Raw genomic sequence first — 70297 nt, 5'->3', positions numbered from 1 at the left:
AGGGGGGTCCCGGGGTGGGTTTTTAAAGGGAGGGGAGGCGGCGGCGGCTCCGACTTGGGGAGGGGGTCGAGGCGGCGGCGGCGACGCGAACTCCTCCGAGTCCGGCGGCGGTACGGGACGGGGAAGGCGGTGGCGCGGGGCTGGTCCGGCCTGGCTCGGCTGGGCTTCGGCCCGGCCAGGCGCTGGAAGTTTTTTTTAAATAATTCCGCCGAACAGAAAATAAATTCTAGAAAATAAAATAAAAAATTAAAATTGCCAAAATAAATTTTCATCGTCTAAATAAAATATTTAGAACAAGATGAACATTTTCTTGGCCCTAAATGCAATTTTGAAAACGTGCAATTTTTCTAATGCAAATAAAATCCAAATAAAATAAAATAAATGATTTTAATATTTTTCCTCCAACATTTCATTTATTTTGGAGAAGTCATATTATCTCCTCTCATACATTTTAACATGAAATACTTTCAGAGAGAAAAAGATTTAAAACCAAAAATCCTCGTTTCGATATTTGGTAAAACCCAAATATGAAAACAGGGAAATCCCCAACTCTCTCCGAGGGTCCTTGAGTTGCTTAGGATTTCGAGGATCGCGAAACGAAATGCAGTAAAATATGATATGCATGGATGATCTATGTATAACATTCCAAATTGATAATTTGGGATGTTACAAACGCGCCCGCTCTTATTCTACCACGACTGAAGCACCTCGAGGTCGTCGCCGTCTGCCTCCCAAACGGTGACGTGGAGCGCCTGCTCCGTGGTTGTACTGCACTCGAGTACCTTTGTCTTCAGGCAATCAGTGGGTTGAGTAGCTTCCACATCACCTTCATGACTCTCCGGACTATTTATGTGTGTTGTTGGTGCTGCAAGAAGACATCACAAGATGTGTACCATGATATGGTCATTGAGGACACACCTTCACTTTAGAGATTACTTGTAGTTGATCAAGAAGGTCCAACAAGAATCAACATCATTTCTGCACTGAAATTGACAGTGGTGGGCTACTCGTCTGACAAATACTCCGAACTTGTTATTGGATCCATAGCCGTTCAGGTACAACAGTCGCCTTCTAACTTTCCTTCTAGAAATTAACATTATTTCTAATTTTGGAGATGTATGTTCGTCTGTCATCCAGAAAATGATTCTGACAAGCTTGACCCCGAAACTGCGCACGGTGAAGGTCTTGGCACTAGAATCTGTCGGCCCCAACCTAGACCAAGTTGTGAGTTTCCCGAGATGCTTTTCGTGCCTAGAGAAGCTATATATCAAGGTGATGTTCCTTTCCTGTTAAATGCTAACCATAAGGGAGTTCAATATGTGACACCTTTTTCCAAGTTTACAATGACAATGTACTACAATTTTTTAAGGATTTTTGGAGGATTTCAGTACATACATGTCCACCCCCATATTGGTTGCTTGATCCATATGGTTACAATCCATAAGCATTTCTCCTTTGGATTCATCTGTACTAGTTTTCTTATGGAACTTTTCATCCACTCCAACCTCTTGTGAACAAGGCTACATTTGTCTAGATTGTAATCAAATGCCCATGTTAATAATGTTGGATCGAAGATGGCACATTAGTGCATTTTACAAATCCTGCAAACCAAATAGACCTGTAGTAGTATTCAAAGCTGCATGTAGGCACTAACATGTTTTCTTATTTTGCAGATAAGATTAGGCTTGGTGGTGAATAATGTGATATAATATAACAATCACATCGAATTCCTAGATTTGCATCTCTCGGAAATTACTTTGAACTCCTACCGAGGGACTTTACTGGAAATTAAATTCGTCAGGTTCTTTGTTGTCAGAGCAAGGGTGCTGAAGATAATGAGGTTTGCCCTACATTTATTTCACAAAAATGAATTGTTTGTTGATCAGCGCCAGCGGCTGCGGAAGAATGGAATAGGCTCCGAAAATGCTGAACTTCATTTTGGAACTTCAGATGACAGAGTAATCGGAAGTCATCGTGTCAACCCCATACATGACTTCTAAGTGGCTGACCCCTTTGCAAAAATTATGAGGTTTCGAAACCAGTCTCACAAGTGGTAATATTAGTTTGAACCTCTATTATATCCATGTTCAGCGGATCAGCGCGAGCGTTTGCAGCTGCTGAGCTGAATTTCATTTCTAATACCAGTTTGAACCTTGTAATCTTCGAATTTGAGCGATATAACCCTGGAATTTGAACCTTGTAATATTTCGAGCTTTTGTGGTACAATTTTTGAAATGGCATCGTATGAGACTCGTATATTGGTAGCACTATTTTGACCTTAGTATGCAATGGACTTAGATTTTATTAACCATTCTCGAATCTGTTTACCTTGTCGATCTCATAGCACACGATCTCTATAACTAACTCGACTGCGATCTTCGACATTATTTCACACAGTTGGTTTCTTCAACTGTGTGCCCTGTAGAGCGCAGAATTAATTATTGCACTCGAGTGTCCATCATCACCCTTCTGTGTAACTTTGACCTCATCACCCACAAATAAACTCATGACCGAAGTCATTCCACACACTTCGTTTTTACAAAGCTTTTTGCCAATAAACGCCCATGATTTGTCCCTCTTCTAGCCGGCGCGTGGCCAAACTAGCCGGGCGGGAAGCTTGCATGGTAAACTGCATGGTAGCGAGAGAACAGGCTAACCGACGATACATTTGGCACCTCTTCGAGCCCAGCGTGGTCAAACGAAATGCGTGCGGTGTTGTCAAGCGTGCAGTGGAATCCTCCGCTATGAACGCAGTGACAAGACGTGACAATTACAGGCCGGATGGCCCCCATTTATTACAACAGCCAATTAACCCTTGTGTCTCTTCAACCTTTTGATCGCGTCCCACCATTGCAAGAAGCACACCCACCATGAAAAATTCTTAGAGGGTATCCTGCGGATCCAATGGCGCTTCGAGCGGCTGGCGACAACGAGCAGCGGTTCACCATGCATGCCATGGTGGACACCCATAGAAGGTTCACGGAGCTCCCGGTGGTGTACACCAACAACCCGGTCTGGGTGGAGCAGTCCATCCACCTCATGGAGCTGTTTCTTACTGAGGAGAAGTACAAGGTGGTCGGTTTCGACCTAGAGTACACCCGCGCTCATGCCGGGTCTCGACCCAAGGTCGTCGTCGCCCAGATGTGCGTGCACAATCATGTCCCCATCTACCACTACTGCCTGGCCACAAGGCCTTGAGAGCGTTTCGCCAGGTTTGTCAATAGCCCTCACTGCATGTTCGCTACGGTGGACATCACCAACGATGTAAAGGTGCTCAAGAATTCGGACATCACCTGCCAGAATCTTGCGACATCTAGGGCCAATACAAGATCTGGGGCAGCAACGAGCATGAGAAGGACTCATTAGTTTATCTCGCTGAGGCCATCATCGATCCCTACTAGAGAGACATGAAGGCTTCCTGCAACAAGGACAAGCGTGCCTAGCACTCGGCCTGGATGGAGAAACTCGACAGAGCTCACGTCGTGTACGCGGCCAAGGAGGCATACACGAGCTACAAAATGTACAGGCGGATTGTTGACATGAGGAAATGCCCTCTTCCCCAAAACGACCAGGGATCTAGCCAGAAGCAGAGAAATGGCAAGCGTCATCGCAACAAGTAGATGACGAGATCCTCGTTTCTCCTAGTTTAGTATGCATGTAATTGCTTACTTTGGTGTGTGGAAATGTTATGTGCATAGTCACTTGTGTGATTGTATGCTTAATTTGGTTATGCAATGCTGTCTTTTTAAGTATATATGTTGATGCTCTGTAGACAGAGCAAATCACATCTCACATGGACTAAACAATGGAACCCGTCGGTGATGATTTCATTAATCACTGACAATTATATACCAGCAATCGTTTGCTCACGACACACATGACTAGTTAACATGAATCGTCTGTGTTGTTATCGGTCTTCCCACACATTTCTGATTATAGACCTGTTTGCCGCGTATCACACACATATTGTTAAGTTGAACCATTTTTGTTCTCTTGGCTCAACGCAAACAGTTCATCCGAGTGAACTGTATGCCGTATATTGCACACACCTTCATCTGGCTGCCTGTTTCTATTGTTCTGCCTCATCACAAACAGTTTATCCAAGTGAACTGTATGCCGTATATCACACACGCCTTCATCTGGATGCCTGTTTCTTTTGTTCTGCCTCATTGCAAATAGTTCATTGAACTGAACCATATGCCTCACATTGCAGACGCAACTAAAATCTGAACCGTGTTTGGTGTATCCTTCATCGCAAATGTTTTGCATCTTTTTTATGGTTTTTTTACATAACCGTTTGCGATTAATGCATCGCACATAGTTTCGTCAAATAGTCTCTGATCGTAGTGTCGCGTTAGCAGCATGCTACAGTAGTGACGGGTCCATAGCTAGTAGCTAGATGGCTTCTCTCTCTCTCTCTCTCTCTTTGATCTTCAATACAATGTTCTCCTCGATGCTCTTGGAGATCTATTCGATGTAATCATTTTTTGTGGTGTGTTTGTTGGGATCCGATGAATTGTGGGTTTTCGATCAGATTATTCATGAATATTATTTGAGTCTTCTCTAAACTCTTTTATGCATGATTGTTATAGCTTTGTATTCTCTCCGATTTATCTGTTTGGTTTGGCCAACTAGATTGATGTATCTTGCAATGGGAAAGGTGCTTTGTGATCGGTTCGATCTTGCGTTGCTCAATCCCAGTGACAGAAAGGGACATGACACGTATTTGTATCATTCCCTTTAAGGATAAAAATATGGGGTTTATTCATATTAATTGGGTTTACTTTGTCTACATCATGTCATCTTGGTTAAGGCGTTACTCCATTCTTTATGAACTTAGTACTCTAGATGGATGCTGGATAGCGGTCGATGTGTGGATTAATAGTAGTAGATGCAGGCAGGAGTCGGTCTCCTTATGTCGGACGTGATGCCTATATACATGATCGTTGCCTTGAATATCGTCATAACTATGTGCTTTTCTATCAATTGCCCAACAATAATTTGTTTACCCACCATATGCTATGTTCAAGAGAGAAGCCTCTAGTGAAAACTATGACCCCCGGGTCTATGTTTATCATATATTAAAATCCAAAAATGCTGCAATTTATGTACCGTTATTTTATTTTGTGTTTTCGTTTATCTATCTATCACTACGAGATTTGATCCTTGCAATTGACCGCCAAGGGATTGACAACCCCTTGTTTGTGTTGGGTGCAAGTATTTGTTATTTTGTGTGTAGGTGTTGTTCACGAGGTCTTGCGTGGTTCTCCTACTGGATTGATAACCTTGGTTCTTAAATGAGATCTCTACTATGCTGCACCATCCTCTCCTCTTCGAGGAAATGCCAATGCAACTCACAAGTAGCAGGAAGTACAGCCGATCTCTGCATTGATGTTAACCGCGGTACGACCGGATGAAACCATCTGCATGACTTGGGTGACCCAACAATCATCAAACCCCTTGCAGAGCAAAACTTCCTGAAGGAAGGGCCAATGGACAGTGACATAGGCTTTATGAAAGTCGATTTTCAGGAATACCGCCTTCTGGCTTTTGGCGCGAATTTCATGGAAGACCAAGATCCCATCAAGAAAATAGCGGCCTTGGATGAAGGCCGACTGATTTGGATGGGTAGCACAGTCAGCTAGTGAGGTCACCCTATTGACGTACCACTGTAGGATCTAGAAGTAGATGTGTCTAAAGGGGGGTGATTAGACACCTAGTGCTAAAGTTGCAATCTTTAACCTTTTTCGGTTTAAGTGGGGTTTATTCACAATTTCATCACACGCAATACATATCAAGCAAGCATGCAAAGAGTATATGAGCAGCGGAATGTAAATCATGCAACTTGCAAGAATGTAAAGGGAAAGGTTTGGAGAGATTAAACGCAATTGGAGACACGGATGTTTTTCCCGTGGTTCGGATAGGTGGTGCTATCCTACATCCACATTGATGGAGACTTCAACCCACGAAGGGTAACGGTTGTGTGAGTCCACACAGGGCTCCACCCAAGGGCAACGGTTGCGCGAGTCCACACAGGGCTCCACCCACGAAGGGTCCACGAAGAAGCAACCACCCACAAAGGGTCCACGAAGAAGCAACCTTGTCTATCCCACCATGGCCATCGCCCACGAAGGACTTGCCTCACTAGTGGTAGATCTTCACGAAGTAGGCGATCTCCTTGCCCTTACAAACTCCTTGGTTCAACTCCACAATCTTGTCGGAGGCTCCCAAGTGACACCTAGCCAATCTAGGAGACACAACTCTCCAAGAAGTAACAAATGGTGTGTAGGTAATGAACTCCTTGCTCTTGTGCTTCAAATGATAGTCTCCCCAACACTCAACTCTCTCTCATAGGATTTGGATTTGGTGGAAAGAAGATTTGAGTGGAAAGCAACTTGGGAAGACTAGAGATCAAGATTCATATGGTAGGAATGGAATGTCTTGATCTCAACACATGAGTAGGTGGTTCTCTCTCAGAACATATGAGTTGGAATGGTGTGTGTGTTCTGATGGCTCTCTCACTTAATGAGAAAGAGGTGGAGGGGTATATATAGCCTCCACACAAAATCCAACCGTTACACACAATTTACCAATCTCGGTGGGACCGAATCAGAAAACTCGGTCTGACCGAAATGGTAAACCTAGTGACCGTTAGGAATTTCGGTGGGACTGACATGCAACTCAGTAGGACCGATTCGGTTATGGTTTGGGCATAACGTAATCTCGGTGAGACCGATTACACAAACTCGGTGGGACCGAATTTGGTAATTAGCTAACCAGAGAGTTGGTCAGGCAAACTCGGTGGGACCAATTTGCTCTTTCGGTGAGACCGAGTGGAACTCGGTGAGACCGAAAAGTTACAAAGGGGAAACACTGAGTTTACATTGCAATCTCGGTGGGACCGATTGCGTATCTCGGTGGGACCGAGAATATTGCAATAGGTAATAGAGAGTTTGCAATCCCATCTCGGTGAGACCGAGATCCTTATCGGTAGAACCGAATTGCTAGGGTTTGGCAGTGGCTAATGACAAGTGAAACTCGGTGGTTCCGGATAGGAAGAATCGGTAGGACCGAGTTTGCTTAGGGTTTAGGTCATATGTGGATGTGGGAAAGTAGCCGAGGATTTTGGAGCATATCATTAAGCACATGAAGCAAGAGGCTCATTAAGCAACACCTCATCCCTCCTTGATAGTATTGGCTTTTCCTATGGACTCAATGTGATCTTGGATCACTAAAATGTAAAATGAAGAGTCTTGAGCTTGAAGCTTTAGCCAATCCTTTATTCTTAGCATCTTGAAGGAGTTCCCACAACCTTTAGTCCATGCCACTCCATTGTTGAACTTACCTGAAACATGCTAGATAGAAATGTTAGTCCAACAAGAGATATGTTGTCATCAATTATCAAAACCACCTAGGGAACACTTGTGCTTTCAATCTCCCCCTTTTTTATAATTGATGGCAACATACATCAAAGCTTTAGATAAAGATATAAAGAACAGCAAGTAAAGCTTTGGAAGGACATGTAACGTGCATAGGCTCCCCCTACATGTATGCACTCATGTAAATATGAAATATAGAGGCATGTGAGAGCATAACCATGACAGAGTAGGCAATGTGTTACATGCATCTTGGCCATATGCATCAGAGCAAAAGATTATTAAGTAAAATACCTTCATGCTCATGAGTCCTTCTTGCAAACAGTATGTACATAAGCAAGAATTCCTCATACTCATGATTTTGATGCATACACTTACCTTGTGGTCTTGAGTTGGCTTAGGATGGAATGAACCTGCACAAACAAGGTTAGATAACACAGGTACATCTACTAGCCAGAGCAAACAAAAGAAACCACAAGAATACCAAGACTGGGATGACATGTAGAGAGTGAGTACAAGGTACCACATTGAATTCAACATGTCCCCAAGAATAAAGATATGCAATGAATTTGACTGATTTCTTTTCCTTAGGTGTCTTGCTCCCCCTGAATCGTACATGGGATATTGGGAGAAGATAGGAAACAGAAAATCAGAGCTGAAAGATATGAATAGAACTTAATTCAAAAGAGTTCATATGAACATGTCTTTCCCAAAAAGACATGTGGCATCTCTCCTCTTGAACATCAAGCATCTGGGATCCTTGAGCATTCTCTCCCCCTTGGAGATTTCTTTCTCCCCCTTAATATATGGGATCCTTGAGTATTCTCTCCCCCTTAGTACTTTCTCCTTTGTAGGTGATAAGCTTTTGATGTGATCTCTCTCTCCTTGATGATAAGCTTGGGATCCTTGAGCATTCTCTCCCCCTTGGAGATTTCTTTCTCCCCCTTAGTACTTTCTCCTTTGTAGGTGATAAGCTTTGATGTGATCTCTCTCTCCCCCTTTGACATCAATTTCCAAGAAGGTTTTTCCTGGAATCCGTCGAATAGGTTTGGTCCTTGAGATTCAGTACAAAGCAGGGAATAAAACTGTGATGCTTGTAGAGGACAAGATTCATTGAGTGGAGCTGGATCAGAAGAAATATAGAATGTGTGGCAAACTGTTTTTCCTGTTGCGAAATCGGTGGCACCGAGTGGCATGTTTCGGTAGTACCGAAGGGATTTGGTTGGACCGAAAATGGCAATTCAGTGAAACCGAGTTCATCACAGAGAAAAACACTTGTCACCTCAGCTCACTAGTCAAGTAAGATCTCACAAAGATTTGCAATGAATTTGATGCAGAAATATGCAGAACAAGAACAAAAAAAGGGAAAAGAGTGAAAGTTTCTAGATGAAGTTTTTGTTTTTGTTTTGTTTGAAAAAGAAGGAAACAAATATGCAAGAGACAAATGCAATAACTCGGAAAAGAACACAAGAGAACTTCATCTAGAATTGGGCGGTGACATAGTTACCTATGTTAGAGTATATTGACTTAGGAGTCAAGTGAGAACACTTGATCATAGGTCATACTCATCGTTTAAGCTCAAAATGGGGTTACCATTTTTCGTTTAAGCATCTTGATGTATTCACATCTTGTTGAGTTGCTTTGACTCATGTTTTGGAGTAAAGCTTCTCTAAGATGGAATAACATAGCTTGGGTGGTGATGTGGTTCTTGCTCATGTAGTTGAACTTGTGTGGGTGCTCAGGGTTGATGTAGTTCATCAAGAGTTGGGAGCACCACTTGGAGTTTGAGTTCATCTACCTACATGGGTTAGTTCTTGCAAGGAAGAGCACTTGTGTATCCAAAAATGACAATCATGAAGCTTAACATAGAATTTGTCAAAGGATATGTTTGAATGGTTTTGTGCTTCCTTGTCTTCAACACTATTGTGTAGAGTCTTGGTCTTGTAGAGACTGCCCAAGATGTGAGTGAGTTGCAATCTCATGGAATTCGATTCAACCAAGCACCTACATGGGTTAGACAACATGCAAGGTGCAAATATATCCAAGACATAAGATAGTTATCATAAGAGATACATCATGGATTAGTTATAATCTCATGTCTTGCATGTATCCAATGGAGTTTCTACTCCAAGTTCGAAGCATCAATGATGTTCAATTCTCCTCTCAACCTGCAAAACACTTTCTCATCAAGCGGTTTAGTGAATATATCCGCTAATTGCTTATCGGTGCGAACATGCTTAAGATAGATGTCACCCTTAGCAACATGATCTTGAATGAAATGATGGCGAACTTCAATATGCTTAGTTCGAGAATGTTGTACAGGATTATGACCAATTTTGATAGCACTTTCATTGTCACAAAGCAGTGGAACATGTTTCACATAAATCCCATAATCTTTAAGAGTTTGGGTCATCCAAAGTAATTGAGCACAACATGAACCAGCGGCAATGTATTCCGCTTCGGCGGTGGATAAGGATACCGAGTTTTGTTTCTTGAAAGACCAAGACACAAGAGATCTACCAAGAAATTGACAAGTACCCGAAGTGGACTTTCTATCAACCTTGTCTCCGGCATAATCTGAGTCGGAATAGCCAACAAGATCAAAAGAAGACCTCTTAGGATACCAAATGCCAAAATTTGGTGTATGGATTAAATATCTCACTATCCTTTTCACAGCCTTAAGATGACAATCTTTAGGAGCAGCTTGATATCGTGCACACATGCACACACTTAGCATAATATCGGGACGTGAAGCACATAGGTATAACAGTGAACCAATCATAGAGCAATAAACCTTTTGATCAACAGGTTCGCCATCTTTGGTCAAATCATTATGTCCACTAGTAGGCATGGGTGTAGACATACCTTTGCATTCTTGCATATTGAACTTCTTGAATAAGTCCTTGGTGTACTTTGTTTGAGAGACAAATGTACCTTCCTTAGTTTGCTTGATTTGTAACCCGAGAAAGAATTTGAGTTCGCTCATCATAGACATCTCAAACTTCTCTGACATTAGCTTTCCAAACTTTTCACTAAAGAGAGGGTTAGTTGAACCAAATATGATGTCATAAACATAAATTTGGCATACAAATAGTTCTCCATTAACCATTTTAGTAAAGAGAGTAGAATCAATTTTACCAATTTCAAAACCACTTGTAGTAAGGAACTTGGTCAAGCATTTATACCATGCTCTAGGAGCTTGTTTAAGACCATAAAGAGCTTTGTGAAGTTTGTAGACATGATTTGGTTTCTTAGGATTGACAAAGCCGGGAGGTTGTTTGACATAAACTTCCTCCTCTATTTCTCCATTTAGAAAAGCACTTTTAATGTCCATTTGGTACAAGGTGATATTATGGTGATTAGCATAGGCAAGTAAGATGCGAATGGACTCAAGTCTAGCAACGGGAGCATACGTCTCACCATAGTCCATACCTTCGACTTAATAGTTTTCACAAAAGTTAGCTAAGCGAGTTCTTGAGCGAGTGATTCTCCCGGTTTGTATATCATTGAGGATTTGCTCGACTAGATGATCTTTGGCAATTCTTGCTCGAACTCGTGAGAGCTTTTGCTTGGGTCTTCGTTGAACATCTTCTTCATCTTGTTCTTCTTCTTGGCCTTCTTCATTGTTGACATCGTCGTTCTCTTGTCGTGGTGGAGAAGGAGGTTGTTGATGTTCATCTTGACGTACTTCCTCGTTTTCTTCATCTTGGTGTGTCCCACTGGTGGATGCTTCCGTGTCGATTCTTGGTTCACCTTGTTGTGAAGTAGAAGCTTCCACTTGGACGGATGAAGTACTCTCCTTCACCTCCGTTGGACGAATTTTGCCAATGGACAAGTCTTGAATTGCTTCCGAAGGGTCTTTGTCTCCTACATCAATTGGCAATTGCTCTACTTGCGAGCCATTAGATTCATCAAACTTCACATCTACCGTCTCTTCAACCTTTCAGGTGAAATTGTTGTAGACACGGTAAGTGTGAGAGTTTGAGCCATAACCAAGTAGAACACCTTCATGAGATTTAGGAGCAAACTTTGAACGATGATGCTTATCAAGAATGTAGCACTTTGAGCCGAATACTCGAAAGTATCCAACTTGAGGCTTGTTACCGGTGAGGAGCTCGTATGCCGTCTTGCCGAGTAGCTTGTGAAGATATAAGCGATTTGTTGCGTGACAAGCTGTCTCAACCGCTTCTGCCCAAAAGTGCTTTGGCGTCTTGTATTCATCAAGCATCGTTCTTGGCATTTCGATGAGCGTCCGGTTCTTCCTCTCAACAACTCCATTTTGTTGAGGTGTGTACGTAGCCGAGAACTCGTGTGAAATCCCTTCTTCGTCAAGAAAGGTGTCCACATTTGCGTTCTTGAACTCCGTTCCATTGTCACTCCGAACCTTCTTGATCTTCACATCAAACTAATTTTGGGCCTTCCTAGCGAAGTTTCTGAAGATCTTCTGGACCTGTGACTTGTCATTAAGAAAGAACACCCACGTAAATCTTGAAAAATCATCAACTATAACTAGACCAAAAGAATTTCCACCGAGACTCTTGTAGGCGTTGGGACCAAAAAGATCCATGTGAAGCAGCTCGAGTGGCCTCCTTATGGTCATGATGTTCTTCACGGGATGTCTTCCTCCAACCTGTTTACCTGCTTGACAAGCACTGCAAAGTCTATCCTTATCAAATATGACATCATTAACTCCAAGGATATGATTTCCTTTAATAAGCTTGTCAAGGTTTCTCATGCCAACGTGACCTAGTCGTCTATGCCACAACCAACCTTTTGAGGATTTAGCAACAAAGCAAGTTTTAGGTTGTGCCTTTTTAGAGAAATCGACAATGTAAAGATCACCTCTACGCATACCCGTAAAGACCATTTTATGATTGTCTCGACGAAATACTCGGCAATCTACCTCAGTAAATAGGACATTCAAACCGAAATCAGCAAGTCTAGATACTGAAAGTAAGTTGTAGCCAAGAGATTCAACGAGCATGACATTTTGAATGGAACTATCATGTGAGATGGCCACCTTCCCAAGGCCAACCACTTTACCCTTTGAATTATCACCGAAGGTGACATATTTTCGAGGGCCGTTGTTTTCAGCAAGTTCACGGAACATCTCTTCATCTCCGGTCATATGATCAGTGCATCCACTATCAAGGACCCATTCCTTTCCTCCTGATTCATATCCCCGAAGATTTGCCATAAGACCAAAATGTCTCATTGCATTATCAAGATCAGAGTCACTATCATTATCATCATAATATTCATGTTCATCATGATCTTGTGACTCATCATTTCCTAGAGAGGGTAATTCATTAGATAGATGATCAAAGTGGTTACTTTTATGAATTCTTATGGCTTTGAGTATGATATCATTAATGATTTCAACATCTCCTTTAGCATGCTTAAGATTGGCAAGTTCAAGAAGACATTTACCAGAACTAGGATCACTAAAGTTCATCTTACTCAAGGCAATAGAGTTATGGAGAATTTCATCCAAAGTTTTTAAGGAGTGATTGGGAAACCGTTCCTCAAGAAATTTCCATATCGTATAGGCGCAATTTTGAGTAGGCAAACTAGCAATCAAATCTTTGGGCAAACCTCTAATGATGACCTAGTTCTAAGATTGTGAATCATGTCAATATCTTCATCTAGGGTAGGATGCAAGGGATCAATATGGGGTGCACAAGGGCTAGTAATATACTTGTTCAAATGATATTGATTGAAGATTACAAGCATCTCATTTTTCCACTCATGAAAGTACCTTCCATCAAGAATAGGCACTCTATGTCTAAGACTCCCTAGAGTAGACACATCCATCTTCCTCCAATGGTGATTAAACCAAGGCAATGGAGACCAAAGCTCTGATACCACTTGTAGGATCTAGAAGTAGATGTGTCTAAAGGGGGGGTGATTAGACACTTAGTGCTAAAGTTGCAATCTTTAACCTTTTTCGATTTAAGTGGGGTTTATTCACAATTTCAGCACACGCAATACATATCAAGCAAGCATGCAAAGAGTATATGAGCAGCGGAATGTAAATCATGCAACTTGCAAGAATGTAAAGGGAAAGGTTTGGAGAGATTAAACGCAATTGGAGACATGGATGTTTTTCCCGTGGTTCGGATAGGTGGTGCTATCCTACATCCACGTTGATGGAGACTTCAACCCACGAAGGGTAACGGTTGCGTGAGTCCACACAGGGCTCCACCCAAGGGCAACGGTTGCGCGAGTCCACACAGGGCTCCACCCACGAAGGGTCCACGAAGAAGCAACCACCCACAAAGGGTCCATGAAGAAGCAACCTTGTCTATCCCACCATGGCCATCGCCCACAAAGGACTTGCCTCACTAGCGGTAGATCTTCACGAAGTAGGCGATCTCCTTGCCCTTACAAACTCCTTGGTTCAACTCCACAATCTTGTCGGAGGCTCCCAAGTGACACCTAGCCAATCTAGGAGACACCACTCTCCAAGAAGTAACAAATGGTGTGTAGGTAATGAACTCCTTGCTCTTGTGCTTCAAATGATAGTCTCCCCAACACTCAACTCTCTCTCATAGGATTTGGATTTGGTGGAAAGAAGATTTGAGTGGAAAGCAACTTGGGAAGGCTAGAGATCAAGATTCATATGGTAGGAATGGAATGTCTTGATCTCAACACATGAGTAGGTGGTTCTCTCTCAGAACATATGAGTTGGAATGGTGTGTGTGTTCTGATGGCTCTATCACTTAATGAGAAAGAGGTGGAGGGGTATATATAGCCTCCACACAAAATCCAACCGTTACACACAATTTACCAATCTCGGTGGGACCGAATCAGAAAACTCGGTCTGACCGAAATGGTAAACCTAGTGACCGTTAGGAATTTCGGTGGGACTGACATGCAACTCAGTAGGACCGATTCGGTTATGGTTTGGGCATAACGTAATCTCGGTGGGACCGATTACACAAACTCGGTGGGACCGAATTTGGTAATTAGCTAACCAGAGAGTTGGTCAGGCAAACTCGGTGGGACCGATTTGCTCTTTCGGTGAGACCGAGTGGAACTTGGTGAGACCGAAAAGTTACAAAGGGGAAACACTGAGTTTACATTGCAATCTCGGTGGGACCGATTGCGTATCTCGGTGGGACCGAGAATATTGCAATAGGTAATAGAGAGTTTGCAATCCCATCTCGGTGAGACCGAGATCCTTATCGGTAGAACCGAATTGCCAGGGTTTGGCAGTGGCTAATGACAAGTGAAACTCGGTGGCTCCGGATAGGAAGAATCGGTAGGACCGAGTTTGGCTTAGGGTTTAGGTCATATGTGGATGTGGGAAAGTAGCTGAGGATTTTGGAGCATATCATTAAGCACATGAAGCAAGAGGCTCATTAAGCAACACCTCATCCCTCCTTGATAGTATTGGCTTTTCCTATGGACTCAATGTGATCTTGGATCACTAAAATGTAAAATGAAGAATCTTGAGCTTGAAGCTTTAGCCAATCCTTTGTTCTTAGCATCTTGAAGGAGTTCCCACAACCTTTAGTCCATGCAACTCCATTGCTGAACTTACCTGAAACATGCTAGATAGAAATGTTAGTCCAACAAGAGATATGTTGTCATCAATATCAAAACCACCTAGGGAGCACTTGTGCTTTCAACCACTTTGCCAGGATGCAGAAGATCACATTGATCACCGTGATCGTGGGAAACTGGCGGATGTCTGAAGCCTCAGGAACCTTCGGAATGAGGGTGATGATCCTGTAGTTAAGTTAGGTCACATCAATGGAGCCCACATAGAACTCCTCGAAGAGAGCCATCACGTCATGTTTAATGACTCTCCAGAACGTCCGGAAGAACTTAACTGGGAGGCCATTAGGGTCTGAGTCGGCTATCGGATTGATGCGCTTGATGGCCATCCAGACTTCCTCAGAAAAAGGGTTGTCATGGTTGCCTTCTCGGCCCCCGAGATGCGCTGGTGCTCGGCCTAGATATCGGGGGCCAAGGCCAAGCTTCCGTGAGGGGAGGACGAGAAAAAGGGCTTTCTAAAACCCATCCACGTGCGCGCAAATGTCAGCCGGCTGTTGGAGGAGGGTCTCACCGTCCCACAAGAGGGGGATGGTGTTTCGGCGTCTTCGTCCATTGGCTATGGCCTGGAAGTATGTCATATTCGTGTCTCCCTAAAGAACCCACTTCTGGGTTGCATGCTGACGCCAGTAGGCCTCCTCATCGGTGTAAATGACCATGAGCGGGTCCTAAGATCATGGCGTAGAAGCCACTCGTTGGCCGAAAGGCCCGATGTGTCATCCCTAAGGTTAAGTGCCTGGATGGAGTCGAGAAAAGCCTTCTTCCTATCACGAATGTTCCTACCAAGGTTGGCTCCCCACCTTCCATAAACTGGCGAGCGCTCTTAGCGCAGAAGTGATAGGAGTCCATGGCGTAGAGAGACCGGTGAGGAGAGGCACGCGCCGCCTCCTACCGCGCGCCAACGGCCTCAACAAATCCCAACTGGTTCAACCAGAAGGATTCGAAGCAAAAGCGCATGTTGGGGAGGGCGCTCATTCTCCGAGAACAGGAGGAGAGGAACATGGTCAGACCCAATCCTCGTGATTGCCCTTAGGGACGCTATAGGGCAAAGAAGCTCCCACTCAGGGGACGCCAAGATGCGGTCTAGGACAGTCCTAGTCGGGTCGGCCTGGCGGTTGGTCCAGGTAAACCTGGCACCAACTCTGTCTAATTCTCAGAGCTCGAGATCGGTGAAGCAGTCATTAAACAACTGCATCTGAGGAAGGTTGACCAGATTATTATTTTTGTCTTCAATTGAGCGGAAGGTTAATGTCCCCACCCACCACCAGCGGTAGCTGGGCGGCTGAGACCTTTCTGTGAAGCTTGTCGAGGAAAGCTTCAGAGCGCCGGTGGTCGTCGAGGCTGTAAACTATGACTATCTCCCATTTAAAGTTAAGAGTCCGCTCGAAGACCTCCATGCTGACAAAAAAAACTCACATCGGTCCATGCTACCCACCTCAAAGGTGGCATCCTTCACGCCTAAAAGGATGCCACCCGAATGACTAGTGGTCCCACTAGAAGGGAGCCAATGCCACACAAACAAGTGGGTGCTCAACCGTTCCAGCTCCGGGAGGGCAAACTTTGAACACAAGGTTTCTTGGATGGCCACGATGTCGATTTGCTCATCACGCATATACACGATGAGTTGACAACATCGACCATCTTGGCCGAAACCGTGGATGTTCCAGAAGAGAGTCCGCATCAAGGGGCCATCAGGGGGTTGCTTGACCCCAAGACGAGGAAGGCACTTTGCGCACGCATGGAAGCCATGCGGAATCGGGCACGGCCGCGAGTTTGAACCACCAACACAGAGGTAACAAGGTTGAGGTGGGGAGGAGGACGCCTCGGGGTTGGCAGCCCTAAGCAAGTGAGCGCGAGACTCCGCTAGCTTCCCATCAAGAAACTCTCGAGCCCGAATCGCGCCAATCTCGACTAAGGGGGGACCTACCTCCCCCCTGAAGACAATCATAGAGTTTGATGCTACCTTAGCTAGGTAACCGAGCGGAACTGACTCAAGAGCATAGAATGAACAATTTTACGAACTGGCAATGAAGTCTAGAGTACCTATCTCAAGGTTCCGAGCCGCCGCCCGGAGCTCCACCCACTTGGGGATGGATGGAGCCGGGCTACCCACTGGTCTAGCCGCGTCCAGCTGACAGCTGCGGCAGGAGGCGGTCATTGAGGTCTAAGCCAACCTGACCCGCCTGGAGTAGGCTGCAGTACGTGGAGGATGAGGATGGGAGGCCATCAGAGTGGTCACCTCTGCAACTATCCTCACCACCACAGTCGCCAGGGAGGTAGGAGTAGTGTCACTTGCAGGACGGTCGAGGCAGATCGCGGGCTGCAGCAGCGGAGGCGGAGACGATGGGCGAGGAAGCGAGGACACGAGCCCTCCTGGGCAGGTCCCGCCACCTCAAGGGAAGCAGACGGGGGCAGCGTGGAGGCCAGCCCCAAGGGTTGAGACATCTGGGCCGCCCCATCTCTAGAAGAGGCCGACGGGTCCGAGAGGTCACGCCCATCCTGTTGATGGGCCGGGGGAGGCGCGGTGATGGACGACATCCCAGGTGGAGGCCCAAGCTAAAAGTACAGGAGAGAGGTAGGCCTCACCAGGGGTTGTGTGGGGGCCACCCCAGCGTTGGGATTCCCGATCCCGGTGGTGGTGAAGAGCGCCGGCGAGGTGGATGAGTGAGGAGATGATGAAGGGACAACCAGGAGGCTTGCGCCCGACACTTCACTCTCGGCGGAGGCAGTGGGGCTCTGTATGTCGAAGATGGCCCTTGAGGGCTCAGTTAAAAGAAGGAGTGTCGCCGTCGTGCAGGCGGCTTCCAGCCCCGAGGTACCCCTACTTGGTAAGGAAGCAAGGGGGTCCCTTGAGGGGGAGCGGCTGCGGTCGGAGTCCTCGTCATCATCAGGGTCTGATCGGGGGTGGCAGCGGCCGGAGTAGTCTCCCCCTGTGGGAGTCCTGGATTAGGGGGTCTCCGAACAGCCGGACTATCTCCATTGGTCGGACTGTTAGACTATGAAGATACAAGATTAAAGACTTCATCTCGTGTCCGGATGGGACTCTACTTGGCGTGGAAGGCAAGCTAGGCAATGCGTATATGGATATCTCCTCCTTTGTAACCGACCTTGTGTAACCCTAACCCTCCCCGGTGTCTATATAAACCGAAGGGTTTTAGTCCGTAGGACAACAATCACAACATACAATCATACCGTAGGCTAGCTTCTAGGGTTTAGCCTCTCTAATCTCGTGGTAGATCCACTCTTGTAACACCCATATCTTCAATATTAATCAAGCAGGACGTAGGGTTTTACCTCCATCAAGAGGGCCCGAACCTAGGTAAAATTTCGTGTCCCTTGCCTCATGTTACCATCCGGCCTAGACGCACAGTTCGGGACCCCTACCCAAGATCCGCCGGTTTTGACACTGACATTGGTGCTTTCATTGAGAGTTCCTCTGTGTCGTCACCGTTAGGCTTGATGGCTCCTACTATCATCGTAGCGATGCGGTCCAGGGTGAGGCTTTTCTCCCCGGACAGATCTTCGTATTCGGCGGCTTTGCACTGTGGGCTAATTCGCTTGGCCATCTGGAGCAGATTGAAAGGTACGCCCCTGGCCATCAGGTCAGATTTAGAAGTTTGAATTACACGGCCAACATCCGTGGGGACTTGATCTTCGACGGATTCGAGCCACAGTCGGGCGTGCTGCACTGTCGCGATGGGTATGACCTAGCTCTGCCACCGGACGGTACCCCGGAGGCCGCGCCCGCATCAGCTCCGACCCTCACCTCGGAGCCAACTGCGCCAATCGAGGATGGGTGGCTAGACACCGCCTCAGGGGCTGCAGTCTCGACGGCAATCGAGCCAAACATCAGCATAATCCTCCGCATAGCCCGTGACTCCAAGGTGCCGGACTCTCTTCCGGACCCAGAATCATCTGCGCCCCCGCCAATAGAATCCGATTGGGCGCCGATCATGGAATTCACCGCCGCGGATATCTTTCAGCACTCGCCCTTCGGCGACATCCTGAATTCACTAAGGTCTCTCTCTTTGTTAGGAGAGCCCTGGCCGAACTATGGCCAACAGGATTGGGATGCGGACGACGAAGAAATTCGACGCCCACCCACCACCCACTTTGCAGCCACTGTCGAGGATTTAACCGACATGCTCGACTTCGACTCCGCAGACATCGACGGTATGGACAACGATGCGGGAGGCGAAGATGAACCACCGCCCACAGGGCACCGGACGTCCACTTCATCATATGACGTATACATGGTGGACACACCAAAAGAAAACGACGACGAGGAACGGAAGGACGCACCGAAGGCTTGTTCCCTCGAGAAGCAGTCAAAGCGGCAGCGCAAGCGCTGCCCCAAATCCCGCCTCGCCAGAAATAACGACCACACAGACCCAGCGTTGGAGCAGGGCGAATCACTGCCGGACCATGGCAATATGGAAAATCAAACCGAACAAACCAATTCTGTCAAAGATAATAGTCCGGACGACACAACACCGGACAGGCACCCGGAGCAGCAGAATGCCCGTCAAAGGCTTGTTGCCACCGCGAGGAGCCTAAAAAAGCAGAAGCAACGGCTCAAGGCTGCGCAGGACACACTCCAAATCAGATGGAGTGAAGTACCCAACAGAGCAGCGAAGTACGGCGATAATCGCCTCACAAGGAGCTACCCAAAGTGGAAATTGCTACCTGAATTCGATGAGGAGGCCTCAGACCCCTCACAACCAAAAATCAAAATGGCCACCTGGCCGGATAGACGACCTCACGGCCAACATCAAGCGGCAAGCAACGCCACTCACAAGTCAATACGCGACCCACGCGAGGGCTCGCACCAAAAGGACGGCGCAACCAGATCCATCTATGGACCACGCAAGCGCGCCCCAGCTTACAATGTAACACAACAAACATCCGAACAACGCGGTACACCCAGATACAGGGGTGCAGCACACCTCCTATGTTTCACCAATGAGGCGATGGACCATGAATTTCCAGAGGGATTCAAACCCGTGAACATAGAGGCATACGACGGAACAACAGACCCTAGGGTCTGGATTGAGGACTATATCCTCCATATCCATATGGCTCGAGGAGATGATCTCCACGCCATCAAGTACTTACCCCTCAAGCTCAAAGGGCCAGCCCGCCACTGGCTTAAAGGCCTCCCCGAAAACTCCATTGGAAGTTGGGAAGAGCTTGAAGACGCTTTTCGGGCAAATTTCCAAGGAACTTATGTCCGGCCTCCGGACGCGGATGATTTGAGCCATATAACTCAACAGCCCGGAGAGTCGGCCGAAAACTTTGGAACATGTTTCTTACTAAAAAGAACCAAATTGTCGACTGTCCGGACGCCGAATCATTGGCAGCTTTTAAACATAGCGTCCGTGAAGAATGGCTCGCCAGACACCTCGGCCAAGAAAAGCCAAGAACGATGGCAGCATTAACAAGCCTCATGACCCGCTTTTGCGTGGGTGAGGACAGCTGGCTGCCAGATGCAGCACCAGCGACCCCAGTACATCCGAAGTTAGAGATGGAAATGGGAAATCACGGCGCAACAACAATAACAAACGCCGGAACAAAGGAGACAGCACGAAGAGCACGGCAGTAAACGCCGGATTCAAAAGCTCTCGGCCAGGTCAGAAGCTGCCCTCTAAAGGCGCCAGAGACGAATTGTCCAGCCTGAATAAAGTTCTGGACCAAATATGTCAGGTCCATAGCACCCCTGGCAAACCAGTCAATCATACCCACAGAGAATGTTGGGTCTTCAAGCAGTCCGGCAAGCTCAACGCCGTACACAAGGGGGAGGATACAGCAAGCGAAGATGAGAATGAGCCTCTCAAGGGAGACGCTGGGGAACAAAAGAAATTTCCACCAGAAGTCAAAACAGTAAACATGCTACACGTGATCAATGGAAAAAACAAAACGGCACTCCCAGAAAAATACGCCCGAAGGCCTATCACCACGGAGTCCTGCCACTGGTCGTCTCAACTGATCACTTTTGACCATCGTGATTACTCAGCAAGTATCTGGCGTGCAGGATGGGCTGCCCTGGTATTAGACCCAATAATTGACGGATACCGCCTCGCACGAGTCCTGATGGACGGTGGCAGTAGTCTAAACCTGATATACCAGGATACAATCCGCGAAATGGGGATAGACCCAACAAAAATTCACCATAGCAATATTACCTTTAAAGGAGTAACGCCAGGCCCAGGGGCTCGTTGCACGGGCTCCCTGCTACTAAACATTATATTCGGCTCCCCCGATAACTTCCATAGCGAACATCTAACCTTCCACATCGCTCCGTTCCGAAGTGGCTATCAAGCACTACTCGGACGCGAAGCTTTCGCTCACTTTAATGCAATACCACACTACGCTTCCCTCACACTCAAGATGCCCGGTCCACGTGGCATCATTATAGTGAACGGAAATATTAAGCGATTTCTGCGTGCCGAAGAGCGTGCGGCTGCCTTAACAGCCGCACACTAAAAACGACCTCACCAACTAATTAGCAGGTCCCCTATTACAATACAAGGGGCTCAACGTGCGCAGACAAGTGGCAATTCTTACTCACCTTGAATTCTACATGGTTTATTTAAAAAACTATCCTTTTGCACGACAGCTTTTTTACCTAAGCTCCTCTCTTTTACAGATAATCATCGTGCTACACCCGTCCAGGATACGGCACAACGGAGACACAGGCGCAGACGTGCAGCAGGGACCCGCTCCAAGGATTCTTTTCAGATTAAGACCCTGCGTAAACCTTTTTTACTGTCTCTTGTTGATACATATCCACCGAATTCTCAGCACAATTGAGAAGGATGCTGACGTCTTGGCATGTGGCCACGTCAGAATAACGCACGTACCTGGACACAAGGGGCTCCTTACAAGCGGCACTATTTCGGCCCGGTTTATACCATAAAGACCGAATACCTTAGGGAGTGTTCGGCGTCACGAGTTCGGCCTTATATGCATCAGCTCTGAATCATTGTCTTTGGTCAAATGTTGGGTTTGCCCGACTCCTGTGTTTTGGTGCCTTACGTTCCGCTTTGCCGGCTAAGGTAGCATCAGGAGAACTACTGTGATTGTGCCCTGGTTCATCCGGACGAGCGCCTCAGTAGAGAAAGCCGAACACTGACTGTCATGATATAACGTGAGACTGGTCAACCACTCGATGACCTATCGGAATGTTAGAATTCCTCCGCCTTAACGAAGGGCCGTTTTTCGGCCAGGCATATGCACACCCCGCGATCGGGAGAGTGCGGAGCCACCAGGGGCTATCTAGTAGCCCCATTGTCAAACTCCTATGGCTAAGTGAAAGTGTTCAAGCATTATAGTCCGGTTGCCTCGCTCGCTGCGCTATCACCTCCTTATCAGGACCAAGACGTTGGGTTAAGTGTGAACATGCGTTTTTTGCGAGCACCTCCGCATTATATGCGTCGGGGTTGAAGCCGACGGCTGCAATCTTTCAGGTTATACACATGTATACATAAACGGCTGCACAGGAGGCATCATACTACTTTCAGGCAAAAGTATAAACACAGCCTTATAAAAACTTCATAAAAGCATTATGTTTACAATGAGAATACATATCACTCAAACATAATATTTTTCGAGCACTGGGCCTCTATCAAACGAGCACCCTCGAGAACTTCCTCGAAATAGTGTTCGGTAGCCACACGGCCTATGGCCAAACCCTGCGCCGCAACAGTGGTAGCGTCCATCTCCGCCCAGTCTGCTTTAACACGGGCAAGGGCCATCCGCGAGCCTTCTATGCACGCCGACCTCTTCATCGCATTAATGCGCGGCACCGCATCAAGGAGCTGATGCACTAAGCTGAAATAGCTGTTCGGCTTAGGCCCTTCTGACCATAATTGATCCATAACAGACCTCATGGCGAGTCCGGACAACCTATTCAGTTCGGCCCATTCGGCTAGCTGGTCAGTCAATGAAAGCAGACGCTCTGGAACATGGAATTGCGTCCAGAACAGCTTGTCCACTTCACGATTTGTCTGACCTTGGAAGTACTTGGCCGCATCGGCAACGGTCTCCGCCAAATCCATATACGCATCTGCCGAGCTCCACAGCCGATCCAGAGGGGCATATCGTGGATCTCCGAACTTCCTCCGTAACATGAAGGGTTTTCCAGCCAGAATATCCCCGGCTTCCTGCAGCTCCTCCTTCTTCGCTCTCATAGCAGAACGGGTGTCTTTGTCTGCCGCCGCGGCCTTCTCAAGGTCCGTTGCCTTCGCTTGGTTCTCTTTCTCAAGGACCCGGCAACGGTCGGCAGTGTCTTTCAATTCTACGGCCATCTTGGCCATCTTCTCTTGGCTGTCACAATGTGCGGTCTTCTCGGCTTTCAACTCTTCGGCCGCCTTCAAAGCAGCCGCATTACTACTCCTCGCTTGTTCCTTGTCTCGGGCAAGTTCCGCCCGCAAGGCTTCCACGGTGGCAACCCCATCTACAGTCACAACATATTAAAGATACTGGCATTATGCTGCTCTTACTATGTGGCGTTCACCGGATAATAACACTTACCCTGTGCCTCGTCAAGCCTCTTGTTAACAAGCTCGATGTCGGCGTCTGCCGCATCCAGTTGCCATTTTAATTAGGCAAACTCCCTAGTCCGGCTAGCCACCGGAGCTCCCACCACCTGCACATAAAAGCAGATTGGTTATTGCCTGGGAATTTGATCCTCTGTTCGCCGCCGTTCTCGACGACAACCAGAGTCTCAGGGGCTACTATAACATGTGCAGTACTATCACATATTATCTCACATACCTCAAAGCCTGTCAATAGACTCATAAAGGCTTCATGTAACCCGCTTTCAGCGGACGAGATTCTCTCCATCACCGTACCCATCAGCGTACGGTGCTCTTCTGAGATGGCCGCTCGCCTCACCAACTCCCTCAGAACGTCCGACCACACACTAGACGGTGCCGGACTCTTTCGTATGCTCTCTTCGGGAGCCGGATAGTGGGGACTTCTGGGGTCTGCGGGACTATCTTCTAGCCTCACCGGATCCGGAGAGGCCCTCCGCGACGACCCTTCGGGGTCGCCCGCTTCTGGAGCGGAGGAGTCCGGGGGAGGCGTTTCGCTCTCCATCATCTCCGGAAGAAGATCCCCTGAAGACGAACTCATTTGAGAGGGTCTGAGGCCCGAACTGCAAGATATATGCGGTGGTTGTTTTGTCAGAGGAAAAAGATAGCATACTCTTACTATTAAAATATTTTGGATCACTTACGACTCGTTGGAGGCCAGATCCCCTCGCGGACTTTGTGCGGCAAAAGCACCCCTCGAGGCAGGACCCTCTGTGGGAGACTTCCTTTCCCGTTTGGAGGCTTCGGCTTCCGGATACTCGGAAGCAGTCCTTTTCCTCCCCCAGCCGTCCTCCTTCGTGGAAACGCTCGTTCCCTTGGTCGGAGCGGGTAGTGATGGGGGCCCGCGTTCGCCCGTATTATCCCCCCCGGTATCTTCCTTCAAGGGCTCCGGGCAAGGTGCGACCTCGAGCATCTTCTCCAAAATCGGATTTTCCAAACCCTTAGGGAGGGGGGCCAAACACCGAATCATCTTCGCCTTCATTAGCCAGTCCTGGTCAAAAGGTGAACTCTCAAAAATAACCTTGAATAAAAGACAGTGTGTACGGCTAGAGGATTTCTTGCTTGTTTGGCGGCGCGGTTACTGCTCAGGCCCACATCCTCGGTGATATCCGGACACTCCACTTGAGGTCCGAAGAATGACTTGTACATCTCCTCGTGCGTCAGGCCGAGGAAACTTTGAATGGCATGTGGTCCCTCTGGGTTGAACTCCCACAAGCGCAGGGGCCGGCGTTTGCAAGGCTGGACTTGGTGAACAAGCATAACTTGTATTACCGCAACCAAATTGAAATCTCCCTCGAACAGATCTCGGATGCGGCTTTGCAGTATAGGCACATCCTTGGCTGGACCCCAGCTCAGGCCCCTGCTAATCCATGACATCAGTTGTGGTGGGGGGCCCGGGCAAAAAGCAGGGGCAGCCGCCCACTTGGCACTTCTGGGAGCCGTGACGTAGAACCACTCCCATTGCCATAATTCGGATACCTCTAGAAAGGAACCTTTCGGCCATGGAGCTCCTGCCATCTTGCCTATTGATGCACCTCTGCACGCTGCATGCTGCCCCTCGATCACCTTCAGTTGTACTTCAAAGGTCTTGAGCCACATGCCGAAGTGAGGGGTCACACGGAGGAAGGCCTCACACATGACAATAAATGTCGTGATGTAGAGAAAGGAGTCCAGAGCTAGGTCATGGAAATCTAGCCTGTAATAGAACATCAAGCCCGTGACGAAGGGATCCAGAGTGAGGCCTAGACCTCGGAGGAAGTGGGAGATGAACACAACGTTCTCGTTGGGTTCGGGAGTAGGGACGACCTGCCCTCGGGCAGGCAGCCGATGCGAAACCTCGGCGGTCAGGTATCTGGCCTCCCTCAACTTCTTAATGTCCTCTTCCGTCATGGAGGAGGGCATCCATCGGCCTTGAAGGCTGGATCCGGACATGATTGAAGATCCGGAGCACCTAACCTGGGCTTTGGGTGTTAGAACTCGAGGCGGGGGAAGGGTTTCGTTGAGCACGAGAGGGAAAAAGAGAAAACCTTGTCCCCTTATAAAGAGGGTGAATATCAAGCGTCCTCTCCGTACCCGTTTTGGACTTAGCTATAATCTAGGAGTCCTAGACACGGTTGGGTTACCCACGAACCGCATTAATGAGAATCCCTAATCAGGGGAACACGATCTCCACTTTGGCAATACGTGTCAAGAAGACGCCTCGCGTTATGTGTGGAGCTGGTTAAGAGAAATGGTTCGAGTAATCACTGGGCCACGACGTAACGTCATGTTGCCAAAACAAGCTAGCGGATTAGATCTGCGAAAGCATTATTCTCTCTACGGTGGAATGTGGAACTTATTTTGCAGGGTCGGACACTATCCTCATATTCAACTTCTTCTGTAATGTATTCGGAGAAGGAACCCGCCTTGCAATGCCGAAGACAACTGCACGCCGGACTCATCGTCATTGAAGCCTGGTTCAGGGGCTACTGTGGGAGTCCTGGATTAGGGGGTCTCCGGACAGCCGGACTATCTCCATTGGCCGGACTGTTAGACTATGAAGATACAAGATTGAAGACTTCGTCTCGTGTCCGGATGGGACTCTACTTGGCGTGGAAGACAAGCTAGGCAATGCGTATATGGATATCTCCTCCTTTGTAACTGACCTTGTGTAACCCTAACCCTCTCCGGTGTCTATATAAATCGAAGGGTTTTAGTCCGTAGGACAACAATCACAACATACAATCATACCGTAGGCTAGCTTCTAGAGTTTAGCCTCTCTAATCTCGTGGTAGATCCACTCTTGTAACACCCATATCTTCAATATTAATCAAGCAGGACGTAGGGTTTTACCTCCATCAAGAGGGCCCGAACCTGGGCAAAACTTCGTGTCCCTTGCCTCCTATTACCATCCGGCCTAGACGCACAGTTCGGGACCCCCTACCCGAGATCCGCCGGTTTTGACACCGACACCCCCCATGACCGCCCCATTGTTGTCATCATCGATGTACCGGGGGCGTCCAATGTGGTTCGGGGGCTCCAATGAGATCTTGAGGTCGTACCCCTGGTCGTTGAAGAATACCTGAACGGTGGAGCCAAGTTTGTGAGAGTCGAGTGACTTAGTCTTGACTCGCACCTTCTCCTTCTAGCGCAGCGAAAGCTCGTCAACCACCGCGACCTTGCCCAGGATCCGAGACATGTCGCGGATGATGCGCTAGGACTGAGCGATGTCGGGCAGGATCGCGATGAGGATCCAGGCCGTGTCGAGGACCACGACCGCCTTCGGGTCCACCTTCGACTTGGAGATGTCGAGCACAAGCTTATCCATGGCCAAGGTGATCTCGGTGCTCCGCGGGTCTAGTATCCAAGGCTGGCAATGTCTGGAAAGATCATAGAGAACGGGTAGCGCACGGTCGGAGTAACCTACCTATCCCATTGGCACCGACAGAGGTGGTTGAGCTCCGCCTCAATCATCTCTAGAGATGCAACCCCATCCCCCAAGACAGAGGATGGTGACTGGGATGGTATCTCGGGAACCTCGATGTGGAAGAAGCCCATACCCTCGATGCCATGGCAGTACATCATCAACTCCTCTGTGACTGGACGGTCCAGGCATAGGAGCGTCGGATGGCCAGGATCCTTGCAGAGATAGCACATCGGGGGGTTTGGGCACGCCATCTGAAAGTGCCCAGAGATAGCACAGTTAAAGCAGGGATGCCCCTCCCTGGAGTCCTCCACGGCCCCCGCGGTAGCCGTGGCCGGCGCATCGGTAGTGGCGGGATAAGCAAGGCCTTTCCGCTTCTTCTTGGTGGGACAAGCAGGGCATTTCCCCCATTTCAAGATTGTAATTCTTTCTCCATTGACCATTGATTTTTATTTTGGTTGATTTATTTAATTGTTAAGTCTGTCGGCTGCCATTTATGTTGCAGGCATTCATGGTGCTTTTCCCATGGAACCATTACTCCCAAATGCTCAGATAGGTGATGTGGTATTTTTTTTTGCAAATTAGATAGGCGATGTGGTTGGATACAATTAAAAACATTAACGTGCGCAGATGGGGCGAGCGAGGAGGTAATCCACGTGTCCCTTATTATTTGCGCGGAGGTAAAAAGGAAGAGTTAATTACACAAAACCACAACTTCAGGATAACTTATAACACTTTACCACAACGTTTGAGTTTTTTTAACACAAAACCACAACTTCGGGGCAACTTATAACACTTTACCGCAACTTTTGAGTTTTTTAATACAAAGCCATAACTTCTGAACTAATTCTCAACATTGAGCCAAAATCTATCGGTCAACTACTTTAATAGCCAATCTGAATGATTTGGCCCACATGTCAGGCTCTAGGTAGCAAGTTCCCTCCTACGTGGCGCTGACTGGATATGTGTAACATAGCAGTCTGCATACGACATCATCGTATCCTCGACGATGCGTTCACCTGCAGCTCCCCAAGACCTCTTTGTCTAGTTCGCGTGCCCCGCCTGACCATGCCATAGTCCGGACGGGTGCGGCTTTGCGACACTAGGAACCTCGCCTTCAAGGATGCTCGGAGTGATCATCCTGTCGCAGAATTTCGACCACCCCACCAACAACCAGCTCCCTGCTCAATGCGTCGGTGGAGTTGATAGCGCCGGTACGGGATGGCAAGAGGAGGAAATGGTAGGCCACATAGAAGATGTGCACATGCCACCTTTTTCCAACTTAGGTCCTAACATGTGGGCCCAATCAATCAGATTGGCTATTAAAAGAAGTTGACCGATAGATTTGGGCTCAATGTTGAGAATTAGTTTAGAAGTTGTGTTTTTGTGTTAAAGAAACTCAAAAATTGTGATAAAGTGTTATAAATTGATTTGAAGTTGTGGTTTTTTATTTAAAAACTCAAAAGTTGTGGTAAAGTGTTATAAGTTAACCTGAAGTTGTGGTTTTGTGTAATTAACTCAAAAAGGAAAGAAGCGGCTGGCCGAACGAGAGACGGGCTCGTTCTCCACACCCCGAGTGCCGGCTAGGGCCGCCGCCGCCGCCGCCGCCCCAATCCTGCTCCGCCCGCCTCGTCTCTCCTTAGAGAGGAGAAAGAGTTGCTCTTCCATGGCTGGCAGAGGAGCCGTCGCCCCCGCCGCCACGATGGAGATGGAGTACCTGAACTGAAAGAAGAGTGCGCCGGTGCTCTACGACCTCGTCATGTCCTAGCCGCTCGAGTTGCCCTCCCTCACCTTCCAGTGGCTCCTTTCAGAGTCGCCGGCCTCCACCCGCTCCCACAGCCTCGTCCTCGGCACTCACACCTCCGATGACTCCCCCAACCACCTCATGCTTGTCGATGCCGTGCTCCAGCCCCCGCCGCGCCTGGCCGTGGCGGCTGCCGCCAGGGCCGCGCCACCCCGTCCGTGTCCATCGGTCACTCAGCGCCCCATAAGGGGGAGGTCAACCGCGCTGGGAGCATATGTACGGCCTTGGGGAGGACGGCGTGGAGGTATGCACTGGCGTGGAGCACGATGAAGGAGGGGTTCCTGCTGAGCGGCTCGTACAATAAGAAGATTTGCATATGGGATCTCAAGGCCGGGAATCGAGCCCCAGTTCTGGATGCGCAACAGGTGTTTGAGGTAATGTCCCAACAGATGTTCATGTGCTTTGAATACTATATACTGTGATGTTATTAGCTACGTTTGAACGAGAATTAATTAACACTTCCGCCTTCATAAGACATCCATGACCGCACCATGAAAGAGCGGGAGATGCCGAGCTACATCAGGATGCCGTTCCCTCTGACGCCTCTCATGTCTCTCTTTTCTGCCCTTGGTTCGATTCGATTTGATTTGGATGTTGCATTGTTGTTACTCATGAAGGTCCGATTTGCTTTACTTCCTGATGCGGTCACGCAGGTCGCCGTTAAGGCCTCGAGCTGGCTGCGACCAAGCACGACCTCTAGCTCCTGCACCAGCAGTGCTACGCGGACGACAGAATTCAGACGATTCACAGACGACACATACATCCAGCCGGACATGCGCATGAATGAGCAGGGCACCGGCCGCTGGATTTTCAGGTCGTGCATAGATCGGGCAAAAGCATCGTGTGTGGAGCAATTTCGCTCCTGCACCGCGATTGCAGTCGCGCGGCTGATGGCCACGGGCTGCTCCACGCACGGACGACAAGCACGGTGTCCGCGATCAAGGTGCTCTTGCCCCTCTTCTCTTCCCGGTGGCTCTATCCATCCCCCCTGTTTGATTCGGCTGTCATTCCAGATCGTTAGTTGCTAATTGGAGTAACTCTATTGGTTAGAATTATTTAGATGCAGCGTTTCAGATTTGCAGTGCGTAGCGAGTGAAGAGATTTAGGTTCGTTATGTTCTCACAATTGCTAGGGCTTTCAGGCTAGACGGACATTTCTATGCGACATGGCAATGTGAGAGTTTTCCTACTTCTTATGTTTAGTTCCTGAATCTCAATAAAATGAAACTATAAAAATCCTGAGCTACCTCTACACTCACAGAGCTTACAAGTTGGCATAATTAGGATGAACAAACATCTTTACCTTATCAGCGTGACCCCCCAACAGGAAATAGCTTCGCATCTAATGAGAAGTGATACGCGCAACCTTGTTTTATGCTTGCTCGAACTGAAGAGATCTCTCAGAAGATAAATGTTGTGTAAAATGCACATGGAACTTAATATAGAACAAAGTAATGATAGTTAACCACTTATTTAGCAGTAAAAAAACAGTCTACATTGTACTGAAATATAAAGGTTTAACCACTTAATTAGCAGTAAAAAACAGTCTACGCTGTACTGAAATATAAAGGTGGGAACCTGGATGGCTGTAGCTTTTTCACGATGATCATCTGGCATACTTCTCTGAAGAGAACAAACTAAGGAACCAATGGAGCTACCACATAAAACAGTGAAAAAAATAGGAAGAAAATAATCTAGGATGTGATCCTGACATGGCCATCAGACATTGTGGCGATGTTGACAGTTTCTTTGACAACATATGTTTGGTTTGTTTCCACTACAAGGCAAAGCAAGGGAAAAGAACAGGTAAATCTTGTGTGGCTGTGTGATGCATTTCTTGTTGGTATACGACTACGAACGACGGTAATACCAAATATTATTTATCTTTTACCTTTCTGAATCTTGTAGCACAGCAGAAACATGCTTTTGTGCTATTCAATAATGCCTCTATTTGTTTTGATGGATTTAGTGATTATTCGTTGATTACGGTAGTGGGGATTTGGAGAGAATCAAGAAGTTGCCACATGAACTGTCATTTATCTCTCTAACTTCCATTTAGTAAAATTTCTATTTCTGATGTTCTACTCTTTCTGAATTTTTATGTGGTGCATTGTGAAGATCCTTCTCTACTGCAGGAGAACCTGAGATGCGACATCAACGTGGTGGTCATATATCAGAAAGGCAAGTTCTTGTGAAAGGAAGGTACCATACCTTGATTCCCATTGGGCTGCATATCTGCTGCTTTGGTGTTCCTCCAGTCAGTGTGAATGGCTGTTTGTAGGTCAAGATCTCCGGCGGCAGGCCAACGGGCACCATCTCGAGCCATCGGCACGTGTACGCGCATACTGTCTTGCCTTTTGATTGCATAATCTGCACTGTAATTGTGGCCTAGCCGTCGTGTAATGCCTGTATGCTAGGAACACATGTTGTACCTGTCTGTTTTGTGTCAGTGATTTGGTTTTCTGTTGATTGTCTGAATGAAATAGTGGCAATTAATGTGTGTACCATTTTGACCAGGAACCATGAAAATGATTGAGTTGCTTACTGCATGTCATGTTATATGCACTGGTTTTCAGATCATGGTGTGGAGCTTGAGGTAGCTTAATTTACACCCATTTATTTGATGTTTTGACCAGTCATGAGTAAGGGCAACTTGTCGTGTTTCAAGTTTATGAGAGAAATAATTTATATATTGCACACACATGCCTGGTTCAAATACGAGGTGTATGATAGAGTAACTTAGTCTAATTCATTACATACTTGTATTGGATGATTTATTTGTTGGACAATTTGCTGTGCTCCTGAAATGTCACTATGTTTGGGAGTTATATCATAGCTTAGTATAATTTGTTCCATACTTGTATATATGGGTGATTTATTTGCTGTACAATTTGCTCTGCTCCTGAAAAAATAGGACTAGCAGCAACACCAATCGTTTGCTTGAACCAAGTGTTATGCTGCCATTACAAATAATCTGAAGAGACAATGCTTATAGATTCTGCTCATTTGTTGTACAATCTAATTCTGCAGAACCTGCATCAGAGACAAGAAACACAAGGTCCATTATGAGGTGAGGGTTCTGCTGTCCCAATTTTTCTTCCAGTTTATGATCCGGTTTCTTCCTGTCTTGAAGATGATCGACTGTTGCTTGTTTTTCTCTTCCTCCCATGGTTCACTGATGGGGCTGTAGTCTGTACTAGGATTGAAGTAGGAAGCTGCCAGAGGTGTGTAATTCATGTACGGTGAGTGCTTTGCTTGGATCAATTGTATGTACCCCCTGAGTTTTTAGATTCATAGCAGTTGACTGATCTTAATGTGGGGTGCTATTTTAGTTATAAATGTTCTTTTCCTGATGTATATGAATGGTACTTTCTGGTTTGGCAATGAATAATTTGTTCGGTCTTTTGATAAGAGGTGTACGAATGTGATTTAAAAGAGCGCTATTATTTGTGAAATTGGTATGTTGATAAAGCTCACAAGAAATCTTAAAGAGAGATGGACCTCAAGAGAAGATTTGAGCAAAGCATGAAAAATGTCTCTTATTTGTACTGTCAACACTTTAACAACTACGGCAACTTGATTAGTGCGCACAGTAACATATTGGTCATGATCTGGACATCTCCATCGACCAAATATATATTGTTAGCTTATTATTTCAGTGAAATTACACTAGTCATAATGCACTAGCTCTTCTAAGTGTCAAGTACATAGTTTCTTTTTGGCTGGTAACCCTTTTGAGGATAATTGTCATAGTGTCATAGTGATACGTGTAATAGAAAAAGTTATGTTAGCTCCAAATAATACTGCCTCATCTGCGCTGCCTGTCTTCTCTCTAAACTAAGCATATTGTTATACAGACACTTAACAAATACAACAGCTTGATTAGTGCGCACAATCCCGCCTAAGAGGCGCCACCCACCGGGTGGCGCCCCAGCCACTAGTACTCATACAATTATAGCATGTCGGACACCGGACGAGGATTTAGAGCACTCGGGTGCTCCGCACCCCTATACGTACAATATCAGGAAAAAATACCAAGAAATTTGAAAAAAAATCTGGGATTTGGGGATATTAAACGTGGGTTCCCGATCTACTCCCGTCTGAAATTTGGTGAAAAAATACCAGGAAACGTATTCACGGCAAAAAAGACAAAAATTTCGTATATATAGCAAAACACAGTTTGGGTACATTTTTTTCCGGGCAGTAATTCCTTCGCCACGGATACATTTTTTGATATTTTTTCACGAAATTTCACACGGAAGTAGATTGGGAAACCAGGTTTGACATCCTGAAATTTTGGATTTTTTTGATTTTGTGGGAATTTTTTACGAATATTTTTCGTATAGGGGTGCGGAGCACCCGAGAGCTCCTGTGTATTTTCCGTCGGACACCTTCCTATCACTCTTCTAATTTGTCAATAACAAGTGTTACACTTATTAGCACTAGTAATAATGTACGTGCAACGCACGTTTATATTTGGCAGGATATTAGTTGCACGTTATATTAGGTAAAATATATCTGTTGCACGTTGGTGCTTGGTAAGATATCAATTACTTTTATGCGGGAATGGTAGGATATTAATTACATGGCAGATTTCATGGGATAGGGTTGAGTCAAAACGTGTTTATAACCAATGGCAGTGGTGGGTAATTAGAGCGTTAAACGTGTTTGGTGCTTAACATTGAAGCGATTTGAACCACTAAATAATATGATTTAACGGTTGAGATGATTTGGATCTGCCCTTTTGGATCTTTTTATATTGGTATAGATATAGATATAGATATAGATATGGTGGTTTGAAGAATACTGTGAGTCTGAAACATCACACTTTTAAACTCAGAAATATATATCAACAGGTGAGCGTACCTATGATTATATTCCTGACCAAATATCAGGAATTTCTTTGGTTGGGCCAAGTCGGAAGCATATGGAGTCTCTAAAACCGTGGTCAGCATTGGCTGGAACCTTTCACTGCAAAATATTGAAATAGTGATGTTTAGTATATATTTTTTTTAAGTTTATAGTCTTATATCTCTTGCCTATTCTGCACTTTTTGACAGATTTGCCCATTGCCAATCACAAACTTAGAAGAGTTATTTTTCTTTGGAGTCCTGTTGCCTGTAGATTAACACATGGGTTTTTATACAATTTGCTAATTGCTATGCCATTCTTGCCAGAGAGTTGAAAAAGGAAATAATTTGCTGGCCTTGATCTTTGGTTTTTCTTTTTCAGCGCATATGTTTTCTTGATTCTCTCTCCAAGGCCAATACGGAGGATCCCGTTAAGCTGCTATTAATTGGTTGCATCCAGACGCTCTAAAGCACGGTGCCGACCTATATAATTATAAGTTGGTAAATTTGACTTTGAATTTTTACTATGCCATGTATTAATGTTGCCATTTACAGCATTTCCTCTTGCTACCCTACCATGGACCCTCCCTCACATATACTTCATCCTTTTCGGTTTATAGGGCTTATTTCAAAATCTTAGTTTTTCTATTTTATTAGGCTCAATTTGGTTGTTCCCATCATAAATTCAGATTCCAAGGTGCATTAAATCATTACATGCAAGTATTAAGAGAAAACTGACCAATGCATGTACTTTATGCATGCATGCATTGTAATTAATACATTGGTAAACATAATTTTTTTGAGAAAAACAAGAGTATTAATTGGGTGTTTTTGCAAATTACAAATAGTATTCCATCATTCACCATCTATCTTGGTTGATGAGATTTTTGAATTGAGCCCTATAAACTGAAAAGGAGAGGGTACTGGAGAAGTCTGTTAGACATCACCAAGCATATTGAATAACAAGTCTTATCAGATGAATGGTTCAAAATGTTGTATGCAAGTCCATGCATGATTGTAAGTTTTGTTGCAAGTCTATCTCAAGCATTGAGCATTACTGTCGAGGACCATGCCGCTGCAATGGACCTCCCGGTTTTCTCTGAATATGCAAAGGCAAGGAGTGCATTAGACCTCCCAGCCTCGCCTGAATATGCAGAGCCACCGAACGACCATCTTCTCGTCTGACGTATCATTTCAAGCTATCTCCTAAGACTATTATTGTTAACATGTTGGAACAGCCCTAGACTAGCTCTCTGTGGTTGCACTAACGGAGGTAGACGAAGCAAGAAAAGAACGCATGGAGTTTGACGACGAACGCCCGGCCGCTCGTATATACGGCCTTTGTTCCTTCAGCTCAAACTGGCTCACACAAACGAACCAGCAGCAGTACAGGGAGTTTATACGCGGGGCTGAAGAGCAGGCGCACGTATGCACGTCGCACGACTGCCCATCTCGCTCCCGCTGCGTGCACTAGGATCCGCTTGGCCCGGCCGCGTCCGCGACGCGCTCAAACACGGGTGACGCGGGCCTGCCCCAACAGATCGCTCCAGCCACGCTCCACACACCATCGAACTAGCTAGCTACTGCACACATGCGCACACACGCACGCCACACACACACCTACGGCGCTGCGTCCCGCTCCCACGCGCACACGACGCGTCCAACGAGCCTGACACGTCCGACGAGACCGACGCAATGGCTTATTCCAACATAACAGTATCACGTTTGGTCATTGAAGATATGACAGGGACTGCTGTTGAAGGCCACAGAAAATTATTGGGAAAAAAGTACTCCATTCTTTATAGGATGATTAGTTAAGATGAGCAGAAAGTAACAATCCTAGCTAGGTTTTGCGGAGCCTACTTGCTTTTTCCCACATCTCCATTATGGTATCTGAACAAGTTCTTTTGAGACGATTTGTACCCTCCGCTTGCCACCACATCATCTAACATTTTAGTAGATGATGATGCAATAAATCGAATGCAAGCATCTTGTAGCCCAGAACGAGTATGTTGATTGGCCAAAGCCAATGTAGTTGCAACAGACTCGGCATCGAGGTGTTTGCAGAGGATGATTTCGCACATAAGCTTCAATCTTTCCATGCCATAGCGATCCGCAGCCACGAGTAGGTGTCTGGTCACCTTTTTCTTATCGTCTCCATCCAGCAAGTCGTCGTCGTCGTCAGGCAACGAATCGTTATAAATGAAGTAGAGCAGAAACTTGAAGACAACGGGTTGCATGTTGGCAATGACGATGCGGCTTGAATCCTTCTCCATCATCGGCCCGTAGAGCATGGCCTTGAAAACCGGAGACCGCACCACCAGCACGAGCTTGTGGGCCGGGAATTCCTCTCCTTGAACCTCGAATGTCACATCGGCGCCCTCCTTTGCCTCTGGCAGCTTCCCGAGTTGGTCCGTGATTTCCGACGGTGGCACCGGCACCTGGGCCTCCGCCTCGAAAACATATGGCTCCTTGATGATGGTCACGATGCATTTGATAGTGAGACGGTCATCAACAATATATTCTGATGCTTCCATCTTGCCCCTGTTTATGTTGTGCGTGACAAAGTGGCTCAGATCGCGAAGATTGGCCGACATGGCCACCGACGAAGAAAGAGAAAACCGCTTGGTTGCCCAGTAGAACAAGCTGATTGTGGAGGATACCCGCGACGGGAATTCCTTCCCACACAGCTCCATCAGCTCCAGACCGACCACCATATCGCCCTTGCCATCTTCCGAATATCCGTCCGGGTAATAGTGAAGGCGCCAGTAATGGCCGCCAATGGTGAACCAGGACGACTCGATGTAGCAGCCGACGCCCATGCCCCTGTGAATGCTGTAATCGGAGATCTTGAACCAGTGCTCCCCCTGCTCCGACTCCGCTGTGCACGTCATGCGCTCAGCAAGATCGACATTACATTACAATTTCTTGGTCCTGTCCTGGTACAGATTGATTGATTCTTGACCTATAGTACGTATAATATATATGTTATATCTGTGTTGATCGAATCAAATTAGCAGTTTACCTCAAAAAAAAAAAGAATCAAATTAGCAGTCACATGATGTACTTTGATCTGGAGTCTGTCCAAGGCTGGCTCCGTAACCTAGTCGACAGCATCATGTCCTCTCCAATGCTTATTTTCTGTTTGGAAAACTCTAGTCTAGTTTTAAAGCGACCGAATTTCTCACGGCGTAAACCGCCTCGCTTTGGCGACGCGTGTCCCACGCCTTAACATGCACCCCGTCGCTCCCAACCGCTGAATCGTTATCCTCTCGTCTCCTTATTCGTTGACTTTGTCTTCCTATCCACCCAACCGCTGAATCCATGGTTGCCTACCTCATCAAGGCAGCAACTTAGGAACGCAGCGATGCCCGGCCGCTCCTTGCTGCAAGCTCTCACCGCCCGGCCGCTCAGCAACAACGATGTTGCAGGAGGAGGCCCCTGTCGCTACTCGCCCGAGCTGACTGCACGCTCCTGCCAGCACGCGGGCGTGCCCTCTGCAGGGCAGGGGCTCGACTGCTGCTAGCCTGCAGCACCAGCGTTGCGATGAAGTTTTGATGGCCGGCGGGGTGCTGCGACGGAGCACGCCAGGCCGTGTGGTGCTGCGCTGGAGCGCGGTGGAGCCTCGTCGGGGGTCCGTTTTGGTGTTGCTATGGACCTGCGACGGAGCACCCTCGCGTCGTGCGTGCTGCGATGAGGTTTCAATGGAGCATCGCCGGGGGTCGTCGGCGCTGCAATGGAGCTGCAACGGAGCACCGTCACACCGGGTCGTGCTGCGACGAGGTTTCAATGGAGCATCGCCAGGGGTCGTTGGCGCTGCAGCGACGAAGCACCGTCACGCCGGGCTGTGTTGTGATGATGTTGCAATGGAGCATCGCCGAGGTCGTCTGCCCTCCAGTAGTTTCCTTGTATTCAAGCTTTTTCATTGGTGAGAGATTTACAGGCAACACAACTGGTGTCGGTCATCACCAGACTCAATAGTTGCAGTAGTATTGAAGCAGTCTTAAGCAACTTTAAGTTGTCTCATATAATCTCACAACAGTCACGAAGTAGTCTTGCTGAATAATTAAAGCGAGAAGCAGAGCAGTCTTATAGTTGTTCCATATAATCTCACATCAGTTTTGAGGTTGCGGTACTATTTGTAATTTTGTATTACGTATTCTTCTTCCTTCTTTTTTGTGAAAATAAATAAAAGCGAATGTGTTTGTGGCAATTGCTAACTCTCAGCTCTCATGTTAGCACCCGGTTTCAACTAACCACAATGTGTATGCATATCGCTGCATCACATTCCATGGTACCGCGGTGAACGAACGTATAGGACGAACCTCAATCTAGTAGTATAGCCAAAAGTGCTCTCATTGTCCTTCTGTATTTGGTGGAATGGCCCACTTTGTGTTTTGATAGACAAAAAATACATTAATGAGAGAAGGAACTAAAAAGAATGTCAGCTTACAGATTTTTAAACTTGTATATGTTGCCACTTCACAGTGACCGCTTCAACTCTGCTCTGAATAAATGGACTTTCTCTCTTTTTTTGCGGGTGGACTTTCTCGTGGTTTGTTGTTGCCGTCCTTTCTTTGGCTTCAGTTTGCATAGCACAACAGCCAGCCATCATTCGTTTCCAGACGCAATGAATCCACATTTGCCATGAGATGCTGAACTGAGTGAGTTCCAACAGTGAAAAATGCATGTTTAATCAGAGGAAAAGAGAAAATACAATCACAACAGATTTAACATTTCAAGTCCCCCAAAGATCATATCGAGCACCCGCAACCCATGCGCTCAAGTCACAACAGCGGGTTGTCCAGGCTGGGTCGTCTGCCCTATTCTGCCAAGACCACAACTAACCTAAAGCCACCACGTAGGACATTCGCATCCAAACATCCTCTTTCTCCCCTCAACCATGACATGCACATGCTTAGAAGGATGAAACCGGATAAATATGGGATAGCATTGGATAACTCCCTTCCCTATCCCGTCTGCGGGCATTCATGGTGTCTTTTTTAGGATCTGTATTGGAGACGCCCTTGCATCATAATAAATATAGTTTCTTACCTAAAAAAATGTTACGCCATTTTCTTCTGGAATGCGTGACACAAAGGTCAGAAGCGAATCACTTGCACCATATATCACAGGAAAAAGTCCAAAATAAACCTTGAACTTGTAGATCAAAGCTAAATCAAACCCCAAACTTTAAATCCTTAAAATCAGCACACCGAACTATATAATCCCGGTCTATATTAAACCTTGTGCGTTTTTTCGGAGGGATTGTCGACGTGGCAGCTGGTCGAACCGGGATCGCTGGCGACTGGACCGGCCCACCAAACGTGAAACATGTTGTTCTTTTGACTGAAAAATACCAAAAAGAAAAATACAAGTGGGGAACCGAACCTGAGATCCGGCGGTGCTGAACTCACGACGTAACCACTCCACCTAATTACCGTTAGTGACAAGTGAAAGGAGCGAACATATTTAACAGGAGTAATTAGCATCGAGATTCGAAAACATTTAAGACTTTTTGAAAACATTTTCTTTAAAATAATCAACGATTTTGAAATCCGGATATTCTTAAAAGCAAAATACAGTTTTTTTAAATTCCGAACATGTTTCGCAAAAGTGTAAACAAATTTTGGAATTATGATTTTTTTTAAAACACAAACACATTTTCAAATGTGACCATTTTGAAATACCTGAATATATTTATGCATGAACCATTTAAACGTGATTTTTTTCAAATCAGTAACAATTTTTAAACCTGATTTTTTTGAATTGAGAACAATTTTGGAAAACATGATTTTTTTTAAACATAATCATATTTTTTAAAAATAGGAACAAATTTTGAATCCTGAATAATATTTTAGAATGTGAACATTTTCTAAAAAACTTAATAATGGGGAAGGAATCGTATTTTTTCCAGGTTTCAAAATTGTTTGTGTTTTCAACAATTTGTTCTTTTTTTTGCCAAAAAGGGTTCACACTTTAAAGAATGTTCGGGGCTTTTAAAAAATGGTTCATGTTTAGAAAAGTCATGTCTTTCTAGAACTGCTCGTAATCCAAAAAATGTTCAATTTTTTTAGAAAAATTGTATTTAAAAAATTGGTTTTTTATTTCAAGAATATTCGGATTCCAAAATTGTTGAAAATTTTCAAGAAAATGGTTCAAACAATTGTAGAAAATGTTTCCAAATCTCCACGCTGCATTGGTTTAAATATTTTCACGCTTTTCTTGTCTCAGCAACGGCAATCAGTTAGAGTGGCTAGCAGGAGAACTGTACTAGCGTTAGGTCGGAAGTTCAATTCACAATTCTCTTCTTTTTCAACGTTTTTATGTGGCACGGTTTGGAAAAAATGTTGCAAAAAAAAACATGCTTTGCCCTGCCTGATGGGCCGGCCCAGTCTGACCGCAGCCAACCATCCCGGGTTCCGGACGATTCCTGTTTGGGAAGGCACTTAAGATTTAAAATAGACCGGGATTAGATAGTTCGGTGTGCTAATTTCAGGGATTTGAAGTTCAGGGTTTGATTTAGCTTTGGTCTACAAGTTCAAGGTTTGTTTTGGACTTTTTCCTATATCACACACACCAACAACTTGGCACCCAGGCAACGCAAACAAAGGACTGCTTCACAAGCACCAGCCAACTCAACAAGCATGTACAGTACTGCAGAGAATTAAGAACTTGCATTGTCTTGGCTATTCTGCTAATACCAAGGCGAGTCAGGGACTGCGGTGATGACGCTCTTGACCTGCATGTACTTGTCGATGGCCATCATCCCCTGGTCCCGGCCGAACCCGCTCATCTTGTACCCGCCGAAGGGCGCCTCGGGGTCGAAGGCGAAGTAGCAGTTGACCCACACGGTCCCCGCGCGCACCGATCTCGACACCCTGTTGGCGATGTCCAAATTCTTGGTGATTATGCCGGCGGCCAGCCCGTACTTGGTGCAGTTGGCCTTCTCTATCGCCTCATCGACCGTCCTGCAGACACAGCCGGGCAAAAAGGCACTTAGTCAGGGACTAGCAGTTGATAATTCAAGAACCAAGTGAAATTTCGTCAGATGACATTGTGAAAACTTTAGCGTACTTGAACTTCATGAGGGACATCACGGGGCCAAAGATCTCATCTTGAGCGATCTTCATGTCCTCCTATAGAAGCCACGTGAGCATGCGTTAGTGTCAAACTGTCAATCCATCTGAATGCAGGCGATGTACGATTCCCTCCCCGCTTCAGTAATATGATGTGTACACCTCATCTCTTGTGCATCTACAAGTTGAAATTACCTTGACATCTGCAAATATGGTAGGCTCAATGTAGTATCCTTTGTCGCTGGCAGGTTTGCCGCCGGTGAGAAGTGTCGCTCCCTCGCTCTTGCCATGCTCAATGTACCTTAGGACCCTCTCAAATTGCTCCTTATCAACCTAGATTCAAGCAAAGTAACGGTTGAAATAACTATATTTGCCACTTTCTTTCCGGCCATGAGCACGACTAGTTTCCACTTTCCAGTTGACAATGGCTGATGGAAAATGAAGGCACAATTTACCTGGGGACCCATGTTGGTGGCGACATCAAACGGGTCTCCGACTTTCCAGTTCTGGGCAGCCACCACAGCCCTCTTCACAAACTCGTCGTAGATCCCTTCCTGAACATAAACACGGGACCCCGCGACGCAAACCTCTCCCTGGAAGTCCAGATTCAGATAGCACTATATGTGGTCAGTGTCTGTCTTTTGCTACGTGGAACTGTTTACTCTTGGTAATTCTATCCTCTGTGAGGAGAATGCCATCTACTATTACCTTGTTGAAGAAGATGGCAAGCCTTGAGAGCTCGACCGCCATGTCGACATCAGCGTCGTCGAAGATTATCAGAGGCGACTTGCCACCGAGCTCAAGCGATACCGTCTTCAGGTTGCTCCGGGCAGATGCCTCCATGATGAGGCGGCCTACTTCACCAGAGCCAGTGAAGGCAACCTGGTCGATGTGGTGGTGGTATCTTTCATTAGGATTTAGGACAAGTAAGACAGAAATGCATAGCACAGCACAGGTACTAATAATGGTGATTTGTGCTCACGCTGTCAACGTCCATGTGGGAGGCGATGGCGGCGCCGGCCGTCGGGCCGAAGCCAGGGACGACATTGATCACTCCGTCCGGAATGCCAGCCTAAACATGTATGCATGCACGTGAGGACAGTTCACATCATCACATGGAGAGTGTTGAAAGAGCGTTAGCTTGCACAGAGATTCATTACCAGCTTTGCAAGGTGAGCATAGTAGAGGGCCGAGAGGGGCGTCTGCTCGGCGGGCTTGACGACGACGGTGCATCCGGCGGCGAGCGCCGGGCTGATCTTGAGGAAGAACATGAGGCTGGGGAAGTTCCACGGGATGATGATGCCGACGACCCCGATGGGCTCCTTGAGGGTGTACCCCTGGTACTTGCCGGACACACGCAGCGACTCGCCGTGGATCTTGTCGGCGGCGCCGGCGTAATAGCGCAGCATCTGCACCGCGGAAGGGATGTCGATGATCTTGCCCAACAGGAGCAGCTTGCCGGCGTCGGCGCCGTCCAGCGCCGCCAGCTCCTCGATGTGCTGCTCCATCAGGTCGGCCAGCTTGTTCATGGCCCTGCTCCTCTCCTGCATGGATGCATGCATGCCGGCGACGAGCGACCTTGTCAGCAGGTCAATTTGTCGGATGAGCTACAGCAACAGGGAGTGCCGGATTGGATTACGTACGTAGCCTGACATGCGGGGCCACTTGCCATGCTCGAAGGCCTCCCTGGCGGCCTCGACGGCGAGGTCCACGTCGGCTTTGTCCGCCTCTGCGATGTGGGCCAGCACGTCGCCTGTCCGCGGGTCCCTCGTCTCAAACGTCTTGCCTGAAAAATGAAATCCACCCATAAATCACATGAGCACCATCGCCTCCCAAAATGAAATCCACCAGCAGGAAAACAAACGTCTTGCCAACGTCGACCGGTAATACTCTGTGGAAAAATAAACCGTCGACGCGTAGGCGGTGGCTACCATATATAAACATCCAGTGGCGGCAATTAAATATCAAAGGGATAGAAGACCTTGCGGCAATAATTCCATATATTATGGGATGATGCCGTCGAATCTCGTGAATGTGGCAGAGATAAGTTTCTTTTTTAGGGTAGAGAGACAAGTTGGTTCGATCCATTGAGCGAGCAAGCAGGTACTTTCACAAGCATCTCGCAAAAAAAAAAGGTACTTTCACAAGCAAAAAATAAAATGAATTAAAGCCTACTTTGTATCCTAGCTATACCTTTTTTTTGCAGATTTACAAGAATTCAAATATGTGCATGAAACTTAAGGTAAGCACACGACACCGAGTCATATAGATTATGCATACCAGAATTTTCTAAGGAACAGAAAAAGAAGACATTTCATAGAGCTGGGTGAGCATGTATGCTTATCCACACCACGATATTTCACAGATAACTGACGTGTGGATTTTGGCTCCTCATTTGGATTATCTTGTTTAGGACGTACTGACAATGCTGGCAAAGTGGCTCTAATCAACTCTTGCTTATCCTCTCTCCCGATGTTTCTTATGGGTTTTTATCGTCTCACGGATGGAGTGCATGCTGGCTTCGACAAACATAGGGGTGGCTTTTATTGGAATTCTGTTGATAACAAAAGAAAGTATAGGTTGGTCAAGTGGCAGTTGATGTGCAAGCCTAAAAATCTTGGGGGGTTAGGCATTATTAATACTCGGGTGATGAATATTTATTTGCTCGTTAAGTGGTGGTGGAAAATTATGATGGTTGGGGCCGATGTGCTGTGGTCTTCGATTCTTAAGGCTAAATATTATCCTAACTCCAACCCTATGTTTGCCCCCGGGCGGCGCGGTTCGCAGTTTTGGAAAGCCCTTGTTAAAGTTCGGCCGATTTTTTTGGAGCACGTTAAGTTTTGTGTGGGTAATGGGTCCGCTGTTCGTTTTTGGTTAGATTGGTGGTCTGGGGATGCTCCCCTGGCTGTTAGCTTTCCGGTTCTGTTCTCTTATTGCCCCAATCCGCAAATCTCCATCGCGGAGGTGGCTGCTAATAATTGGGACTTGGCTTTTCGTCGGGCCCTGTCTCCTGAAGAGTTGGAAGAATGCAAAGTCTTTCTGCCCTCTTCCCTGTGCTCTCGGAGGAGGCCGACTCGGTGGTTTGGCCGCTTACGGCCTCTGGTATATTCTCGGTTAAATCGCTGTACTCTAGACTGATTGGTGGTACTACTTCGGCTTGATTCTCTTGTGTTTGGAAATCTAAGGTCCCTCCTAAGATTAAGATTTTCCTCTGGCAAGCCTTCCGTGGTCGCCTCCCTTCTGCTGATCAGATCAAAAAACGCAATGGGCCGGGCTCGGAATTCTGTAACTTGTGTGGGGCTTTGGAAAACTCTAAACACATCTTTTTCAACTGTGTTTTCGCCAAATTAGTTTGGCCTTGCGTCAGATCCTGGCTTCGGGTCTCCTGGAATCCCTCCTCTTTCTCAGATATTAGAACCCTAGCCAAATCTCTGGTAGGGGTCACCAGGAGGGTATTCTGGGTTGGCTTGGGAGCCTTATGTTGGGCACTATGGACCATTAGAAACAAATTTACTATTGAGCTTACCTTCCTATCTAAGCCTGCTGATGTTCTTTTCAAATCATGTATATTCTTGCAGCAGTGGAGATCATTGACTAAGGAGCCAGATCGGGACGCCCTGGACCTGCTCATCGCCAGAATTCGGGCTTCAGCCTCTCAGATCTCCGGGACGAATCATGGTGTATAATCTTGGTGCTGTAGTTTGCGGGATTAGGTCTTCTTCTCTTCCCGGCCTGCGTGCCGTGTTTGGCAGCTGCCTGTATCGCTACTACTTTGGGTCTATTTACCTTTCTCTGTGGCTCTATGTTCGTGTGAGCATTGGGTATTCGTGACGCTGCCGTGTGGCTTTATCTATAAAGTCGGGCCTTGGCCTTTTCTCTAAAAAAAAAGAACTCAAACGAATAGGCTCAATCTTATCGACTCCTCCCAACTACGCAGTAACATATACGTTAGCGAAGACGACAAAGGGAAGCTGGCGCGTAGGTATCCACCCCGTAAAAACCAAAACAACGTAGGTATCCACCAAACTGGAGGATAGCCAGTATATGCCTGCACAAACTAATTCATCATGACGACGTACCTGATGCGGCGTCAACGAACTCGCCGTTGATGAAGAGCTTGGTGTACTTGATCTCCGGCACCACCACCACCGGCTTGCCGTCGCACCCGCCGCCCTCGTTGCTCCCCATTGCGATGCGTGTCTCACCTCAGCAACACGGCCTCGAGTTGAGTAGGTTGGCTCTGCCTCTCGATCTTTCTGCTCCTCTACGGGAGAAAAGTCTTGTAGAACTAGGACTCTATATATAGAGTGCTATGGTGTCTGGCCACAGCTTGGAGAAGTACTTGTGGGACTTGAAAACTCTCTCTTCTCCTCCACCTTGCGTGTCAGTTAGTTGATGTTGCATCTCCTTCCAACGAATATAGATGGTCAGCTCTTTGCTCTGTCACATTCGTACTTGAACTACACAAATAATAAATGCACCACGCATGCTCCCACATACAATTTCCTTTAGAAAAAAAGGAGAATAATTTCTGGCCTCTGCATCATTGCAATGCACACGACCATAAGTTTATTTAAGTTCAAGTAACTATGAAGTACACAAGAAAGAACAAAGTAGACACGACCGACGAAAATAGAAATATCTTCCTACACATAGCCTATTATTGAACTATCATTAAAATCGGTTTTACGTATCCCTCATTCACGCCCGCGTACATGTATGCCTCTCGATGTCTTTCTTTTCGGCCTTCATATGTTTGATATTGCATAGTAGCTCAAGCATTTTACCTTGAGAATATGTAAAATATTTCTTTTGCATATAATGTATAAGTGTGTGGCCTTTCTAGCTTTTTGTAATGGAAATTTAATTTATTTCCGGTATTCTTTAACAAACCTGCAGGGGCACTGCCTTTTTGTTAAGAAGAGGAAAACATAATATGTGCATGATGGCATGTTTGTAAGAAAGAGACACGCCAGAACCCAAAAAATGCATAGTTTTTTTTCGCGAATACGCAAAAGCTTTGCGTATCATTGCATTGATAGGGAAAGAAAACAATAGCAATTACAGGGGAAGCCTCGCAAGCACGTACGCGAGAGGGCGTGAGCGAGAACTACAAGGGCGCATACATGGAGGGGAGGGGGATGCGCAAGCCCCTACAAGACACTATGGGGGCGGGAGCAGGTTGCTGAGCCCCTTGGCTCCGGCGGCGGCCCAGTTGCGGGCGTCTTCCTTGATGTCGTTGACGAGGAGTGGGATCGAGGGGGTCACATCATTGACGAAGCAGGCGTTTCGCGCCTTCCAAAGGCACCAGGCGGTAAGAATGATGAGCGAAGCTAGACCGCGTTGCAAGGATGTCGGCGCGTCCTGCACGGACTGGGAGAACCAGTCACGAAAGTCCAACCCGGGGGTGGGGAGTGGCATGTCTGTGATCTGGTACCAGGATAGGACCTCATGCCATGTCTGCCTAGAGAAGACGCAACCAGCGAGAAGGTGCGCCATGGTCTCGGGCTCCTGGTCACAGAGTAGGCACATCGGGGCATGAGCAAGGCCGCGGCGGGCAAGCCGGTTGACAGTCCAGCACCGTCCTTGGAAGGCAAGCCAAAGGAAGATCTTGATGAGGGGTGCCCAAGATTTCCACGTAAGTCTCCAGGAGGGCTCGATCATGGAACCGGCAAATAGGGCCTTGTAGCACGACTTGGCGGAGTACACGTCGTTCGACGTCCAACGCCAGGTGAGGGTGTCCGGGGCGCCGGAGAGTGTGATCTGTTGGAGCCGCGCCCGGAGGTGGACGTACTGCACAAGTGCCGCTGGGTCCAGATGGCCATGCACATCCTGAATCCAGGCACGGCAGGCCAAGCCATGGCCACGGTGCGCGTCTTGCGGTGTCGGCGGGGCACGAGGGCATGGACGAGAAGAGCCAGCTCGGCGATGGAGGTCTTGTCGATCCAATGGTCCTCCCAGAAAAGGCAAGAGCTGTCATCGCCGATCGTCCAGGTGGTGGAGGCCCGGAAGATGGCCTGGACGGCCGGGCTGCTGGGGATATGGATGTGTCGGCACGGGCGGGTGTGGTTAGTCTTGTGAAGCCATAGCCACTGGGCCTGCAGGGCGTGGGCGGAGCGCTGTAGGTCTGGGACGCCGAGGCCGCCATAGGCCAGTGGCCGGTAGAGTTTGGCCTAGCCGACGAGGCAGTGGCCTCCGTTGGTTGTTTTTCGACCTTGCCAGAGGAAAGCACGAATGAGGCGGTTCACCTGCTGCAAGATGGAGGTGTGCAGCGACATGACAATCAGAATGTGGGTGGGCATCACGTAGAAGACGTGCCGAACGAGGGCCAAATGCTCATTGCGGGAAAGCATGGACGCCCACCACGGGGAGAGCTTCTTTTCCAGCTTCTCGACGAAGGGCTGTAAGGACAAGGCGGTGATCTTGCGGATGGATAGCGGGAGGCCAAGGTACTTGATGGGGAACTCGCCGATCAGGCACGGGAAGTGGCTGGAGAGGGAGTCCCGGGGCTCGGGTGATCACTGGATAGGTAGTGTCGTGCACTTTGCGAGGTTGGTGTGGAGGCCTGAGGCGGTGCTGAACAGCCGGAGGATGTAGCGCATGGCAGAGAGATCGCGCTCGTTGGGGTGGCAGAATAGCACGACATCATCTGCGTAGAGAGAGAGAGAGAGAGAGAGAGAGAGAGAGAGAGAGGCTAGAGGACATGTGGTGCTCCGTAAGACGGTGAATGAGCCCCAAGGATGTGGCCCACTAGAAGAGGCAGTTTAGAACGTCGATGATGATCACGAAGAGCATGGGGACACGGGGTCGCCCTGACGGAGTCCCTTGCAGTGGTAGATCGGTGGCCCCGGGAGTCCATTGATGAGTACTCCGGTGCTCGCAGTGGACATGAGGATAGCTAAAACCTCATGCTAATTACTCCTGATTTTGGTGATTCTTTGTTGAAAAATCATGGCCCTCTACATGATATTGTTGAAGGCGAGGTGGCGTTCTCGTGCTGTTAAAGATGTGTCGGCTTCTTTCCTTTCAGACATTCCACATGATATAGATGATGAACCCACTGTGCCGCCTCTTGTGATTGTTGCTAATATTCCTCAAACATCATCCCACCAAATTCAGTCGAAGGAAAGGTTTACTATGAGTCCAGCTGATGATGCTCATCATCGACGGTGTTTAGCAAATAACTTGAATAACAATACAGTAACGCAGGTAGATTTTTATGACAGTACAATGCAACCTCAAATTATCAAGTGGACATGCGTTATACTGTCCTAAAAATCCATAGTTTGCATTATATTGTCATAAAAATTTGTTGCATAGTTTGATCTTGCTGAAAAGAGACCAAACTATGGATACACAATGCATTCTTTGTATTCTCATATTCCATCTTCAACTTATCATTGTTGCCCATTTAATGTTTGGCTGGATACTACTTCCTCCTTTCTGGTTTATAGGGCTTAAATCTGAAATCTCATCAACCAAGATGAATGGTGAGTGGAGGAATGTATCTCGTAGTTTATAAAATTACTCAAACTTTAATCTACATTAATTACAATGTATGCATGAATGACCACTAAATGAGTAAGAATAGTTACATGCATTGGTTGGTTTCTTTTAATCCTTGCCTGCATTAATTTAATGCACCTTGAAATATGAACATGTGGTGGAAAGAAGTGAAAATAAGATTTATAATATGGAAAAGGTAAGAAAATGAGATAAGTCTAATAAACCGGAAAGAAGGGAATAATAGGTTCAACATAACTTGCATTGTGTCGAGACATCTTGGCATGTGTTTCCTACAAAGTAGGCTAATTACCAATGTTAATTGTACCTTGTGACATCAATGCTGGTGGAAACCTATATGATCACACAGATCTCTAGGATGGTGCGGGCGACAGATGCAAGTGGGAGGGCTACTCCTAGGGCAGTAAATCTGCACTCATGTGTAGATTTAAAGTTACTCCACGATATTATTCCAAAGAAAAATGTGGGCCATGTTGATACTTAAATTATTGTCAACGTATCTTTTCTGAATGTCCCTATTAATGCAGATAGATTTTTGCTGACTATTCCTGTGAGACTCAGCACAATTGTTTCTGTAAACATAAATTGTGAAAGTCATATTTGTGTTCTACAATGAGTTAATGACACAAGAAAGAACTAGTGGATTGGCTTGGATAGTAATAACAGATGATGCTTTAAGAAGGTTGATTATGAAGAACCATTTGAATACCTTGTAATTATTTGAATTGTATTGCCATTATGATATATATTATACAGTTAAATAAGGTAGTAGTTCAAAGTTCAGACTTTGCTTTCTGAAGAGATGTAATTATTTGAACCGTGTACAAATATGGTGTATGTATATATATAATTCTTTTTCATAATGTTTATACATAAGGTCCAGTTTCAGATTTCTCATCAGGCCTCTGATTTCTGGGGCACTACCCTCGTCTCTTTGATGGTGGACCACCGTAGCTTTATCCCTTGGTTTATCTTTGTGGAAGGAAGTCCATCGGTTTCTTAACGGAACACTGGGCCTTCCAAAGAAATATAATGTCTGCAAGAGGAATAACATCGAGATTTGTTAACGAGGTTCACCAAACTTGATTACATCTCGGGGCCTGACTATGGTCACTCATCCCCACACAGTGCCATACAACGGCCACCTGGGCGCTGGCACATGCCGCCAGCTTCCCTTGCGTGTATGTGCTATTATGTTGGCATAGATTACATCGTGTTTCTATCATTTTACTATATAAGAGGCCTATGATACAAGTGTCCTATTACGACACGACTTCATATTCTGTCTAAACAATATACAACTCAGAGTTCAACTGTAACATACCTTGTACATTATATTCGACACAATTCCAACAAACTCTACTTTGACGAATATTCTCCACCACCTTGAATTTGTCCATGCGTCAAAGTTCCACATACATTGGACTTGAGTTTATCCATGAGAACCACTGCTACTCCCAAGCTCCATGTGACTCCACTCGCAAATGTAGTCCCTTCTTTTCTTGATCACGGTCAACATTCGAGCAAAATTAAGTTCCTCTTTACTCTACTTCGTGCTCCCAACTTCTGGAGTATTCGTTCAATGCCATCACGCCCTGATCACCGATCTGTGTGAAAGTGATAAACTCACTTATCAGGTGTCACACGTAAGAGTTAGCTGAACTCAACATCCTCGCTCTTCCATGACCGCCTATCTGAAACTTGAAAAAAAATCGTCGTTGCTTGTAGTCACCCCGATTCAAATTCACAACTGTCTCACCACATGTATGACCACCAGAGCCCTGGCTCGTCTCCATGTCCCATGCATATCGCACACCCCACTATTACCGCATCCAGTCTCTATTGTCCCGGTCAAGTCTCATGGGCCGCGGACCCACACCATTCAACCATCACTACAGAATACCACTGGTCATCGCCGACTGATGACGAGTCTCACGTTTCCATTAAACCACTGAGCTCCAGTCCGAACCACATGTCTCATGCTTTTCCCACTGAAATAGGCTTTGACTCTCTGTTGACTTTCATTGTAGCCTCTTAATCAGCCAAGTGAAGTCTTCCATCAGACCTCGGCTCCACCTTCAACATGACCTCGTTGTAGATGATCAGTCCACCCTCACGCCCCATCGACTTCAAACTCTGTGTGTACACCACCTTGGATCAACCCCGCGCCATAGTCTTGTTGAAGCCACACAAGCCCTTAGGCATTTGCCACGTGTTCAAGCATCCTTCTTGCGCCAAAAAATGTCACCCTTGTCTGCTATAACCCAAGGTTTCCGGTCTCGTCGAACTTCTCCACCTCAAACCTGGTACGTGATGACACCATGGTTCTTTGAACGGCTAACCTTGTGAAAATTTATCTGAGATTTCCACGCGATGCCCCAAGTACACTAACGAAACCTTCACGTGCTACTAGCAATTCCAACCAAATTTTTTTTGGTGTTCACATGATGGCTCCCTTGGCTCAAAAATTCAATGTTGGCTAATTGCCTTGCCAAAGCCTTCCGCCGGATGTGCACAAACGAGGGATGTTCTATCCTTCAGATGATCTGCCTTTTGTGTCAACACGAGAACTTGGTCCTTCATCATCGTGTTGTGATTGCTTGTTCTTCGGTGGATTGAACACGTACCTCGGATTAACTCTAGCAAATACTATTAATGAAATCAGCATGGAAATTCACAGGGGCACTCACTTGCCAAGGCCTGCCGCCCGCTCGATTTGCCTCACGATTCGCAAAATAGTTGAATCCCGCACGGCGGCAAAGTAAAAAAGAAAAGCCGTCAAAAAGCTTTTTAGGTTTTAAAAGTGAAACTTACAATTTTTGCATCTAAAAATGCCAAGTTTCAATAAGTTTCGGAGATATAATCTTAAGCAATTTTTTTCTGTCGGTCGTACACACAAAATAATTAAGTTTTATCGGTCGCTCGTACTAAGTTTCAACACCGAAACTTAACATGTTTTTAAGTCATCAAAATATATTCAAAATTGATCTTATTTTAAAGCGTTGTTCACGAGAAACACGAATATGAAAACAGAACTTAATTTGAAATTTTTGTTTAAAAGATATAGGACGTTGAAAATCGGAAGGCAAAATAAAAGGACCGCACTATGGATCTAAGTGCCCCCGCACTTTTGTACCACAAATCCATGCACCTCAAGAGTAACGTAGTAAAACAGAAACATCATATCTCAACCTATGGATGTCATTTCCTCGAAACATCAGGAGTAATTAAGTCAACGCTACAAATGCCAATCATTCTGTTGGGTCCCCCTACACCAGAATGTGCTATTATAAGACATACAGTGCATAAAATAACTCTTTGGCTTAAGTTGATGGAACCATCCATAATTTTCTAGCATACCCTCACATGGCAAGATAAGCCACCAATGTGGCATAGAATTAAATAAAGAAAGATATGATTTAGTATCATATCATGATACCGTATCATAATAAATGTTATGCTACTATATATCATGTATGATAATAAAAGGTCACCTATGATACTAGTATATGATACACTATGCATTACGGAGACAACATCATATGCATGAAACATAGGTCTGGTTCATTGATACTTGATGAGATAATATGCTCCAACTTACCTGGTGGTGTCTCGTTCCAGGGAGAAAATGAAGTGGAATAGGCTATGGTTGCGTGTTGGTATATCTGGTGGGAACGACGTCAAGTGTCCCATGATAAAGAGATTGGTACGCCAGCACGATCGTCTCTACAGATTAGGGGTATCATTGCTAACTGGGTAGCAGAAAAGAAGCTAGTTCCTCCACGACAGAAGCTAGTTCCTCCACTAGATGGTCTAGACCAGCATCAGGCTGTATAAAGCTTAATGTTGATGCTTCATATCATGTTGACTCAGGTGTAGAGGCAAGTGGTGCTATTTTACGAGATTCGAAGGAAGGTTTTGTTGCAGCGGCCATGGAATATAAACCGAATGCAATGGACGCTCCAACGATGGAGGCGTTTGCGCTATTATTGGGACTACGACTTGATGAGGAGATGGGCATTTTTTCTTTGTCCATTGAGAGCGATTCTATGGAGATTGTTCAATCTATCCAGAATCCGGATGACTACCGGGCGTCAGGTGCGGTAATTACTGACGATTGTCGAAGGTTGATGAGTTCTTTCGGCAAGGCGACAATAAATCATTGTGTGCGTGATGTAAACGAGTGCGCTCATACTATTGCTCATTTTAGTTTCTTGGGTCAGGAGTCAAGGGTGTGGCTTGATAAACCTCTGGATTTCTTGATTCCGCTTATTGTAAAGGATATGATTATGAATGAAATATTGTCGCCGAAGTTCAAAAAAAGTTATGATACTACTCACTACGGGCAGCCTAAGAGTATCATCCACTGTCACCTAAATCAAATAGAAATATAATTTGGCACTGTATTTAATGATGTGTGTGTGTGAGAGAGAGAGAGCCCTAGTATCATATCATCATATACAATTCATAGCATGTCAAACAAGGAAAAATAATTAAAAATAAATCATAGCCACAACTTTGTATGGAGATTCTATAAATGAATAAATGAAGTGTCAATATGATATTAGTCTATGATACTATGCATTGAGGAGTTAGTGGCATACTAGTATTATATGTATGGTACTAATTTATGATACTCCCCACTACGAGGGGTCTTACAAGAGTATCATGCACTACCATTTATAAACTGGTATCAAACTATAATTAAAGATATGAGCAAAGATTCTAGTGTCATACCATGATATAGTAAAATATAGTGCACACAAAAATTAATAGTTAATAAATAAGGTGGCATGAGCATCTACAAACGTATTGGGTTATTTTGCCTCCCTTATATCCACAAACACGTCTGAGCATGTCAGGTTGCGCAACCTCCCCCCTCCCGCGCTCAACACACACACATTTGACAACCCCCAAGTACATACAAATACATGCAACGCCAATCAACACATACATTGATCATCACATCGCACATACGATATATGGCAGGTCATACATAACCAGAGGACAACCCGACATAGCAGTTCCTAGAACTACGATCATACTAATATTGGATAGTACTAAGCATTTTACTAGAAAAATGGGGAAAGATCTTCACCTCTTTGCCTTGCCCTTACCCTTTCCCTTGTCATTTTTTCATTTCCTGAGCGACGGTAGTACATTGCAAAGACAACATAGGAGTCGTCGTCTAGGGGGCATCGAAGTCGGTGGCAGAGATGGAGGAGTCGGAAGAGAAGGGGGGCCCAATGAGACATCGGGCGGCATGGCCTGCTCCAAGGTAAGGAAGCGAGCTTTGGCGACGATGGCTGATTGCTCAACTTTGAGCAGTTCTAATGCTCTGATGCCTCCTACAATGCATGGAATTATTGGAGCGGTGGGCGGTCGTCGTGCATCGCACTGGTCAATGAACGACCCAAGACGCCACAGACCAGTCACTCCTCGTCGGACTTGAAGGGCACGGTGGCCCACTTGGAGCGGCTGGATGATACGTCTCCAACGTATCTATAATTTTTGATTGTTCCATGCTATTATATTATCTGTTTTGGATGTTTTATATGCATTGGGACTAACCTATTAACCTAGAGCCCAGTGCCAGTTTTTGTTTTTTTCCTTGTTTTTGAGATTCGCAGAAAAGGAATACCAAACGGAATCCAAACGGAATGAGACCTTCGCGATGATTTTTCTTGGACTAGAAGACACACTAGAGACTTGGAGATCAAGTCAGACGCCCCCACCCTTGTGGGCCCCTCGTGACCCTCCTGGCCTAATTCTTTCACCCAAATATTCACATATATTATCAAACCACCAGAAGCATCCACGAAAACACTTTTCCACTGCCGCAACCTTGTGTACCCATGAGATCCCATCTAGGGGCCTTTTTCGGCATCCTGCCGGAGGGGTATTCGATCACAGAGGGCTTCTACATCAACTCTAATTCCCTTCCGATGAAGCGTGAGTTGTTTACCTCAGACCTACGGGTCCATAGCTAGTAGCTAGATGGCTTCTTCTCTCTCTTTAATTCTCAATACCATGTTCTCCTCGATGTTCTTGAAGATCTATCCGATGTAATCTTCTTTTGCGGTGTGTTTGTCGAGATCCAATGAATTGTGGATTTATGATCAGCTTATCTATGAATATTATTTGAATCTTCTATGAATTCTTTTATGCATGATTTGATATCTTTGTAATTCTCTTCGAACTATCGGTTTAGTTTGGCCAATTAGATTGGTTTTTTCTTGCAAGGGGAGAAGTGCTTAGCTTTGGGTTCAATCTTATGGTGTCCTTTCCCAGTGACAGTAGGGGCAGCAAGGCACGTATTGTATTGTTTCCATCGAGGATAAAAAGATGGGGTTTTCATCATATTGCTTGAGTTAATTCCTCTACATCATGTCATCTTACTTAATGCGTTACTCTGTTCTTCATGAACTTAATACTCTAGATGCAGGTAGGAGTCGGTCGATATGTGGAGTAATAGTAGTAGATGTAGAATTGTTTCGGTCTACTTGACATAGACGTGATGCCTATATTCATGATCATTGCCTTAGATATCGTCATAACTTTGCGCTTGTCTATCAATTGCTCGGCAGTAATTTGTTCACCCACTGTATTATTTGCTATCATGAGAGAAGCCTCTAGTGAAACCTATGGCCCCCAGGTCTATTTCCCATCATATACGTTTCTATTTTCCATCATATAAGTTTCCGATCTACTATTTTTCAATCGTTTACTTTCAGATCTATAAACCAAAAATATTTACTTTACCGTTTATCTATCTCTATCAGATCTCACTTTTGCAAGTAACCGTGAAGGGATTGAAAACCCCTTTATCGTGTTGGGGGCACGTTGTTTGATTGTTTGTGCAGGTATTAGGTGATTTGTGCGTTGTCTCCTACTGGATTGATACCTTGGTTCTCAAACTGAGGGAAATACTTATCTCTACTTTGCTGCATCACCCTTTCCTCTTCAAGGGAAAACCAACACAAGCTCAAGAAGTAGCACTGGACATGTCCCGAGCCGCTTGCCTGGCGCGATGAGCTACCCATGCCTCGAACTCGAGGAGCCGTCGTGGGATTGGTGGACATGGCCCTATCAAGTAGCGTCGTTTGTGAGTTTGCCCGTTGTGATGATCAGGAGTTGCAAGGGCCCAGTAGGGCCACTTGTGACAACACGAACCTCGATGAGTGAGGTTGCACTCACCCCGTCGAGCCACCTAGGCGGTCGTGGAGTTTGAGGAGCCCCGTCGGGCCATCGGGAAGGGCGTGGAGCTCGAATCCACCTCTAGCTTATCCCTGTCAATGGGATCTACCTCAGACCTAGATTCACTTCTAGTGCCAGACATGTTGGCACGGGACAGTGGAGATGAACCTCGGTCCAAAGCAGAGAGGATAGCTCGAGAAGTTGAGTAGAAGGAGCTAGAGTTTGGTCTAGGGTGCGATTTTGTAGGGCCGGGGTGGGCCAGGCTGGGTGATAATCCGCAAGTATAGGGGATCAATCGTAGTCCTTTCGATAAGTAAGAGTGTTGATCCCAATGAGGAGCAGAAGGAAATGACAAGCAGTTTTCAGCAAGGTATTGAATAGCATCAAGGATCTGGACATTTAATATTTCATAAAATAAATCAACTAGCATCAACTACAAGATGTAATCAACACTACTAGCAACCCACCGGTACCAATCTAAGATTTTGAGACGAAGATTGAATACAAGAGATGAACTAGGATTTGAGATGAGATGATGATGTTAAAGATGTTGATGAAGATTGATCCTCCCACGATGATAGGGTTATTGGTGATGTCGATGGCTCTGATCTCCCCCTCCCGTAGCAAAGTTTCCCTCGCGGAATCGCTCCACCAGAGAGCAAAAGTGCTCCTGCCCAGGTTCTGTCTCGAGACCATGGCGCTTCATCCCGAAAGTCCTCCTCTTATGTTTTCTAGGGCAAATGGGATTATATACCAGAAGATGGGCCATGGAGGATGGCCAGGAGCCCCAAAAGCCACCAGGGTGCACCCTGGTGCCTTGTGGGCACCTGGTGGGCCCCCGTGTGGTATTTCTTTCTTCTAGTATTTTTATATATTTTAGAATAATTCTCCATAAAATTTCAGCTCATTTGGAGTTGTGCAGAATAGGTATCTCTGACATAGATTTTTCAGATCTAGAATTCCAGCTGTCGGCAGTCTCCCTCTTCATATAGATCTTGCAAATTAAGAGAGAGAAAAAGCATTAGAATTGCACCACAAAGTATTGTATTGATTAAAAACATCATAAATAACAGTAGGAAAATGTAACACCCCGATGTAATGATGCTACAGTAATTCCTAAGATCAAGCAAATCATTCTGCTAAAGCAGTGCTTAGTCAATTTGATCAATATCTCATTTCAAATTCCAGTCAAATTCAAACTCAAATGTTAAGTGAAATTCAAAGTTTCTCAAACATTTTTGCAAAATGTCTAAGTGCCCTAAACTAATTTAAATAGTGGCTAAAGCAATTAAATTAAATGCTTTTGAGTTAAAAAATGCTAAACTAATTTATTTTGGTTCCAAACTTGTTGTTCAATGTCCTAAATTGTTATACAATTTAGGTGTAAGTTTTATAAATTATAAACTATTTTGCTTTTTGGGAATAAAAGAAAGCAGAGAAGTTTAAAAAATAGTAAAATAAAAGGAAAAGCAGAGAGAGAGAGAGAGAAAGCCCCCTACCCCCTGGGCCTCGGCCCAGCCGAGTCAGCTGGCCCAGCTAGAGCGGCCCAGTACCCCCTCCTCGGTCGCTCCCCTTCCTGTTCCTCCGACCATGGGGAAGGGGCGCGTCCAGGCGCCACCGCACCTCCTCGCCGGCGATGCCCAGACAGGATAAGGGCGAGGCCGACGCCTCAGGCCTCCTCTCCCCACCTACCTGCACCCACTCCCCCGCTCTCCTCTGTCTTCCCACTCCTTAGATCCCCTTTCACCCGGGCGCCGTCGCCGCCGTGTTGCTGCTCCACTGTGGCCACCAGCCGCCTCGTGCCCTATCGTCGTGCCCGGGAGCATGACCGTCGTCTGCCTCGTCATCCCCGACCACCCAAACGGGCCGGGCATCACCGGAGAGCCCGCAACAACGTCTTCTTCCTTCTCTGCACCACCGCACACCGTCACCGTCTCCGGCCACCACGAGCCCTCCCCGAGCCGCGACCGCACAACTACAGGGCTGGTGAGCCCCCCGCTCCTTCCCCCTCTATTCTCAGCCTCTGCCATGGCCGTATCTGCTCCCCTCCCGTCGTGCCCGAGCTCGTCGCCGTGGTGGTCCTCGCTGCCGTGGCCACGACTCACGGAGCTGGCAGCCAACCGCCCCGTCGTGCTCAACACCTCCGCCCGCACCCACTCCATGCGCCCGCTACTTCTCCCGCTCCCCCTAGCACCGTCGTCGACATGCCAGTGCTCCGACCGCCGCCGCGAGCTCGTCTCCGGTGAGCTTGTCGCCTCCCGCCTACTACCGACTGCGGCAATGGATGCGTGATAACCCACAAGTATAGGGGATCACAACAGTTTTCGATAAGTAAGAGTGTCGAACCCAACAAGGAGCTAAAGGTAGAACGAATATTCCCTCAAGTTCTATTGACCACCAATACAACTCTACGCACGCTTGACGTTCGCTTTACCTAGAACAAGTATGAAACTAGAAGTACTTTGTAGGTGTTGTTGGATAGGTTTGCAAGATAATAAAGAGTACGTAAATAAAAAGTAGGGGTTGTTTAGATAAAGAAACAATAAAGTAAATATAGCGAGTGTGGAAAAGTGGTGGTAGGAGTTGCGAAATTGCCCCTAAGAAATTGACTACTTTACTAGACCGATAGCAAGTATTATGTGGGAGAGGCCACTGCTAGCATGGCATCCCTTACTTGGAATTCTATGCACTTATGATTGTAACTATTACCAAACATCCTCAACTACTAATGTTCATTAAGGTAAAACCCAACCATAGCATTAAGATATATTGGTCCCCCTTCAATCCCGTATGCATCAATTTCTATGCTAGGTTGAAGCTTCTGTCACTCTTGCCCTCCAATACATAGTCCTATCAACATACAATTAACCCTATGGTGTGATCCACGTGCGCGCTCATATTATGGACACCAAAGGACAACAATATAACCACAAGCAAATTAAATCAATCATAGCAATTCATCAACCACCGATAGACAACGAAAATCTACTCAGACATCATAGGATGGCAACACATCATTGGATAATATTATAAAGCATAAAGCACCATGTTCAAGTAGAGGGTACAACGGGTTGCAGGAGAGTGGACCGCTGTAGATAGAGGGGGGAAGGTGATGGAGATGTTGGTGAAGATCGTGGTGATGATGATGATGGCCACAACGGCGTTCCGGCGCCACCGGAGGAGAGGGGGAGAGGGGCCCCCTTCTTCCTCTTCTTCCTTGACCTCCTCCCTAGATGGGAGAAGGGTTTCCCCTCTGGTCCTTGGCCTCCATGGCATGGGAGGGGCGAGAGCCCCTCCGAGATTGGATCTATCTCTCTCTTTCTCTCTGGTTCTGCGTTCTGTTCTGGCTCTGTTTCACCGTTTCGTATATATATGGAGATCCATAACTCCGATTGGCCTGAAACCTTCGCCGTGATTTTTTCCGAATATTAGCTTTCTTGCGGCAAAAGAAGAGTGTCAGCCGCCTTATGATGGGCTCACGAGGGTAGGGGCGCGCCCTAAGGGGGGGGGCCTGCCTCGTGACCACCTCGGGCACTGGTTGGCGTTGATTTTCCTTCCAAATTTTCCATATTTTCCAAAAATAAGCTCCGTCCGTTTTTATCCCGTTTGGACTCCGTTTGGTATGGATATTCTGCGAAACCAAAAACATGCAACAGACAGGAACTGACACTGGGCACTGGATCAATATGTTAGTCCCAAAAATAATATAAAAAGTTGCCAAAAAGTATATGAAAGTTGAATAATATTGGCATGGAACAGTCAAAAATTATAGATACGACGGATACGTATCAGCATCCCCAAGCTTAATTCCTGCTCGTCCTCGAGGAGGTAAATAATAAAAAAGATAATTTTTGATGTGGAATGCTACCTAGCATAATCTTGATCATATGTCTAATCATGGCATGAATATTAAGACACGAGTGATTCAAAGCAATAATCTATCCTTTGACATAAAGACAATAATATTTCAAGCATACCAACCAAGCAATTATGTCTTATTGAAATAAGATAGCCAAAGAAAGTTCATCCCTACAAAATCATATAGTCTGGCTATGCTCCATCTTCACCACACAAAGCATTCACATCATGCACAACCCCGATGACAAGCCAAGCAATTGTTTCATACTTTGACGTTTCTTAAACCTTTTCAACTTTCATGCAATACATGAGCGTGAGCCATGGACATAGCACTATAGGTGCAATAGAATATGATGGTGGGGGTTATGTGGAGAAGACAAAAAAGGAGAAAGTCTCACATCAACTAAGCGTATCAACGGGCTATGGAGATGCCCATTAATAGATATCAATGTGAGGAGTAGGGATTGCCATGCAATGGATGCACTAGAGCTGTAAGTATATGAAAGCTCAAACTGAAACTAAGTGGGTGTGCATCCAACTTGCTTGCTCATGAAGACCTAGGGCATTTGAGGAAGCCCATCTTTAGAATATACAAGCCAAGTTCTATAATGAAAATCCCCACTAGTATATGAAAGTGATAACTCAAGAGACTCTCTATATGAAGAACATGGTGCTACTTTGAAGCACAAGTGTGGTAAAAGGATAGTAACATTGCCCCTTCTCTCTTTTTCTCTCATTTTTTATTTTTTTTATTTTTATTTTTTTATTTTTTGGTGGGCTTCTTTGGCCTCTTTTTTTATTTGGGCTTCTTTGGCCTCTTTTATTTTTTTTGTAAAGTTCGGAGTCTCATCCCGACTTATGAGGGAATCATAGTCTCCATCATCCTCTCCTCACTGGGGCAATGCTCTAATAATGATGATCATCACACTTTTATTTACTTACAACTCCATATTACAACTCGATATCTAGAACAAAGATATGACTCTATATGAATGCCTCCGGCGGTGTACCGGGATGTGCAATGATCTAGCGTAGCAATGACATCAAAAAATGGACAAGCCATGAAAACATCATGCTAGCTATCTTACGATCATGCAAAGCAATATGACAATAAATGCTCAAGTCATGTATATGATGATGATGGAAGTTGCATCGCAATATATCTCGGAATGGCTATGGAAATGCCATAATAGGTAGGTATGGTGGCTGTTTTGAGGAAGATATAATGAGGCTTATGTGTGACAGAGCGTATCGTATCACGGGGTTTGGATGCACCGGCGAAGTTTGCACCAACTCTCGAGGTGAGAAAGGGAAATGCCCGGTACCGAAGAGGCTAGCAATGATGGAAGGGTGAGAGTGCGTATAATCCATGGACTCAACATTAGTCATAAAGAACTCACATACTTATTGCAAAAATATATTAGTCATCGAAACAAAGTACTACATGCATGCTGCTAGGGGAATAGATTGGTAGGAAAAGACCATCGCTCGTCCCCGACAGCCACTCATAAGGAAGACAATCAATAAACACCTCATGCTCCGACTTCGTTACATAAAAGTTCACCATACGTGCATGCTACGGGACTTGCAAATGTCAACACAAGTATTTCTCAATTTCACAATTACTCAACTAGCACGACTCTAATATCACCACCTTTATATCGCAAAACTATTGCAAGGAATCAAACATATCATATTCAGCGATCTACAAGTTTATGTAGGATTTTATGACTAACCATGTGAATGACCAGTTCCTGTCATCTCTCTAAATAGATATAAGTGAAGAAAGAGAGTTTAATTCCTTCTACAAAAGATATGCCCATGCTCTAACAAATATAAGTGAAGCAAAAGGGCATTCTACAAATGGCGGTTGTCTAAGTGAAGAGAAACAGGCAATCCAAACTTCAAATGATATAAGTGAAGCACATGAAGCATTCTATAAAGCCATACTCAAAGAATATAAGTGAAGTGCAAAGAGCATTCTATAAATCAACCAAGGACTATCTCATACCAGCATGGTGCAAAAAAAACATGAAAACTAAAGCAAAGACGCTCCAAGGTTGCACATATCGCATGAACGAAACGAATCTGAAAACATACCGATACTTGTTGAAGAAAGAGGGGATGCCTCCCCAGCATCCCCAAGCTTAGACGCTTGAGTCTCCTTGAATATTTACTTGGGGTGCCTCGGGCATCCCCAAGATTGAGCTCTTGCCTCTCTTCCTTCTTCTCACATCGAAACCTTCTCAATCATCGAACACTTCATCCACACAAAACTTCAACAGAAAACTCGGTAAGATCCGTTAGTATAATAAAGAAAATCACTACTCTAAGTACTGTTGAAAACCAATTCATATTTTGTTTTTGCACTGTGTCTACTTTAATATAACTTTTTCATGGCTTAATCCACTGATATAAATTGATAGTTTCATCAAAACAAGCAAACTATGCATCAAAAACAGAATCTGTCTAAAACAGAATAGTCTGTAGCAATATGAATATTCACCATACTTCTGATACTTGAAAAATTCTGAAAAACTTAGGAAAACTAAAAAATTTATACAGAAAGACAGTGCAAAAAGAATCATAACCATTTGATGTTCCAGTAAAAAACTAAAATTCGTGCACTACAGCCAAATTTTCTGTCCTGCACCGCACAAACCAACAAGCATCGTAAACATCCTAAAGGCAAACCTTGGCACATTATTTTTATAATACAATGGAATTGTACAAGGGGATAATTATTTTTGTTGAAAAGTTTCTGTAGTCAAGATTCACAAAGTTGCCGTGAGCATGAACAAAGTTCAAGGAGCTCTCCCACTTCAACAGTGCTTGTCTTTCTCACTTTCACTTTCCTTTTTGAAAAAGTTTTGGGTTCCCCTCTTTATTTTTGTTGTTTTTAAACTATATAAAAGTACTCAACAGAAATAAATGACTCTCTAAAATTTCCGGGTTGTCTCCCTGGCAGCGCTTTCTTTAAAGCCATTAAGCTAGGCATATAGTGCTCAAGTAGTGAGTCCACACGGATCCCATGGTATATCAAAGCCAATTTTAATTAGCAATGATTTGTAATTTAGTAGTGAGCACAAGGTAACATATATCATGTAATGACGAAGTCGAACTCTCTTCCTATGCATCGGCATGTCCTAAAAGAACAATTCATGCACACATAGTAAAGGTCGATGCATAGTATAAACAGCTTCTTGCAATTTTATCATGTGAGAAACATAGAGAGGTGGAGATATAGTTCCTCTCTCATAATAGTTGCAAGTAGGAGCATCAAGCACATGCATGTTATATTTATCGAAATCATCATGTGCAATGATAAAAGGCAACCCATCAATATAATCCTTAATAAGTGCAAACTTCTCCGATATAGTATAATCAGGAGAATTCAAAAAGATAATAGGACTATCATGCGTGGGTGCAATAGCAAAAATTTCATGTTTAACATAAGGAACTATAGTAAGTTCATCTCCATAAGCATAATTCATATTGGCATCTTGGCCACAAGCATAGCAAGCATCATCAAAAAGGGATATTTCAAGAGAATCAATGGGATCATAACAGTCATCATAGCAATCATCCTTCGGTAAGCACGAAGGGGAATTAAACAATGTATGAGTTGAAGAGTTACTCTCATTAGAAGGTGGGAATGGGTGATCAATCCGCTCTTCCTCCTTTTGTTCTTCGCTCTCCTCCTCATCCTTTTCATCCAATGAGCTCACAGTTTCATCGATTTCTTCTTCCATAGACTCCTGCAAAATATTAGTCTCTTCTTGGACAGCGGAGTAGTCCTCAATATATAGTTTAACATAAGCATTAGAAGCATAATTCTCATAAAAATATTCAAGTATGGCAAAATTTTCAGATTTGTGAAGAGTAGCATCATACTTTTCAATCAAAGAAGCAATTTCAGAAGCACCCTTAAAAGCAACAAATTCTTCAATTTGTTGAACATCATAGTAATTATAAACACCCTTAGCATACGAAGATACAATTCCATTATTACTAAACTCACATTGATAGGGAAGGTGTTTCTTAGGGTTTTCAGAACAACAAGTAAAATCATATATTTCACATAAATTCCAAGCATAGTATTGCAAACGTTGAATTTGTCCCCATAATAGTTTCCCCTTTTCAGATATACGGTGTCACACATAACAAGCATGCTCATCTAAATATTTGCCCTCAACTAAGCTAGTTGGGGTTTCGGCACGAGCACAAAGGGATCGAAGATGATCCAAGTAAAAAACTTCAGCGGTGTGATAGATTTTGAGTGGTTCTTCAACCATTGGTTCAGTAGGTACAACTAATATTTTTGGTATTTTGCGTTTCCTACCCATAACTAAAGGTAGAAAACAACTAAGAATAGCAAATAAAAATTACTTAGTCATAAAGCAAACAAGCACACACGAGAATATTCACCCCACGCTATTGCTCCCCGACAACGGCGCCAAAAAAAGGTCTTGATAACCCACAAGTATAGGGGATCGCAACAGTTTTCGATAAGTAAGAGTGTCGAACCCAACGAGGAGCTAAAGGTAGAACAAATATTCCCTCAAGTTCTATTGACCACCGATACAACTCTACGCACGCTTGACGTTCGCTTTACCTAGAACAAGTATGAAACTAAAAGTACTTTTTAGGTGTTGTTGGATAGGTTTGCAAGATAATAAAGAGTACGTAAATAAAAAGTAGGGGCTGTTTAGATAAAGAAACAATAAAGTAAATATAGCGAGTGTGGAAAAGTGGTGGTAGGAGTTGCGAAATTGCCCCTAAGCAATTGACTACTTTACTAGACCGATAGCAAGTATTATGTGGGAGAGGCCACTGCTAGCATGTCATCCCTTACTTGGAATTCTATGCACTTATGATTGGAACTATTAGCAAGCATCCACAACTACTAATGTTCATTAAGGTAAAACCCAACCACAACATTAAGATATATTGGTCCCCCTTCAATCCCGTATGCATCAATTTCTATGCTAGGTTGAAGCTTCTGTCACTCTTGCCCTCCAATACATAGTCATATCAACATACAACTAACCCTATGGTGTGATCCACGCGCGCGCTCATATGATGGGCACCAAAGGACAGCAACATAACCACAAGCAAATTAAATCAATCATAGAAATTCATCAACCACCGATAGGACAACGAAAATCTACTCAGACATCATAGGATGGCAACGCATCATTGGATAATAATATGAAGCATAAAGCACCATGTTCAAGTAGAGGGTACAGCGGGTTGCAGGAGAGTGGACCACTGTAGATAGAGGGGGGAAGGTGATGGAGATGTTGGTGAAGATCGCGGTGATGATGATGATGGCCACGACGGCGTTTCGGCGCCACCGGAGGAGAGGGGGAGAGGGTCCCCCTTCTTCCTTGACCTCCTCCCTAGATGGGAGAAGGGTTTCCCCTCTGGTCCTTGGCCTCCATGGCATGGGAGGGGCGAGAGCCCCTCCGAGATTGGATCTATCTCTCTGTTTCTCTCTGGTTCTGCGTTCTGTTCTGACTCTGTTTCACCGTTTCGTATATATATGGAGATCCGTCACTCCGATTGGCCTGAAACCTCCGCCGTGATTTTTTCTCCGAATATTAGCTTTCTTGCGGCAAAAGAAGAGCGTCAACCGCCTTACGGTGGGTTCACGAGGGTAGAGGGCGCGCCCTAAGGGGGGCGCGCCCCGTGCCTCGTGACCACCTCGGGCACTGGTTCGCGTTGATTTTCCTTCCGAATTTTCCCTATTTTCCAAAAATAAGTTCCGTTCATTTTTATCCCGTTTGGACTCTGTTTGATATGGATATTCTGCGAAACCAAAAACATGCAACAGACAGGAACTGGCACTGGGCACTAGATCAATATGTTAGTAACAAAAACAATATAAAAAGTTGCCAAAAAGTATATGAAAGTTGAATAATATTGGCATGGAACAATCAAAAATTGTAGATACGACAGAGACGTATCAATACGCGTGAAGCCGCCCGTAGAGCCATTCTGCACGACGAGCCGTGTCCCGAAGCACCATCGCCATCGAGCGCCTGAAGGCCACCGCCGCCCGTGCTCCATGCCGGCGTCGTCTCCGGCCGTCCCCGCGCGAGCCACCACCACCACCACCCGACTCGGCATCGTGCACGTGTTCAAACGGTGCGAACCGCTCGTGAAAAGGCCGCCCTAGATGGATTTCGGTGCGCGCCCAGCCCTCCGCCGTGGCTATGGCCACCGACGGTTAAACGCTGTCGCCCGCGCTGACGTGGTCGGCCCGGGGCCACCACCTAGGTCACTGACCCGTGGGCCCCTGGGGCCCGACCGACCTGTTGACCGGTCAGCTCTGCTGATTGGACCAGCCCATGCAACTGACAGATGGGGCCCACACCCCTGATTAACAAAGTTAATTAAGCTAATTTAATTAACCTAATTAGACACTGATAGGTGGGCCCCTTCTAATTAATTAACTTAGTTAGTTTAGGTTAACCTCTGTTAGCCCTACTGTCTATGACAGGTGGAACCCACTGGTCAGTTTGACTTGGTCAGTGCGGCTGTTGACTGCTGGCGTCATCCCCACGCAATGCTGATGTCATAATGAATTTCTGTTATTTTAAATAATTCCAGAATATCAACTTTGAAACATCATAGAAATTAATCCGTAACTGGATGGAAATTTTTCTACATGAAAGTTGCTCAGAAAAACGAGACGAACCCGAATATGCTACCCACATACCTGTCAGATGCCTCTAACTATCTGAACATTGAACATTCCCCCTTCGGTCATGTGTCTGACACAGGTCCAGAACCGCGAAAACATTCCCGGTTGAATTCTCCCTTTAACAATATCGAGTAGCCATACGTTAGGTCACACCCGGCACAACATATTTCCATGTTATGCTTTGTGATGCTTTGTTTGCTTTATATTTATTGTTTCTTCCCCCTCTTCTCTCTGGTAGACCCCGAGACCGATGCTGATGTCCTTGTGATCGACTACGTCAACGACGACACTTCTTCCTTTTCAATAGAGCTTCCAGGCAAGCAAACCCACCTTGAGCATTCCGATATCGCCCATTTCTTTCCCTCTCATGCTTGCATTAGAACTGCTACTGCTTTCTGTATGATCCTACTCTGATGCGTAGCCTGTTTTTGTTACCTGCTTTCATACCTTACCTGCCTATTCTAAATTGCTTAGTATAGGTTGGTTAGAGATCCATCAGTGACCCCCACCTTGTCCCAGTTGCCCCTCTTTATGTTCGATAACTCGATCAACGTGATCGATGTCCATGCCCTGACACCACACATCACCCCCTCAGTTGTATGACTCTACAGAGTTACTGTCGAGTGCCGAGGGTGACACCTCATCAGCACTTCTGATGTTAATAATGTAGGGTAGCTATTTGGTCGTGGTCATCGAGGGTGGTTCCTCGTTAACCACTTTCGATACGGCTCTATCGTGCAACCCCTCAAGTGTGAACCTTGAGGGTGGTTCCTCCTACGCTTACCTTGATGATTACATCGAGTGGAATCCACCGAGGGTGGTTCCTCGGAGTTTCCCCTTGATGTTTGGACACACGGATACATTGACTTTACAACTGTTACTCGAAAAGGCGGGTCGACCCTGAGGGGTACCCGCGAGTGATGTGGAGACAGGTTGACCTGGAGGGTACCCGAGAGTTGAATACGAGGCATGGCCGGGCATTCTTAGCCCTTGCCGCAAGTCCTCGAGACGGGGCGACAAGGTCACCTCTTTCGTGAGTCTCTGCTTGTGACCACACTACCAACACACTAATGGTTTGGATATTTGGTCCGAGTAGGCCTATGGCCTTTTCGCACTGACCACCACGCGGGAATAAGTACGGGCACTCTGCATCATATGTATCAGCCGAAAGCTCGCTGACGTAAGCAATGGAGCGGCACGTGCCTGATACGTCTCCAACGTATCTATAATTTTTGATTGTTCCATGCTATTATATTATCAACCTTGGATGTTTTATATGCATTTATATGCTATTTTATATGATTTTTGGGACTGACCTATTAACCTAGAGCCCAGTGCCAGTTTCTGTTTTTTCGTTGTTTTTGAGTATCGCAGAAGAGTAAAACCAAATGGAGTCCAATTGACCTGAAACTTCACGGAGATCATTTTTGGACCAGAAGAAGCCCACGGAGTACCAGAGCTAGGCCAGAAGAGTCCCGAGGCCACCACAAGGGTGGGGGCGCACCCTACCCCCTGGGCGCGCCCCCAACCTCTTGGGCCCCTCGTGGCTCCCCTGACCGACTTATTTCTCCTATATATATATATCCATATACCCTAGAAACATCGAGGAATAGAATATATCGGGAGTTCCGCTGCCAGAAGCTTCCATAGCCACCGAAAACCAATCTAGACCCGTTCCGGCACCCTGCCGGAGGGGGGAATCCCTCTCCGGTGGCCATCTTCATCATCCCGGTGCTCTCCATGACGAGGAGGGAGTAGTCCACCCTCAGGGTTGAGGGTATGTACCAGTAGCTATGTGTTTGATCTCTCTCTCTCCCTCTCTCTCTCGTGTTCTTGAGGTGATACGATCTTGATGTATCGCGAGCTTTGCTATTATCGTTGGATCTTGTGATGTTTCTCCCCCTCTACTCTCTTGTGATGAATTGAGTTTTCCCTTTGAAGTTATCTTATCGGATTGAGTCTTTAAGGATTTGAGAACACTTGATGTATGTCTTGCATGTGCTTATCTGTGGTGACAATGGGATATCACGTGATCCACTTGATGTATGTTTTGGTGATCAACTTGCGAGTTCCGTGACCTCGTGAACTTATGCATAGGGGTTGGCACATGTTTTCGTCTTGACTCTCCGGTAGAAACTTTGGAGCACTCTTTGAATTTCTTTGTGTTGGTTGAATAGATGAATCTGAGATTGTGTGATGCATATCGTATAATCATACCCATGATACTTGAGGTGACATTGGAGTATCTAGGTGACATTAGGGTTTTGGTTGATTTGTCTCTTAAGGTGTTATTCTAGTACGAACTCTATGATAGATTGAATGGAAATAATAACTTCATGTTATTTTACTAGGGATTCTAGAATAGATCGATCAGAAAGGATAACTTTGAGGTGGTTTCGTACCCTACCATAATCTCTTCGTTTGTTCTCCGCCATTAGTGACTTTGGAGTGACTCTTTGTTGCGGCAATTATGTTATTATTGTTGAGAGAACTTGCACTAGTGAAAGTATGAACCCTAGGCCTTGTTTTAACTCATTGCAATACTGTTTACGCTCACTTTTATCATTAGTTACCTTGCTGTTTTTATATTTTCAGATTACAAAAACCGTTATCTACTATCCATATTGCACTTGTATCACCATCTCTTCGCCGAACTAGTGCACCTATACAATTTACCATTGTATTGGGTGTGTTGGGAACACAATAGACTCTTTGTTATTTGGTTGCAGGGTTGATTGAGAGAGACCATCTTCATCCTACGCCTCCCACGGATTGATAAACCTTAGTTCATCCACTTGAGGGAAATTTGCTACTGTCCTACAAACCTCTGCACTTGGAGGCCCAACAACGTCTACAAGAAGAAGGTTGTGTAGTAGATATCAAGCTCTTTTCTGGCGCCATTGCTGGGGAGGTTAGCACTTAAAGGTATATCTTTAGATCTTGCAATCTAATCTTTTAGTTTCTTGTTTTATCACTAGTTTAGTTTATAAAAGAAAATTACAAAAAAATGGAATTGAGTTTGTCTCATACGCTTCATCTTTTTAATATTTTTCGTGAGAATGACGGGAAGGAAAATTGTGCTCAAGTTCTAGAAGAAGAAGTCTATAAAATGCTTGGCATTAAATCTTTGGATGATGAGCATGATTGCAATGTTGTTATTATGAACTCTTTGAATATCCATAGTACTAATGATGATTGCACTAGTCATGATGAAAATGTCTCTTATAAGCATGTCAACTTTTGTGGAATACATAGAGCTTGCAAGTACACAACAATTAGGTAAAATAGATTTTGCAAGAGGCATAAGTATTTGGAAACTAAATGGTTGCAAGAGAGGCTAGATGTTTGTGCTGAAAATTTAAAATTTCTTCACCATACTTGTGAACTTTGCAATGAACATGGTCATTTAAATCTCAAATGCAAATTGTTTCATGATTGTATCTTGTCCAAAAATTGTGATGATTTGATTTCTCTTGCACATCATAATGAACTTAGTTTGCTTTTGGGTTATGAAGAAGTGAAACGTATAACTAAGCATATTCCAGAATATAACCTTGAGAAATTCCTCGATATTGATCTAGAAGAAATTCTTATGTATTGTGCGGTGAATTTCATTGAAAACCCTTATATTGCCAGTTACATAAAGAAAAGAAAATAAATAGAGGATGAAGAGAATACTAATGAAAGGTAAGAGGCTTCCCAATATCCTCCTATTATTTCTTATGATGAGTCAGGTAACGAGGAGGAGCTTTCTATTCAACCAATTTCATCAATAAGGAGCTCCGAAAAGAGGATTAAACCCACACATGATGTGAAGAAGAAAAAGAAAATATGGAGAAATAAAGGTGAAAAGGTATCCCTCCCAAATGATGTTGCCCCTATTACTCATTGTGATGATGATAATTGTTATACTATTGGTGCTATCCATACTATCAATGATGAGAGTGATTATGATTATGACATGAAAAGGCCCAAGCTTGGGAATGCTATGTTTGATGAGAATGACATGTTTGAGAATGTATTTGCTGCAATTAATGTTAGTCCCAAGCTTAGGGATGCTATGTTTAATGAAGATGATATTTGTATTCTCCCAAGTTTTGATATGCAAATTTATTATGATGATAGCATGCCTCCTACTTATGATGATTATATTGATGAAAGTGGGTTTGGAAGAGTGTCAACTTTAGGAAGTAACGATCCCACTATTTTGGAGAATGTTGAATATTCTTGTGATAATTATGAAAGTGGATTTGGAGAGGCCATGACTTTATTTAGTAATGATTCCACTATCTTGGAAGAGGTTTCAATTGATTATGATGAGAACAAAGTTGATACCTATGATGA

The 70297-nt window shown here is 45.5% G+C and overlaps 3 protein-coding genes across 17 annotated transcripts; 1 reads left to right on the top strand and 2 right to left on the bottom strand.

Moving 5' to 3' along the window:
• The first annotated feature begins 28463 nt into the window (after window positions 1-28463).
• On the top strand, window positions 28464-34726 carry LOC123061387 (uncharacterized). 15 transcript variants are annotated; one of them, XR_006428977.1, is made up of 9 exons: window positions 28464-29111; window positions 29212-29287; window positions 29391-29680; window positions 30872-30938; window positions 31018-31070; window positions 31254-31332; window positions 31767-31806; window positions 31927-31978; window positions 33969-34725. XR_006428977.1 is itself a non-coding variant. In XM_044484470.1 (6 exons), coding segments are annotated over exons 2-5 (591 nt in total). In that variant the 5' UTR covers window positions 28464-29111; window positions 29212-29228; the 3' UTR covers window positions 31769-31806; window positions 31937-32050. The 15 variants fall into 15 exon arrangements, 2 of the variants coding, with proteins under 2 accessions (XP_044340405.1, XP_044340404.1); XR_006428978.1 differs by having other exon boundaries at window positions 30855-31070; window positions 33969-34726; XR_006428985.1 differs by lacking the exon at window positions 31254-31332.
• Window positions 34727-35360: 634 nt separating this feature from the next.
• On the bottom strand, window positions 35361-36704 carry LOC123058355 (BTB/POZ and MATH domain-containing protein 2-like). The gene has a single exon (XM_044481097.1). The coding sequence runs from the start codon at window positions 36478-36480 to the stop codon at window positions 35446-35448; it is 1035 nt and encodes a 344-aa protein (XP_044337032.1). The 5' UTR covers window positions 36481-36704; the 3' UTR covers window positions 35361-35445.
• A 3382-nt stretch (window positions 36705-40086) lies between these two features.
• On the bottom strand, window positions 40087-44995 carry LOC123058353 (aldehyde dehydrogenase family 2 member C4). Its single transcript, XM_044481096.1, has 9 exons — window positions 44745-44995; window positions 42309-42451; window positions 41826-42209; window positions 41648-41737; window positions 41374-41547; window positions 41121-41258; window positions 40861-40998; window positions 40664-40725; window positions 40087-40557 (listed from the first exon to the last, which is right to left on the bottom strand). Exons 1-9 carry the CDS (start codon window positions 44851-44853, stop codon window positions 40284-40286), a joined length of 1512 nt encoding a protein of 503 aa, XP_044337031.1. The 5' UTR covers window positions 44854-44995; the 3' UTR covers window positions 40087-40283.
• Window positions 44996-70297: the final 25302 nt, after the last annotated feature.

This window comes from Triticum aestivum, chromosome 3A (assembly GCF_018294505.1).
Source record: "Triticum aestivum cultivar Chinese Spring chromosome 3A, IWGSC CS RefSeq v2.1, whole genome shotgun sequence".
In the NCBI taxonomy this organism is placed as follows: domain Eukaryota; kingdom Viridiplantae; phylum Streptophyta; class Magnoliopsida; order Poales; family Poaceae; genus Triticum; species Triticum aestivum.
The sequence above is the reverse complement of the archived record's forward strand: the minus strand, read 5'-3'. Positions and strand labels throughout refer to the sequence as shown.

What these genes read in the sequence shown, in the direction of transcription:
- LOC123058353 (XM_044481096.1), bottom strand. Translation starts at nt 44,853, where the DNA reads ATGGGGAGCAACGAGGGCGGCGGGTGCGACGGCAAGCCGGTGGTGGTG. An exon ending in GTTCGTTGACGCCGCATCAG is followed by an intron (nt 42,452 to 44,744) that starts GTACGTCGTCAT and finishes TTCATTTTTCAG; the next exon opens with GCAAGACGTTTGAGACGAGG. An exon ending in ATGTCCCTCATGAAGTTCAA is followed by an intron (nt 40,558 to 40,663) that starts GTACGCTAAAGT and finishes CTGTGTCTGCAG; the next exon opens with GACGGTCGATGAGGCGATAG.
- LOC123058355 (XM_044481097.1), bottom strand. Translation starts at nt 36,480, where the DNA reads ATGACGTGCACAGCGGAGTCGGAGCAGGGGGAGCACTGGTTCAAGATC.
- LOC123061387 (XM_044484470.1), top strand. Translation starts at nt 29,229, where the DNA reads ATGAAAGAGCGGGAGATGCCGAGCTACATCAGGATGCCGTTCCCTCTG. An exon ending in GCACGGTGTCCGCGATCAAG is followed by an intron (nt 29,681 to 30,854) that starts GTGCTCTTGCCC and finishes TGCATTGTGAAG; the next exon opens with ATCCTTCTCTACTGCAGGAG. An exon ending in CAAGTTCTTGTGAAAGGAAG is followed by an intron (nt 30,939 to 31,017) that starts GTACCATACCTT and finishes GGCTGTTTGTAG; the next exon opens with GTCAAGATCTCCGGCGGCAG.